Source organism: Vitis riparia, chromosome 18, assembly GCF_004353265.1.
Source record: "Vitis riparia cultivar Riparia Gloire de Montpellier isolate 1030 chromosome 18, EGFV_Vit.rip_1.0, whole genome shotgun sequence".
NCBI lineage: Eukaryota > Viridiplantae > Streptophyta > Magnoliopsida > Vitales > Vitaceae > Vitis > Vitis riparia.
The window spans coordinates 36,122,199-36,194,287 of NC_048448.1; the positions used below are offsets into that span (position 1 = coordinate 36,122,199).

Consider the following 72,089-nt stretch of genomic DNA (forward strand, 5'->3'; position numbering starts at 1 on the left):
TTCCTTTTTATTTATTTATTTTTTCCTTATATTTTCCTTCAAATTTTCTAAGAACTAAATACAATTTTTGTTAAAATCGTTTTTACAACATTTCATTAAATATTATTGAGGCTGACCTTTGCACCAATTTGTGAAAACATTTTGGTATGCAAATTTGCCTTGAATTGAATTTTTTCAAACTCTATTTAGGTTGAGTTTAAACAAAGGTTCAAAGAATTCCAACCAAAGTTAAATTTGATAAAAGATTTATAATTTATATTATAATTTTTTTATTTGTCAAAATTTATTCATTTAACTTTTTTATTATAACATTTGACCCTATATTGTTAATATTTTTCCCTATACTCAAAAAAGGTATTCAATTTTTTCCCATCTTAATATTGATTTCCCTCTTATTTTTCGTGAGGTTGGATGACTAATAGTTGATGAATTATCACAAAAAATATTAAGGATAATCTGAAAATTTTGAGGAAAAGTGCAAAGAAAATAAATTTAAGAGGAAAAGTAGGAAGAAAAAATAAATAAAAATAAAATTTCAAATAATAAATTATTTTACATTCTAATTCAAATTCATTTTACTCATTTTAACTCTTATATATAAAGTTTAAATAATTTAAAATTTTATAAATAATATTTAACTAATTTTAATAAACCAAATTGTTGTGTCATACCAAAGTGTTAAACTAATCAATAATCATGAATCATCCAATAATTAGAATTGGATTGGAATAGCTCCCATCAAAATAAGAAATCCATTCTTCAACATACATTCTCTCTCTCCTTCTTTGTTAATGCTTGATTCCTTTTCACCTTGCCCATTCCTGCCCTCCAATACTAAATAGATTATCATCATGGAGTACTGCCCTTTCTAATATAAAATTGACAGACTAAAATTATTGAAACCATAAATTAAAATAATATAATCTTTGTCATTAGAAATTTCTTTCCAATCTACTTGAAAGAGAGAGGAAGAGATAGCAATTGTTTTCAATATTCTTGGTCAATAGAAATTTCAAACATGAAAGGACCATAGGAGATTCAAATCAGAGATGAAGTTTCCTGCCGCTTTCATTGGAAAATATTTCTGAAAACCCAGTGTTCCACGAAGATAGATCCTCCAATAGGGGAGCAAGAAAGAAATTTTCCATGTACAAAAAGGAAAATCATGCAAGAGGATCCAAGAAAAAGAAATTCAAAGCCAAAATAATTGACTAAAGAAAGCAGCTCATACCTTCATCTTTGTTCAACAATTCAAATTTAATCTAATATAGGAAATAAATAACTCGTAACATTATTATAATTTATTTTGGAATCATGCTCTTAAGCATAATATACATACAAATATATATAAAAGTCTCACTTTAAAAAATAAGAAATTTAAATAAAATGTACGGTCTTTCACACATTGATTTAAAATACCACATTACTCGATAGCCTTTCGATGGCACAAGAGACGTGTCGATCCAATATTGTACGAAGAAAACATATCATTGCGAATTGTTTCATCAGAAATGAAATTTCCCCTAGAACATTTATGTCATGTTAGAAAAAATAAAATGGAAAGCAAAAGAATAACAAAAAAAAAAAAAACATGAAAAGAGATAAAACATATAAGACAAAGATTAAGAAAATTAATAGGGAAGAACTTATTACAATAAATACATTATTTTTCTATAACTTTGATTAGATCACAATCTAGCTAATTCAAATACAATGTACATTTAAATATATTAGAACTCGATATTTGATCTTTAATATAAAGAGACTTAATTTATCTCGCTTCAATACAATCTTTTTTTTTTTTTTTTCAAACTTAAGTTGATTGAGTTTGTGCTAAGTCGGGTAGTTAGATGGTCAGATTAGATTTAGATTATTTTATCCCCAAATATTTATTATTATTATTATTATTATTATTATTATATATCCAATTTTAAATAGTAAATAAGATAGAAACAAACAAACTTGTAAATATTTAAAAAAATAGAAAATAAAATTATATGTATAATAAATGTCATTTAAATAATATAAAAATTAAATAATTTATAAAAAAATATTAAATCAGATTGGCTAAGTTACACGGTCATTAGATATGAAGTTGAGTAGATGGTAAAAATTATAATTAATTTATGAATCATTTAAAAAAAAATAAGAAGAAGAAGAAGAAGAAGGAAGTGAAGAAACATACCTTTGAATTCGCCTGAGTTGTTTTGCTACATCCAACATGATCGGCCTCTCCTCTGCATTCATTCTACGACACTTGAGAATAAGTCGGAATACTGCTTGAAATTGATGATGGTGGGGGACTCCTCCCCCCTCTGCTAGAATAGTAGGGTCTACAATCCCATTAATTCCATGATTTCTGATATAGGATTGTATGCAGTCCATCAGATAATCCTCCTTTAGATCGTCCATGGAACCTTTGGACACAACTAATTCACGATAGTCCTTTCCCGTTAGAAGGTCGAATAAAAGCAAGCCAAAGCCAAACACATCACTCTTCTCTGAATATACACACAGCCGCAATACTTCAGGTGCTAGATATCCTACAGTCCCGGAAATACGTAAACTCTGTACTTGTGTTTTGCCCTCAGGGAGTGCCATACATAATGTAAAATCAGAGAGCTTAGCACACAAGTCTTGGTCCAAGTAGAAATTTCCAGGATATATATCTCTATGAATGATTGGCCTGGGAAACGCTGTATGGAGATATGTAAGTACTGAAGCAATCTCATTTGCAATTTTTAATCTACTCTTCCACGATAAGCAAGTTGGACTGGATCTTAATTGATCCCCAAGATTTCCATTCATTGGAAATTCGAAAACTAAAGTGGGGATTTGTGTTTCTAAGCAACATCCCAAAAGCTTCAAACTATTCTTATGCCCGCTCACTTGTGCTGCAACTGACATTTCATTAGTAACCATCTCAGGATCAGCCAAAAAACCACGAGAATGTGTTGCAATGGAATGATCAAAATACTTCTTCACAAAAACCACTCGACCTTCCAAACAACCTTTATACCATTTGAAACGGGACAAACATGTAAAAATTAGATTCCCATGATTGTAATTGTCAGTAGCTTTTTGAAGCTCTTTGGCTGAAAAGCTACGCATGGGATTGGAGTATTTGCCATTAAAATAAGAAATTCTCTTCTGCAATAACAACCCTCCATTCCTCAATATGCACTCCTTTCTCTCCTTCTTCCCCATCTCAATGTCGGTTTTCTCTCTTCTTTTCCACATACCAGACTAAACCCAAGACTTTTCCCTTCTTAGTCTCCTTCCTCAAACTGTGATGATATGGGTAGCTACTAATCTGCCAGCAGAAAAAAGAAACGAAAAGAAAAGAAAAGAGCCATAATATTCAATATTAATCTTGGTTGTACCCTTGCTAGAATTTTTTTCCATGTAGATATAAAACAAAACAGAAATAATTGAGAAATAAGAATCCAAGAAAAGAAATACATTATCATCTAGCTAGAGTTTTATTCATTAATCTCAACGGAAAAGTAGCTAGGTACCTCTTAGAGAAGATCCTCTTAGACCTTGAGAAGGGCTTCAAGTCTTTAGGTGAGACGAAGCTGAAAGAGAGAGAATGGCCATTGCAAGATAGAAATAGAAGTAAAAGATGTCCAGCTGGAGTCCACACGTTTTTGTCATAGTAAACCTTGACCTTAAAAGGGCAGATTGTCGACTAAAAACTAAAAAGAGCTCTAAGGGGCGTTTGGTGCCAGATTTTTGAAAAAAAAAAAAAAAAAAAAAAGTTTGCAGTTTTAAAATATTTATTTAAATATAACACTTTTCAATTTATTTCCGAATTTACAGTATTTTTTATTACATCAAATCAATAAGAAGTTGTCACTTTACCAAACAACTTCAAGTCAAATATGAAAGCTACTTTTTGATACAATAACTTTCAAATTAAAATGAAGCCCAATGTTGAAAAGACAATTTTCAATAGAATTTGTTTAAAAACGTTATTAATTTAGAAATAATTTTAAAAGTATCATATTTTAATAAAGATATTTTTAAAATTATTAGATTTTTTCAAAATCTCATTTGTTACCTTCTAGGAAGTTGTTTGCTATAAGACATGAGACATTATAATTAGCTTAAGAGGGTATGAAAGAGAAATAATTAGCATCAATTTGAATATCATATTTAAAAATTATATTTTAAAAAAACACTTTTATTAAAAATAAAAATTATAGTATGAATCTTGTATTCATAATAAAAAAAATTAATTATAATATCAATTTGTGGTAAATAGTTTCTATAAAATCTTATCATGAATTTTTATTTGTGATAAATAATTTTTACTGGATAATTTTAATTCAGACTTTGTCATAAAATTTGATCCAGGATAAGCCTCAATAACGTAATTTTTTGTTAATGTTATCAAGGAAACTGAGAATTTCAAACAAGTGCCAACTCAAGTCTAGCTGTCACCATGAACATTACCAGATTTTGTGCATTCTTATCTTTGTAAATATTGCTTTTAATTGTGATTGTAAATTTACTTTTTCGTTACATATTTTTGAATGCCTAAAACTAAGCCTCTCGGGTTGTATAAAGATATAGAACATGAATAGAAAAAAATAGTGAATTCTCTTTTATGGTATCAGAGCCGAGCCAAACCTCTAACGAGTATCTTTCCTTTCTTGCTTCTTGCAACATGGCTGCTATCTCTGCATCTACCATTGATTCACCTATCATCACCATCAATGCTGCCACTACCATCAACGAAAAACTCACCCCCTCTAACTTCCCCCAGTGGAGGGCTCAATTTGAAGTCTTGCTCATTGGCTATGATCTCATCGACTTTGTCACGGGTGTAAAAAAATGCCCTGCCATTGATGCAACAAATTCCGCTGCCTCCAAAGCCGCGAACTCCCACTAGGTTCGCCAAGATAAACTTATCCTCCACGCCATCCTTGCTTCCACCTCCACCACTATTACCCCTCTTCTTGCTGCCTACAAAACATCCCATGAGGCTTGGACAACACTTAACCGTTTATACGCGGGAAAATCACGGACGCGTGCGATGCAGCTCAAGGAAGATTTGACTTTGAGCACTCATGGAACTCGCACTGTCATTGAGTTCCTTCACGGAATCAAAGTGATTGTCGATGAACTCGCAATCATTGATCATCCGGTTTCGGATGATGATTTAACCCTCTACATTCTCAATGGATTGGGTCTTGAATTTAGAGAAATTGCGGCACCCATTCATGCTCGTGAGACCTCTTTGAAATTTGAGGAAATTCATGATCTTCTTGTAGGTTATGAGAGTTACCTCTGACGGCTGGAAAATCAATCGGCAGCAACATTTGTTCCCACCGCTCATTACTCTCATCGGCAAGGAGGTACTTCTGGACAACATAAACCGAGCCCTAAGTCTTCCTCCAACAAGACTCACATCAACAATTGGCATCACAAAAATGGGCCCTCCAATTCGGGCCATAGGAAATTTAAACCGAAATGCCAATGGTGTGATCAAATGGGCCATATGGTCAAAAATTGCCCAAAAATATCTTCCGCTGACTTCACTGCAAATTGTGCAGCATCTTCCCAAGGAAATAATCACAAGTGGCTTGTTGACTCGACGGCATCTCACAGTATGACAACCGACCTCTCTAATCTGTCGATTAATTCTAAATATGATGGTGTTGATGAGGTGGTAATTGGTGATGGATCAGGTCTGCCTATGTCTCATATTGGTTCATTATCTCTTACATCGTCTAATTGTATCTTTCATTTACATGATACCCTTTGTGTTCCCACAATTCAAAAAAATCTTATTTCTATTCACCACTTTACCAAGCATAAGAATGTTTACCTTGAATTTCATCCTACTTATTTTTTGGTGAAGGATCGGATCACGGGGGCGATACTACTCAAAGGCGAATGTGAAGATGGAGTGTACCCATTTCCGGAGCATCTACCACCAAACTCCAAAAATGTCGTTGCCTATGTTCATGAATGTACTACACCCGATGGATGGCACAAACGACTTGGTCATCCATTGTCAAAATTGGTGAACCATTTAATTCATGTTTTTTCTTTACCCATCAATAAAAATGGTCATTTATCTCTTTGTACTTCATGTTCTCAAAATAAAGCTCATCGCCAAACTTTTAATACTCATGGTCTTACTAGCACTGCTCCCATGGAATTGATTTACACAGATGTTTGGGGTCCATCTCATGATATTGGTATTGATGGTTCAAAATATTATGTTATTTTTGTTGACCACTATACCAAGTACCTTTGGCTCTATCCCATGACTCATAAATCAAATGTTAAACAATTTTTCCGTAATTCTAAAATCTTGTGGAAAATAAGTTTAACACAAAAAAGTCTCTACTCTGATAATGGTGGGGAATATTGGCCTCAAATCCTATATTTCCGTTCATGGGATTAGTCATTATACAACTGCTCCACACACTCCACAACAAAATGGTATGTTTGAAAGACCATATCGCCATCTAGTCGAGACTGGTCTCACCTTACTCACGGATGCTCACATGCCTCTCTCATTTTGGCCATATGCGTTTCAAACTGCTGCCTATCTTATAAATTGAATGCCCACCTCGACTTTGAACAATCAATCTCCGTTTGAAAAATTGTTCAATCAAATGTCAAATTATCTCAAGCTCAAACAATTTGGTTGCCTATGTTATCCATTAACTAGGCCTTATAATAAACACAAACTTGAGCCCAAGGCCCAACCATGCACATTCGTGGGTTACAGCCTCTCCCAAAACGCATATTTATGTTTTGAGCCCACTACCCAAAAGCTTTTCACTTCTTGGCATGTCATATTTCACGAAGGAACTTTCCATTTTCCAAACCCTAAAAATCTCGACTCTCCTTCATTTGCTGCCAAAGACTCGTCTATCATGATCTCATTGCCGAAACTCCTCTTGGTTCCACGCAGCACTACTAAATCTCCGGATGTGGCTACTGAAGTCTCACCATCGCTTGAGAATGGGTCATCCCCTGCACCGACTCCTCTCTAGGTAAGTACTCTCTCTTTTTCTCCCTTGATTTCAAGCCCACTCCCTTTAGTAGAAGTGCATGACCCTGTTGTCTCTAATAATGAAGTGCGCACCCACCGAATGACTACTCGATCCATGAATGATATCTATAAGCCAAAAAAATTGTTTCTTGTCACTAAACACCTTCTTCCATCCTCCTTGGAACCCACTAGTGTTATTGAAGCACTCACTGATTCTCGATGGTGTGACATTATGTCTTCTGAATTGACTGTGTTAATGTATCACAATACATGGCAACTCGTACCACCTCTGAATGATTGTAATATTGTTGGTTGTAAGTGGGTGTTTCGGATTAAGAGACATCCTGATGGATCTGTTGATCGGTTCTTAGATGATCTGAGCTCTAAAAATAGAGAGGATCCCCATTGTTGTATGATCTTATTTCTAAAACTTCATTTGCAGTTGAATCTTCTGTAGATCCAGAAATTGAATTCCTCGAATCACCAGCCATGGTTACACCAAGAAACAAAAGAGAATAGCCAAAAATTATGGCTAAGAATCAAGTCAAGAATTATCAGATCATTGCTCTGATACCATAAAAAATTATCAATTACTATGTTATTGATGCAAGTAGAAAACAAAGGTAAAGTGTACAACAACAAAGAAATAAAGAAAAAGTACTTTCTTATTTTATATATCCAAAAAAGTACAAGTAGGTGAGTATTTATATATAAGAAATTGAGCTAATGACAACTCGAAAATAACAAACTACAAACTAAAAAAACTAATTCTAACTAACTAAAATTAAGTTAAGACTTAACTACTAACTTTTTGTACAATACCTTTACTTTTTTTTTTCTTGAATTGTTAAAATGCACTTTTAGGGTCACATGTGGAAAAATGAATAAAGTAAAACGAATGTTGAAATTGAAAAGAGAAAGAAATCTTAATGAAAAAAAATTTATTCACTTGTGTGCAATCTTAACAATAACAATACTTTTATTGTCACAAGATATAGGAGTAAGACAAGAAAGAGAAACACCTATATCTACAAGTTACTAGTGTAGTCAAAGGATCCTACTAATAGTAGATGTCGTAGCATGATACTTATCTTTCATGGAAGATCAAGAAACGATACTCTATTTTTTACTTTTCTAAAAAGTAAGAAAACCTCCTAAAAATATACAAAATCTAATGGTGGATTTGCGATTTTCGAGATCACTGGTCCAATTAGCATTAGAATATACATACAACTATAAAGAGGAAATAAGGGAAAGTAAAAGATTGAAGTAGAATCTCTTGGAGAAACAACAAAATATGAAGAACAACAACTCAATGAATTGAAATTAGAGAAGCAAAGAATTGACTAATAATGTGAACAACATAAGTAATGCTTGAATCTGTAATGGCGAAATATCAATTGCTAATAATTGTACAATATAAAAGATATAGAATTATGTTGTTTCACTATCGTAGGAGATGATTTGAGTAAAAAGGAATATGTGATTATAACGAAAGAATGCTAAATTGTTATCCATATTATTCATATGATACAAAATATTATCCATAGTAAGGTAAAGAAAACAAAAGATGTACAATAAAAGTAACACAAAAATTATTTTGGAATCATGCTCCTAAGCATAATATACATACAAATATATGTATATAAATCTCACCTAAAAAGATAAGAAATTGAAATAAAATGTGTGGTCTTTAACACATTGATTTAAAATATCATATTACTCAAGGGCCTTTCTATGGCACAAGAGACATATCGATCCAATATTGTACAAAGAAAATGTAACATTGCGAATTGCTTCATCAAAAATGAAATTTCCCCTGCAACATTTATGTCATATTAGAAAAACTAAAAGGGAAAAGCAAAAACAGAAAAATTAAAAAAACAGGAAAAAGGAAAAAAAAAATTAGAAAAGCAAAAATGAAAAAACAAATGAAAAGAGATAAAACATGTAAGACGTAGATTAAGAAAATTATATTATAAGAGAGGAGAACTTATTAGAGCAAATGCATTCTTTTTCTATTGAGGAAAGAAAGCCACTTTGGTTAGATCACAATTTGGCTAATTCAAGTGCAATATACATTTAAATACATTGGAACTTGATATCTAATCTCTAATATAACATGCTCAACTTAATTTATCTCAACTATCAATCCAATCTTTTTTTTTTTCAAACTTAAGTCGAGTTTGTGCTAGGCTAGGTAGTTAGATAATTAGATTAGATTGGGATAAGTTTGAGTTGTTACAATTTTATTGTCAAATATTTCTTATTAATTATTATTATTATTAAATTAGATAAAAAACAAAAAAAAAAACTTGTAAATATCTTTTAAAAATATGAAAAATAAAATTATATATATAATGTTATTTAAATAAATATAAATCAGATTGGCTAAGTTACACGGTCATTAGAAATGAAGTTGAGTAGAGAGTAAAAATTCCAATTAATTTGCGAATCATTTAAAAAAAACAAATTAAGAAAGAAGTGAAGAAACATACCCTTGAATTTGTCTGAGTTGTTTTGCTACATCCAACATAATTGGCCTCTCCTCTCAATTCATTCTACGACACTTGAGACCAAGTTGGAATACTGCTTGGAATTGATGATGGTGGTAGACTCCTCCTCCCTCTGCTAGAATTTTAGGATCAACAATCCCATTAATTCCTTGATTTCTGACATAGGATTGTATGGGAGCCATCGGATGATCCTCCTTTTGATCGTCCTTGAAATCATTGGTAATTGACAAAAATAATTCAAAATAGGCCTTTCCTTTAGAAGCTTGAATAAAAGCGAGCCAAAGCCAAAAACATCACTCTTTTCTGAATACACTCCCGATCACACTTCAGGTCCTAGATATCCTAGAGTCCCGCAAGCAACTTCATTCTCTACTTGTGTTTTGCCCTCAGGGAGTGCCATAGCATATATAAAATCAGAGAGCTTAGCACACAAGTCTTGGTCCAAGTAGAAATGTCCAGGATGCATATCTCTATGAATGATTGGCCTGGGAAACGCAGTATGAAGATATGTAATACTGAAGCAATCTCATTTGCAATCTTTAATCTACTCTTCCACGATAAACAAGTTGGATTGGATCTTAATTGATCCCCAAGATTTCCATTCATTGGAAATTCGAAAACTAAAGTGGGGATTTGTGTTTCTAAGCAACATCCTAAAAGCTTCAAACTATTCTTACGCCCGCTCAGTTGTGCTGCAACTGATATTTCATTAGCAACCATTTCAGGATCAGCCAAAAAACTACGAGAATGTGTTGGAATGGAAGAATCCATATACTTCTTAACAAAAATCAATCTACCTTCGAAACAACCTTTATACCATCTGAAATGGGACGTATATCCAAAAATTCGATTCTCATGATTGTAACTGTCTGTAGCTTTTTGAAGCTCATCGGCTGAAAAGCTACGCATGGGATTGGAGTACTTGCCATCAAAATAGGAAATTCGCCTCTCCAATAACAACTCTCCATTCGTCAACATGTACTCCTCTCTCTCTTTTCTCTCCTTTCTCTCCGTCTTCCCCATCTCAAAAATCGCTTTTCTCTCTTCTTTTCCACCCACCAAACTAAACCCAAGACTTTTCCCTTCAATTTAAGGATGTAAAATATGAAAAATTCTTGGTCTCCTTCCTCAAACTGTGATGATATGGGTAGCTAACAGTCTGCCAGCAGAAAAAAGAAAAGGAACGAGCCATAATATTCAATGTTATTAATCTTGGTTCTACACTTGCTAGAATTTTTTCCATGTAGATATAAAACAAAACAGAATTAATTGAGAAACAAGAATCCAAGAAAAGAATTACAATATCATCTAGCTAGAGTTTAGTTATTAATCTCAAGGGAAAAGTAGCTATGTACCTCTTGGAGAAGATCCTCCCAGAGCTTGAGAAGGGCTTCAAGTCTTCATGTGAGGTGAAGCTGAGAGAGGGAGAACAGCCAACCCCTTGAAGTTATTGGAAGATACAAATAGAATTCAAAGATATCCCGGCGGAGTCCACATGTTTTTGTCGGAGTAGACGTTGACGATCAAATGGGAGCTTGTCGACGAAAAATAGCTAGCTCAGGGGGTGTTTGGTTAACGCATGACGGTGTGAGAAAGAAAATTAATTACTATCACGTCCGAATTGAACATATATTTTAATAAATGATTTTATTAAAAATAAAATTAATTATGATATCTTTAAAAAAATTTAATTAAATAAAAAAATGCTCACTTCCCTTTATTCTTAACCTCCAAATTCTTAGTTCAATGTTGTGCCAAAGAGAAGCAAGACTAAATTGGATTTCAAAGCCCAAAACTAAACAATATTAACAACCCAAAGCATCAATGCAAGCCCAAAAGATTATCCAACGATCCGACTTTGTAGATAAACATAGAAAGAATAAAAAAACATATAAATTATAAGTGTAATAACCAGTAAGTATAATTGAAACTATAGCCTATTTCAATTCAAGGAAAAAAATAATAATAATTAGAAACAATATAAAATGAAATGTAGAAAATTTTGAGAAAAACAAGCATGAGTTAATGAAAAATAATAAGAGTTTAACACTTGAGTATAAGATATTTTTTACTAATTGAGTAGAGAAACTTTGTAATAAAATTGTACACAATGCTTCATCGGTAAAAACAAGAAAATTCTTTAAGAGTAACATATTTTCGAATATGGTACAACATTCGAAAAATTAGAAGTAACGAATTATGACATTCCAAAACAGGAAAAAGATAAATGCAATATGACATAAACAACTTACCAAAGAAAATACGAAAAGATCAATTTTAAGGAATAATTCAAGATGAAGTTGAACAAGAAAATATAAACCATCAAATTAATGGAAAGAAATTTTGCTCATTTATAGTATTTTCTCTAGTTATGCTACTTCATGTATTAATTTGAATCTCATTTTCAAAAAGGAAAAAAAAAAGCCACAATAACACCAATGAATCAAAGTAGAAGCAACCAAATCCAAAATAAGTAATTATTGTAGTTATTCTTAGAAAATATTAAAAAACAATCTCTTGGGAAATATCTAAGCTCTTAAAAAACCTAAAAGGCAAAAAGACAACTCACAATAAAAACAAATAACATCTCTAATAAAGTCTTTCAAAGTGGCTAATTTGAATTGCTGAACCATTAAAGGCAAATTAGTTTCACAATTATTTAAAGTACCTAAATATAAAAATAAGAAATTATCAACATCAAATTAAGGAAAAACAAAAATGAGTAAACATCTAAACAGTTAAACATGTCAAATTATTTTTAATTAATGTTAACATAGTCACTTTCTTAAATTCTTTTTTTATATATTTTTAAGGAAAATATTTAATTTTTTTTCATAATATTTTCTTCTTTTTTTTTTTTCTATCTTATTTTATTTGAGGATAATGATTTTCCTAAATAGTTTTTTATTCAAAAAAAAATTGATGATCAAGTAAATTAAACAATTCACCATTTATTATTTAGAAGATGATTTTAGAATAAATTAAATTATGATTAATCATAAATCTATACATAATTCATTTATTATTTACAATAAATTAAGATAAAAAAAACATAGTAACAAATATGATAGATTCATGAGAAGTATATTGATTTTTTAAAAATTATAAATTGAACTTTTTTTTAAAAAAAAATAAAGTTTTTATTATATAAACAAAAATAGAATTACAAATAAAATTTTATTTTTATAATAAAAATTTTGAAGTTAAGAAAAAGTATTGAATAAGATATTAATTTTTTTCTACTAAGGTAACTCTCAAAAGTTTTTTTTTTTTTAATATTTATATTTACTTTTGAAATGAATAATGGTCAAAAAAATAGTTGTTATATTTACGTAGATTAAAAAGTGACAATATTTTTTTAATAATTTTGATCATGTAAAATTATATTATTACATACAAATTTTATTACTTTACTTAAACAATATATTTTTATTTACATGAGGCATTGTGTAAATATTTAACTTTTTAAATACAAAATATTTTTAAATATATAATAACATAATGGAATTTTTATTAATAAATTTTAAATATTGTAATCATTGTTGATGCAAGGTCAACATGACTCAGATCTGTCTAAGTTAACAGGGTTTAGACAACCTTCCTCCTTGCATTGTGCCTCTCAGAACTTTTGCCCAACGAAGGGGGAATTGGGTGAGCTTCTTCCCTGCACAAAGGATGTTCGGACAGGCGATCCAGGTACGCCCCTCCGAAGCCCAAGTTAGGTAAAGATAGGTTAGGCTTCTCCAAGGAGAGAGTGAATAGGCTTGCTCATATGCGTGTACCTTGTCTATGCTTGAGGAGGGTTTTTATAGTGCAAAACATTTGATTTCCGGAAAATTCATCCTCGTTTGATTTCCGAGAAAATCCATGCAAAACCCCGAAGGAAAACCGAAAAAAATTGCTTTTTTTTTTCTCCCTGTTTTTTCCGGATGACATGGACATGGGTGATGGTTGCTAACAGGGAGACCTAAAAGGTAATTTCGGAAAAGTAAATATGAATAGTAAATAGTGTATAAAACATATAATATTTTTCTTATTACTAGACAGATCTCATATTTCAGTTATATGAGTTTCCAAAACCATATATTTCTCATATAACAGCCTATAAACACAACTTTCCCCTTTCTTTTCCTTTTTCTTTTTCCAACACACCTAACCTTCTTGTCTACATGCCTCATTTTCTTTTTCCTAGCCCTACACACGCGACCACCACCCCTCCCCCCTTTTTTCTATCACTTCCAGAAATCATGCAACTATTTTTTTTTAATCCAAAATCTGTGATTTCTTTTATTCTATTTATTTTTAATTGCATGCATCTACTCACTTGAATATTCTAATTTTCCTTATTTTTATCAATAAATCGACCTATATTCATAAATATTTAATTTTGTAATCTAAAAATTAAATAAATAAATCCTAATATAGGTTAAGATCTTATAAAGAATATATTTTTTATTTATTCAAAACTAATTAATAAATATAAAATAATAATATAAAACTTAATTCTAAACTTTCAAATCTTCAATCTCGTTGCAACTAATTTAAAGCTAGGGTTTTAATGCAAAAATATTTTTTGCCCCTATTAAATTTATTTAAGTAATTTTACATTTCTAATTTATGATTTTACCTCATAAAATTAATTTGAGGTGTCACAAATTTACTAACCACGTTTATTATTAAAATAATGTTCTATTTAGTTTGGATGTATTTTAGGAAACAAAATAACTAATAATATATGTATGATTACTATTTTTTTTTAATTTTATTTACCGATTTATATATATTTTTAATATCTAATTATTATACAAAAAGAAAAACATAAAAGATCATTTTCAAAATATCATAATGATGATTTTTACCTTTTCATAATAACTTAAATGAAATTTAACAATAAGATAATTAAAATTAATTTATTTATTAAAAATTTATTTTTTTAGTAATCATGTTTAAAATGTTGATCTTTATTTAAAATATAAAGAAATAATGATATATGTATATATTCCTATGTTTAAAAAAGTTAATAATTTTATATCCCGGTTTTTTTAAAAAAAAAGAAAGGCTCATTGATAAAATTATTATGATTTTTTATATTTTTAATAATATATTAAATACAATATAAAAATAAAATAATTAAAATTAATTTAATTTAAGTTAAAATTTAGGAGGGAGGAATAAACTATATATTAAATTGCCTAATTGGTTAGGAAGTTTGCCTTCATATGGGATATTGGTTTGTATCCTTCAAAGGGGAAAGAGCCATGGCCACGATATTGAAACTGGTGAAAGGAATATCAAAAAATGGAACTTTTAATTTAAGGTTTTGACTGATCAAAGGGGAAAATAGATCAACAAAAAGTTAAATCAAATATGAATTTGGGAGACTTCAATCTACCAATATTTATTGAAGAGTTTTGAATTTGGCCACAGTAGTGAAGGAGGCATAATTACAATACCTCTTTAATGTTATTATCCTAATGGTGGTAGAAAGATGAATATTAAGGAAAAAAAAAACTTCTTTTTCAATAATTATCAATTTCATCTATTCTTTGTAGGTCTTAATTCATAAATTTTATTTATGGCATTTATTTTTGAATAATTGAAGAACAAAGAAGAAACTTTATTGATGGTAAATATGAATAAGAGATTTTTCTTGTCACTTGTTTTATAACATATGTACTTATTTTCGGTTAATTTATTGAAAGGCAGAGATGTAGAACCAACAAGGTTTGGAATATTTTCGTTTTCAAATTTTATTTTTTCAACATTTTTTATGATGAGAATTGTGGTATAAATGATATTAATAATATAATTAAAATTTTGTAACACCGATAAAAAAAAATAATGATACTATATAAAAAAACATTTTTTTACTAAAAAGCGGTGAAACCTATTATAATATAACTCAAAATAAATAATAATTTTTCACCAATCCCCATAAACAATGCACAAAGGAAAAGGCTATGAAATGAATCATCTATATTGATCAATAAAGAAATCTTTTCTTTTTTCTCTTTTTTTTTTGTGAATTTTTTTTGATAAAAATTTAACTTATCTCTCACTTTTTCTTTTTAGTGAAGAAATGGCTCAAACATTATCTTCAACCTTCCCGCGACAATGATAGATTATCAATTGTTCGACGTAATGGGTTCAAGTGAACCCATCTAACATTGGACAATGAAAATGAATAAAAAGAAAACGATGAAGTTGTTTCGTATGTAAATGCTAGGAAACAAAGGTGCTTTTAAATTTTTGTGGTGGATGGGTCCTTCCTTGTATTCTTTTGAAAGCCACCCATCTACTCACCCGTATACTTTTTGACCATTGTGAATAAAATGCAAATGCTAGGAGACAAAAGTCCCTTTGAATTTTGTGGTGGGTGGGTCCTTAGATTCTTTTACACGCCATTCACCTCCCACTCATTTCTTTTTTACCATTATTGCAAATGTCAGGGAATTGCTTTTGAATTTTGTGATGTGTGGTTCCTTATATTCTTTGAAAAGCCACCCACCTCCCCACTCTTCATTACTTGTTTGTACCTCTCATAAAATGATTAACATTTAATTTTAAATAAAAAGATTGTTATATAAATAAATAATAAATATTGTTTTAATTTTTTATTTTATTTTTTGCTTCAACCAGTATACTTTCGTATAAGCACCCAAAGATGGATGCTTTTTGGGCATATGAAGTATTGACCAAGAACAAGTTTATCATTTATAATTAAATAGTAAAATTTTGAGAATCTATTATTTTATATTAAATTGAATAATTATTTTTATCAATTGAATTTTATCTTGAAAATTTATTTATATTAAATAATTTTAAAATAGGAAATTAAGTTATTTATTTTTATATTTTTGTTCTTTTCACTAAACGGTTTTAAAAATTTGAAAGAACCTTATATTTTAAGATAAAATATAAACAATTCTTAATTTTAAAGTTTATCTGATAAATTAATTAAGAACTCCAAACAAAATAAACTTTTTCATTTAAAAAGTGATTTAATATATTCAAATAAAATAAAATTCATAATGGTTTTATTTCTAAAAAAATTGAATAAGATTTATAATGGCTTTAATATTTTTAGAGTTTTTAAAAGTTTTCTAAGTTCATATAGCATAATTTAATTTTTAATGGAAATTTCAAACTAAAAATGTCAAGAAGTATTTTAAGATGGAAATTTTAGTTTAATATTACCATTTTCAAATACCCAAATATACGGTGTAGTTATATAAAAACGTATTTAAAAGATCACAAGAAATTTCAACTTCCTACTTTATTTATATATATTTGAATAGAGAGGTTGTAAGATATACTATTCATTTTTCAATTTTTTTTAAAAAATAATTACTTTCACATTATTAAGTGAAATACTATTTGAAATCATTTCTTCATCTCTTAGCCTACGTTCTGCATTTCGTTGTAGTATCTAAATACCATTAAAAAAAAACATAAAAAGATCATTTTTAAAATATCATTACGATGATTTATACATTTCTATTAATTATGTAAATTATATGGATCAAATGTTAATTTTTTGGTGTCCAAAACACAATTGTCCCTTTAAAATGATCTTTATTTAAAATATAAAAAAAATAATGATATGTACATATATTTTTATGTTTAAAAATATTAATAATTTTATATCCAAGTTAATTGATAAGATTATTATGGTATTTTTAATAATATATTAAATAGAATGCGAAAAATAAAATAATTAAAATTAATTTAATTTATGTTAAAATTTAGAAGGGTCCAATAAACTATGTATTACATTACCCGATTGGTTCGGAGGTGTGCTTTCATACGGGATATGGGAAAGGACTCATGGCAGTAATATCGAAAGGCTTTGACTGGTCAAAGGAATACCAAAAGTTGGAAATTTCAAGGAAAGGACTTATGGCAATTGTATTGAAAGGCTTTGACTGGGTCAAAGGGAAAGGGCCAATGGCCATAGTGGGTTTGTGGTGGGTGGGTCTTTCTTTATATTTTTTTAAAAGCCACCGACCTCCCCACTCATTACTCCTTCACTGGGACCCCACAAAAAGGAGTGTGATCAGTTGTGGTTGTCTTTGTATTATTGAGGATGCCTTAACTTCGAAGGTAGGATAGTAAGCAGTAGACTACTGTCAATGAATTCACATGACACGGGTAGGCCCGGTGTTTTTGGGTTGGGCTCTGACTATTTAAATAATAATAATAATAATAAAAAGCCCTGCACATGGACATAGCTCTAGACCCATTCTTCAACATTTTTCATGTCATTCTGGAAATGGCTGAATCCTCAGTCCTAAGTGGATCCGCTGGTCACGTGACGTACATGACCACTTTGATTCTTACAAAGAGAATTCATAATTTCTGTGACTCGCTTATCGAGATGGAAGGCCCCCCCGTGTTCGAGTTCATACCGTCAGTTGCACAAGTTCTCTTCCATGGCCCATGAAACGCAGGGGGGTCGAGGTAAAATGTTAAATGATGAGTGAACCGGACGCTAAGAGACAAAATGATAATGATTCATGAGAAAAAGGAAAATGGTTTAGAAAATATGGTGGAGAGTGGAGGCCAGAGAATAAATCAAAATTTTAATAGGAAGAGGAATCACATGGGAGCAGGCCCATCGCCCATACGGAGTAGACTTTTGTGTGGCAAAGAGGGACAGCAAGGATACCATTTGTCACCAGGCCAATCATAGAGAAGGTCGTTGTCGATGATAAGGTGTGGGCCTTTTCCTCTTTTTAATTTTATTTTTACTCTTGAGGAAATCTCAGTGAAATTTAAAATCTAGAAAATAAGATTTATGGTTTAAGACTTAAGAGTGAGTATGGTCAAAGGTGGGCCAGCTTAGTTAAGGATTGTGCCACCCTAGAAGTATTTACCAAGGCACCGCCAAGGTAGATGCCGTAGGGATGTCAAGTATTGACTGACCCACAAGTTAATCCTCAACTCTCTTTAAGCTTTCATCCAGAAACTCTCCAACAATGGCTTCCTCTACCCAAAAACCCTCTTCTTCTTCTTCTACCTCAATCCGTCAATATAACTTCGATGTGTTAAGAGTTTTCGTTAAAGAGTTTATTACAATTCAAGATGATCTTTTAAATCAAAAATTTTTGTTAAGAGTTTATTACAATTCAACAAAATCAATTTTGTAAAAAGATATTAAGAATATAACTTTTAAGTATATATTTTACAAGACGATAAGTTATTTTAAATAATTTTGATTTTTAAATTAAATATATGAAAGGAGAAAAAAACTCATATCCCGATACAACTCAAGATTCAACAATTTCAAGTCCTTCGGCCCTACACACGAAACCACCGCGCCTTCCCTTTTTTTTATCACTTTCAGAAATCATGCAACTTTTTTTTTGTTTTTTTTTTTAATCCAAAATCTATGATTTCTTTTATTATATTTATTTTTAATTACATGCATCTACTCATTTGAATATTCTAATTTTCTCTATTTTTATCAATAAATCAACCTATATTCATAAATATTTAATTTTATAATCTAAAAATTAAATAAATAAATCCTAATATAGGTTAAGATCTTATAAATAATATATTTTTTTATTTATTCAAAACTAATTAATAAATATAAAATACTAATATAAAATTTAATTCTAAACTTTCAAATCTTCAGTCTCGTTGCAACAAATTTAGAGCTAGGGTTTTAATACAAAAATATTTTTTACCCCTATTAAATTTATTTAAGTAATTTTGCATTTCTAATTTATGATTTTACCTCGTAAAATTAATTTGAGGTGTCATAAATTTACTAACCACGTTAATTATTAAAATAATGTTTTATTTAGTTTGGATGTATTTTAGGATATAAAATAACTAATGATATATGTATGATTATTATTATTATTATTTTTAAATTTTATTTACAAATTTATATATTTTTAATATCTAATTATTATACAAAAAAAACATAAAAGATCATTTTCAAAATATCATAATGCTGATTTTTACATTTTCACAATAACTTAAATGAAATTTAACAATAAGATAATTAAAATTAATTAATTTATTAAAAATTTATTTTTTTAGTAATCATGTTTAAAATGTTGATCTTTATTTAAAATATAAAGAAATAATGATAGATGTATATATTTCTATGTTTAAAAAAGTTAATAATTTTATATCCCGGTTTTTTTTAATAAAGAAAGGCTCATTGATAAAATTATTATGATTTTTTATATTTTTAATAATATATTAAATAGAATATAAAAATAAAATAATTAAAATTAATTTAATTTAAGTTTAAATTTAGGAGGGAGGAATAAACTATGTATTAAATTGCCCAATTGGTTAGGAAGTTTGCCTTCATATGGGATATTGGGTTGTATCCTTTAAAGGGGAAAGGAGCCATGGCCACAATATTGAAACCGGTGAAAGGAATATCAAAAAATGGAACTTTTAATTTAAGGTTTTGACTGATGAAAGGGAAAAATAGATCAACAAAAAGTTAAATTAAATATGAATTTGGGAGACTTCAATCTACCAATATTTATTGAAGAGTTTTGAATTTGGTCAGGTAGTGAAGGAGGCATAATTATAATACCTCTTTAATGTTATTATCCTAATGGTGGTAGAAAGATGAATATTAGGGAAAAAAAAGCTTCTTTTTCAATAATTATCAATTTCATCTATTCTTTGTAGGTCTTAATTCATAAATTTCATTTGTGGCATTTATTTTTTAATAATTGAAGAACAAAGAAGAAACTTCATAGGTGGTAAATATGAATAAAATATTTTTCTTGTCACTTGTTTTATAACATAAGTACTTATTTTTGGATTAATTTATATGTAGAACCAACAAGGTTTGGAATATTTTCATTTTCAAATTTTATTTTTTCAACTTTTTTTATGATGAGAATTGTGGTATTAATATCTCCATCTTACCACCTAAGAAATTGGTTAAACTACCAATTTATTTATATTTTTATTCAAAATAATTTATGATAGATGATATTAATAATATAATTAAAAATTTGTAACATCGATAAAAAAATTTAAAAATTTGTAACACCGATAAAAAAAATAATGATACCATATAAAAAAACTATTTTACTAAAAAGCAATGAAACCTATCATAATATAACTCAAAATAAATAATAAATTTTCACCAATCCCCATAAACAATGCATAAAGGAAAAGACTATGAAATGAATCATCTATGTTGATTAATAAAGAAATATTTTCCTTTTTCTCTTTTCCTTTTGTAAATTCTTTTTTCTACCCAATAAAGATCTTGAAATTTTTCAAGATGATAAAAATTGAACTTATGTCTCACTTTTTTTTAGTAAAGAAATGGTTCAAACATTATCTTTAACCTTCCCACGACAATGGTAGATTATCAAATGTTCAACGTAATGGGTTCAAATGAACCCATCTACCATTGGACGATGAAAAGGAATAAAAAGAAAACGATGAAGTTGTTTCGTATGTAAATGCTATGAAACAAAGGTACTTTTTAATTATTGTGGTGGATGGGTCCTTCTTTATATGCTTTTGAAAGCCACCCATCTACTCACCCGTATACTTTTTTACCATTGTGAATAAAATGCAAATGCTAGGAGACAAAAGTCCCTTTGAATTTTGTGGTGGGTGGGTCCTTAGATTATTTTACACGTCATTCACCTCCCCACTCATTTCTTTTTTACCATTATTGCAAATGTTAGGAAATTGCTTTTGAATTTTGTGGTGTGTGGGTCCTTATATTTTTTGAAAAGCCACCCACCTCCCCCATTCATCATTACTTGTGTGTACATGATGAACATATAATTTTAAATAAAAAAAATGTTATATAAATAAATAATAAATATTGCTTTAGTTTTTTTTTTTTTTTTTTTGCCTCAATAGTATACGGTACACCCTGAGCCACTTAGATGACCAAACAAAACTGATTTTGTTTCGTACAAGCACCCAAAGATGGATGCTCTTTAGGCATATCAAGTATTGACTAAGCACAAGTTTATTATTTATAATTAAATAGTAAAATTTTGAGAACCTATTATTTTATATTAAATTGAATCATTATTTCTATCAATCTTGAATTTTATCTTAAAAATTAATTTATATTAAATAATTTTAAAATAAGAAATTAAGTTATTTATTTTTATATTTTTGTTCTTTTTACTAAGAAATGGTTTTAAATTTTTGAAAGAAACCTTATATTTTAAGATAAAAAATAAACAATTCTTAATTTTAAAGTTTATAAATTAATTAAGAACTCCAAACAAAATAAACTTTTTTCATTTTAAAATTTATTTTAAAAGTGATTTAATATATTCAAATAAAATAAAATCCATAATGGTTTTATTTCTAAAAAAATTGAATAAAATTTATACTGGATTTAATATTTTTAGAGTTTTTGAAAATTTTCTAAGTTCATATAGTGTAATTTAATTTTTAATGGAAATTTCAAACTAAAAATGTTAAGAAGTATTTTAAGATGGAAATTTAAGTTTCCAAATACCCAAATATACGGTGTAGTTGTATAAAAACTATAAAAACGTATTTAGAAGGTCACAAGAAGCTTCAACTTCCTACTTTATATATATATTTTATATATAAAAAAAAAACTGTTGTACATTAAACCATTTATTTTTCATCTTTCTTTAAAAAATAATTACTTTCATATTGTTAAGAGAAATACTATTTGAAATACTTTTCTTCATCTCTTAGCCTACTGTCCACGTTTCATTGTAGTATCTAAATATCATACAAAAAACATAAAAATATTATTTTTTAAAATATCATTAGGATGATTTATACATTTTTACAATAAGTTAAATGAAATAAAATGATAAGACAATTAAAATAAATTAATTTGTTAAAATTTTATGTTTTTAATCATCGTGTTTAAAATGTTATTTATTTAAGACATAAAAGAAACAATAATATATACATATATTTTTATGTTTTAAAATATTAATAATTTTATATCCAAGTTAATTGCTAAGATTATTATGATATTTTTAATAATATATTAAATAGAATACGAAAAATAAAATGATTGAAATTAATTTAATTTATGTTAAAATATAGAAGGGAGGAATAAAATATGTATTAAATTATCTGATTGGTTCGGAAGTTTGCTTTCATACGGGATATTGGGTTGGATCCTAATAGGGGAAAGGACTCATGGCAGTAATATCGAAAGGCTTTGACTGGTCAAAGGAATACCAAAAGTTTGAAATTTCAAGGAAAGGACTTATGGCAATTGAATTGAAAGGCTTTGACTGGGTCAAAGGGAAAGGGCCAATGGCCATAGTGGGTTTGTGGTGGCCGGTGGGTGGGTCTTTCTTTATATTTTTTTTAAAAGCCCCCGACCTCCCCACTCATTACTCCTTCACATGCTTATGCATTGGGACCCCACAAAATGGGAAAAGGATCACCTGCTTGCATGTGTTGGGACAATCGATTAGGACCCAAAGATGCCGTAGGGGATATCAAGTATTGAGCCTATTGACTGACCACAAGTTAATCCTCAACTCTCTTTAAGCTTTCATCCAGAAACTCTCCAACAATGGCTTCCTCTACCCAAAAACCCTCTTCTTCTTCTTCTACCTCAATCCGTCAATATAACTTCGATGTGTTCTTGAGTTTTAGAGGTGAAGACACCCGCTACAATTTTACGGATCATTTATTCGTAAATTTGCATCGGATGGGGATTAAAACTTTCAGAGACGATCAACTTAAAAGAGGAGAGGAGATCAAATTAGAACTTTTAAAAACTATTGAAGATTCAAGAATTTCCATAGTTGTGTTCTCAAAAGACTATGCTCAGTCCAAGTGGTGTTTGGATGAGTTAGCGAAGATCATGGAGTGCAGGGAAGAAATGGAACAAATAGTCTTTCCGGTGTTCTACCACGTGGATCCTTCCGATGTGCGAAAGCAAACAGGGAGCTTCGGAGAGGCACTTTCCATTCACGAAAGAACGGTAGATGAGAAGAAGGTGCAAAGGTGGAAGGATTCCTTGACAAAAGCAAGCAATCTAAGTGGTTTCCATGTGAATGATGGGTAACTTCAACTTCCTTAATTTGTGCTTTTGATTTAATTAACTTATCAGGATTTAGTTGTCTTAAATCAAGTTAATAATTTTGTATGGTAAAGCTTGCTTTGTGATGTTATTAATAGTAGGCTCAAAACTTGTTGCCTTCTCATTATGTGTAAAATGTTCAATATATTGGGTTCTTTTAATACTTTTCACATCTTATATGCCCTTACTTTTGTTATATTGACAAAATCAAGTGAATATCACTAAATTTGCTTCATATTTGTTATCTTTTGCAATTCCTTAATACTCATCAAGTGTTACATTGTACTTTATAATTGGCAGGTATGAGTCAAAGCATATTAAGGAAATTGTTAGCAAGATTTTTAAAAGATCAATGAATTCTACACTGTTGCCCATTAACGATGATATAGTTGGGATGGATTTTCACCTTAAAAAACTAAAATCATTGTTAAATAGTGACTTGCATGACATTAGTGTGGTTGGGATCTATGGAACTGGTGGAATTGGTAAAACTACCATTGCCAAGATTGTTTATAATGAGATCCAATATCAATTCACTAGTGCTAGCTTTCTTCAAGATGTTAGAGAGACATTCAACAAGTGTCGTCAACTTCAACTACAACAACAACTTCTTCATGATACAGTGGGGGATGATGAAGAGTTTAGAAATATCAATAAAGGAATCAATATAATAAAGGCCAGACTTAGCTCAAAAAAGGTTCTTATTGTAATTGATGATGTGGATGAGTTGCAGCAATTAGAGTCAGTGGCCGGAAGTCCTAAATGGTTTGGTCCAGGAAGTACAATTATCATTACAACCAGAAACCAACATTTGTTGGTTGAGTATGGAGTGACTATATCATATGAGGCTACAGGATTACATTATTGGGAAGCTCTTCAACTCTTCAGCCAACATGCCTTTAAACAAAATGATCCTAAAGAAGATTATGTGGACCTCTCAAATTGCATGGTACAATATGCTCAAGGTCTCCCTTTGGCCCTTAAAGTTCTAGGTTCTTCTCTTCGAGGCATGACAATAGATGAATGGAAATGCGCATTGGATAAATTTAAAAAAAACCCTATGAAGGAAATTAATGATGTGCTTAGAATAAGTTATGATGGGCTTGATCCTTCTCAAAAGAAGGTTTTCCTAGACATTGCGTGTTTTTTCAAAGGTGAATGCAAAGATGTCGTGTTAAGAATATTAGATGGTTGCAAGTTAAATCCAATGTGGAACATAAGACTTCTATGTCATAGATGTCTGGTAACTATCTTTGGCAACGTCGTACAAATGCATGACTTGATACAACAAATGGGTTGGGCAATTGTTCGTGAAGAATGTCTCGGGAACCCAAACAAATGGAGTAGATTGTGGGATGTTGATGATATTTATGATGCATTTTCTAGACATGAGGTACGAATTAAATGCCTAAATATAGTTATTTAAATATTTATAATCAATTTTTTTAGTGGTTAATTGTCTATATAATTGTAGTTAGGATTTTTATCTTGTGTTGTTCCCTTATTTTTCATTATTGTTTTTCCAGGGGATGAAAAATATTCAAACCATATCTTTGGACTTGTCTAGATCAAAAGAAATACAGTTCAGTACAAAAGTGTTTGCTAAAATGAAGAAACTTAGGTTGCTTAAAATCTATTGCAATGATCATGATGGTTTGACAAGAGAGGAGTATAAAGTGCATCTTCCTAAAGACTTTGAATTTCCTCATAATTTGAGATATCTTCATTGGCAAAGATGCACTTTGAGGTCTTTACCTTCAAGGTTTTATGGAGAGGAGCTTATTGAAATCAACTTGAAGTCTAGCAACATAAAAAAGCTTTGGAAAGGGAATAAGGTATGATCATTATTTAACGTTCTTTTCTTTTTCATAATTTTCAAGTAGAAGAATTTTTTTTATTAAAAGAATGTCTTTTGTTACAGTGTCTTGGAAAACTAAAGGGCATTGATTTAAGTAACTCAAAACAACTTGTCAAAATGCCAAAATTCTCAAGCATGCCGAATTTGGAGAGACTAAATCTTGAAGGTTGTACAAGTTTGTGTAAACTTCATTCATCTATTGGCGATCTCAAACGATTGACTTACTTGAATTTAGGAGGATGTGAGCAGCTCCAAAGTTTTCCAACTAACATGAAGTTTGAATCTATTGAAGTCCTTTATCTTAGTCAATGTCGAAAGTTGAAGAAGATTCCTAAGATCCATGGGAATATGAAACATTTGAAGGAACTTCATTTAAACAAGAGTGGGATTAAAGAGCTACCAAGTAGCATTGTGTATTTATCATCTCTTGAAGTCCTTGATCTCTCGGGTTGTTCAAACTTTGAGAAATTTCCTGAGATCCATGAGAATATGAAATTTTTATGGAAGCTTGATCTATGTTTCAGTGGTATTAAAGAACTCCCAGACAGCATTGGGTATTTGGAATCTCTTGTAATTCTTGACCTCTCATATTGCTCAAAATTTGAGAAATTCCCAGAGATAAGAGGGAATATGAAATGTTTGAAGAGCCTTTCTTTAGATGAGACTGCTATTAAGGAACTCCCAAATAGCATTGGGTCCTTGACCTCTCTCAATTATCTTTCTCTTAGAAAATGTTCAAAGTTTGAGAAATTTTCGGATGTATTTACCAATATGGGACTTTTATGTGACCTAGATTTACATGAGAGTGGTATTAAGGAACTCCCAGGCAGCATTGGATGTTTGGAATCTCTTAAACGTCTTGACCTATCATATTGCTCAAACTTTGAGAAATTTCCAGAGATCCAAGGGAATATGAAATTCTTGAAGGAGCTTTCTTTAAACCACACCGCTATTAAGGAACTCCCAAATAGCATTGGGTGCTTGCAGGACCTTGAAATTCTTAACCTCAATGGTTGCTCAAATTTTGAGAGGTTTCCTGAGATCCAAAAAAATATGGGAAATCTATGGGATCTTTCTCTACACGAAACTGCTATTAAAGGATTACCCTTCTCAATAGGTTATCTCACTGGACTTGATCACTTACATTTGGAAAATTGTAGAAACTTGAGAAGTCTTCCAGACATATGTGGGTTCAAATCCCTTAAAGGCCTCTTTATAATTGGTTGTTCAAATCTAGAGGCTTTTTCAGATATCACGGAGGATATGGAACAATTAGAATGCCTTTTGTTACGTGAAACAGGCATAACAGAGCTGCCATCATCAATTGAACACCTGAGAGGTCTTGATTCCTTGGAATTGATCAATTGTGAGAACCTTGTGTCTCTTCCCAATAGCATTGGTAGTTTGACACATCTTACAACTCTTCGTGTTCGTAGCTGTACAAAGCTCCATAACTTGCCTGACAATCAGCTCCTGATCCTGGCCACTCTGACGTTTGCTGGTTGAGTTGACAGTTGGATAGCCAACAGAGATGAAGGAAGTGACTGAGGAAAGAGAGTTGATGGATACAAATTACTTGGGATCTCTCTTTGGATAGCCAACAGAGATGAAGGAAGTGACTGAGGAAAGAGAGTTGATGAATACAAATTACTGGGGATCTCTCTAGTCTTAGTACTTTGTTCATGATTATCTTTGTTGTAACCCATATGGCCACATGTACTACCTTGAGATTAACACATGCAATGTAACTGTCCCTAGTCTTTTAAAAATTTTAGTAAAGACTACTTAATTGTCCTGGTAAAAATTCAATGTGGTCAAGGATTTGGTATAAAACAATATGAGAAATTACTCCTGGAGGTCAATAGGCTCACTAGTGATTTTATTAAGGAAAAGTCTCATATGTAAATTAGACTGCATTTGAAAGTATTTTTATTTGAAATGGTTTTAGTGAAAACATTTTTTCAATAAATATTTTTAAAAAAATCACCCATTAAACAGTTTTTTCAAATTTTAAAAACTATTTCCTAAATTTTATCAATCATATAATGTTTTTTTAATAATACTTTTTAAATTAAAAGCATTTTCTAAAATTACTATCAAATGAATTTTTAGAGTATGTATGACAGTATTTTTATTCAAAATATTTTTAATGGAAGTGTTTTCTCCAAAAGTATTTTTAGGAAAATCACCTATGAAATGTCTTTTTAGAAAACATTATAAATAATTTTTCAATACCACAAGTGATTTTTTTAATTTTTAAGAATGTTTCCAAAATTTTGACAAACACCTTTTTTTTTTTCAAAAAAACTTTTTAATTAAATTAAAAATGTTTTTTAAAATTACTATCAAACGGATTTTTAGAGTGCGTTTGATAGTGATTCTAAAAAGTATTTCCAACATCTGTAACACTTGAAAAAAAATTTCTTCAAATATTAAAATCTATAAACACTTCCTATATCACTGTCTAACGTATTCTAAATATTGGTAGTGATCCATTATGCCCTCGGGTGAGACCCAAAATATACCATGAGAAGATCCAAATGGGGATGTAATAGAGGTAGTACAATTGCTTTAGGAATGCACAATTCATAATGCTTACGTTGTCAATGATGCTTATGTTATGTTGTAGATTGTGCATACCTACTAAAACACCCTTTAGTTATTCATTGCTAAAAATTCAAAATAGAAACATTCCATCTACTGAGTTGTGCACTTCATCCCTTCTGAAAATACTTTTCAACTTCAGTTGAGTGTGCCCAAAGTGAGGGAAGAAGTTGATGTGCGACTTGTAGTATGAAGATCTTCATTCGGGTTGTATTCAATTCCATTAAAATTCATCATGTGTTGGTTGTATTAAGAAGTTAGTATGCTATGTTTTGGAAAAGATGAAGGGCTGGAATAGGGATAATGCAAATTGATTCATACAAATGAACTATGAGAAGAGTTCCTATTATGTCATGTATAACAAACAGTTTGATGAATGAGAGTTTAGTTTTCAATTTGTAATAAGAGTTCCCTCAAGCTTTAAATCATGTCATCAATGTTTGAGACTGAATCCTAACTTGGAATAACATATTAGATTTCATACAAACGGTTGCACTCTTTCATATTTGATTCTCAAAACATTCAAAAACCTAATTCATCTTAAGAACTATTCTAGGGTTTCATACATAAATCATCAAATCGATTTCATTGAATTAAACGCTTAAGCTATGTTTGGTTCTTGGAAAATTTGAGGGAAAATTCGAGGGAAAATTCGAGGGAAAATTCTAACTAATTTTAGTTATATTTAATTTTTTTTTTTTTTTTGTATTTTTAAATGTGAAACCAAACATGAGAAAACCATTTTTTTTAACATTTTTTTTCCTTTCCTAATTACTTTCCAGGAATCAAACATAGTCTCAAAGCTAGCATTCTTTGAGAACAATAAATTGAATAAATTGAAAAAAAACCCTAACAAGAAAATTAATGATGTGCTTAGAATAAGTTTTGATGTGCTTGATAATCCTCAAAAAGAGGTTTTCTTGGACATTGCATGTTTTTTCAAGGGTGAATGCGAAGATTTCGTGTCAAGAATATTAGACGGTTGCAACTTAGATCCAACAATCAACATAAAAGATCTTTGTGATAGATGTCTAGTAACTATCTTTGGCAACGTCGTACAAATGCATGGCTTGATACAAGAAATGGGTTGGGCAATTGTTCGTGAAGAACGTCCTGGAGACCCCCACAAATGGAGTAGATTGTGGGATGCTGATGATATTTATGATGCATTTTCTAGACAAGAGGTATGAATTAAATGCCTAAATATAGTTATTTAAATATTTATAATCAATTTTTTTAGTGGTTAATAGTCTATATAATTGTAGTTAAGATTTTTATCTTGTGTTGTTCCCTTATTTTTCATTATTGTTTTTCCAGGGGATGAAAAATATTCAAACCATATCTTTGGACTTGTCTAGATCAAAAGAAATACGGTTCAATACAAAAGTGTTTGCTAAGATGAAGAAACTTAGGTTGCTTAAAATCTATTGCAATGATCATGATGGTTTGACAAGAGAGGAGTATAAAGTGCATCTTCCTAAAGACTTTGAATTTCCTCATAATTTGAGATATCTTCATTGGCAAAGATGCACATTGAGGTCTTTACCTTCAAGGTTTTATGGAGGGGAGCTTATTGAAATCAACTTGAAGTCTAGCAACATAAAAAGGCTTTGGGAAGGGAATAAGGTATGATCATTATTTAATGTTCTTTTCTTTTTAATAATTTTCAAGTAGAAGAAATTTTTTTTTTATTAAAAGAATGTCTTTTGTTACAGTGTCTTGGAAAACTAAAGGGCATTGATTTAAGTAACTCAAAACAGCTTGTCAAAATGCCAAAATTCTCAAGCATGCCGAATTTGGAAAGACTGGATCTTGAAGGTTGTACAAGTTTGCGTGAACTTCATTCATCTATTGACGATCTCAAATGGTTGACTTACTTGAATTTAAGAGGATGTGAGCAGCTCCAAAGTTTACCAAATAGCATTGAAGTTTGAATCTCTTGAAGTCCTTAATCTCTCAAATTGTTCAAACTTTGAAAAATTTCCTAAGATCTATGGGAATATGAAATTTTTGAGGAAGCTTTATCTATGTGAAAGTGGTATTAAAGAACTCCCAGACAACATTGGCTATTTGGAATCTCTTGAAACTCTTGACCTCTCAAATTGCTCAAAATTTGAGAAATTCCTGGAGATAAGAGGGAATATGAAATGTTTGAAGAGGCTTTATTTAGATGAGACTGCTATTAAGGAACTCCCAAATAGTATTGGGTCCTTGACCTCTCTCCAAAGGCTTTCTGTTGAAAAATGTTCAAAGTTTGAGAAATTTTCAGATGTATTTACCAATATGAGACATTTATGGCATCTAAATTTATGTGAAAGTGGTATTAAGGAACTCCCAGGCAGCATTGGATGTTTGGAATCTCTTGAAACTCTTGACCTCTCAAATTGCTCAAAATTTGAGAAATTCCCGGAGATAAGAGGGAATATGAAATGTTTGAAGAGGCTTTATTTAGATGAGACTGCTATTAAGGAACTCCCAAATAGCATTGGGTGCTTGCAGGACCTTGAAACTCTTGACCTCGGTGGTTGCTCAAATCTTGAGAGGCTTCCTGAGATCCAAAAAAATATGGGAAATCCATGGGCTCTTTTTCTAGATGAAACTGCTATTAAAGGATTACCCTGCTCAATAGGTCATCTCACTGGACTTCATCAATTAAATTTGGAAAATTGTAGAAACTTGAGAAGTCTTCCAGACATATGTGGGTTGAAATCCCTTAAAGACCTTGTTATCGATGGTTGTTCAAATCTAGAGGCTTTTTCAGAGATCACGGAGGATATGGAACAATTAAAACGCCTTTTGTTACGTGAAACGGGCATAACAGAGCTGCCATCATCAATTGAACACCTGAGAGGTCTTGATTCCTTGGAATTGATCAATTGTAAGAACCTTGCGGCTCTTCCCAATAGCATTGGTAGTTTGACACGTCTTACATATCTTCGTGTTCGTAACTGTACAGAGCTCCATAACTTGCCTGACAATTTGAGAAGCCTACGGTGTTGCCTATTGAAATTAGATCTAGGTGGTTGCAATCTGATGGAGGGAGAAATCCCCAGTGATTTATGGTGCTTATCCTCACTGATATCTTTAGATGTAAGTGAAAACCATATTCGTTGCATACCCGCTGGCATCACTCAACTTTTGAAGCTCCAAACCCTTTACATGAATCACTGCCCGACGCTTGAAGAAATTGGAGAGCTTCCATCAAGTTTAACAGAGATGGAGGCACATGGTTGTCCATGCCTAGAAACTGTAACTTTCTCAAGTCCACTTTGGTCTTATCTGCTCAAATACTTCAAATCAGCAATTCAGGTATCAGTTTCATGGCAGAATTATTTATTTAGTTTTTATAATATTTTTTTTTAAAAAAAAACATGAGATTTACGTGACATTTTTTCTACAGTCGACGCGGAGGACATTTGTCATTCCAGGAAGTAGTGGAATACCAGAGTGGGTAAGCCATCAGAGAATGGGGTGTGAAGTAAGAATAGAGCTCCCAATGAATTGGTATGAAGATAACAACTTCTTGGGATTTGTTCTATTCTTCCATCATGTTCCCCTTGATGATGATGAATGTGAGACAACAAGAGGTGGTATTGCACATTGTGAATTGACGATATCCCATGGTGATCAATCTGAACAACTGCACAATATATTGTTTTATTCTGAATGTAAAACCTACCGGATTAGGGATTTATCATATGGCCACAAATACGACCGCTACTGCAGTGGTAGCACATCAGATCCAGCAATTTGGGTGACGTATTTCCCTCAGATTAAAATTCCCCGTGAGTATCGATCCAGTCGGTGGAACAACTTTAAGGCTCACTTCCACACTCCAATCGGTGGTGGCTCTTTTACGTGTCGCACTAACACATGCTTTAAATTGAAAAGCTGTGGGATACATCTGTTGTACGCCCAAGATCAGATCCATTGCACTCAGCCGTCAAGAGGAAGCCTTGGTGACAGAGAAGATCACCCAGCCAAGAGATTAAAGATTCTCTAGTTTCCAAAAGATCAAAGCTTTATTTAAACCCTAGCAAGGTATGTCTTCTCTCTTTTTTATTTATTAGATGGAATTAGTGAAAAGAGAAATATCTGGATAACTTTTAAAATCATATCCTAGTGACTGATTTTTTATTTATTTATTTTTATTTTTTTGTTCTTTTTCTTTCCTAAAAAAATGTTTTAGAACTTATTACTTGGAGTAGATTATTGAATTTAAAAGGAAGTCATGCAATTTAGAGGGTAAAATTATATGTGTAGAGCTTAACAATTATGATACATTGATTATGGGATCCATCTGTAAACAACCTAAAAGGTGAGAGCATGACTTAGGGCCGGTGGGCTTGGCGCAAAATATCTTTTTATTTATTTAGGAATTTTAAAAAATAAAAATCAAAAGTACAAGCTTTGTTCAGCTCCTAAGAAAATGATTTTTATATGAGAAAAAAGAAAAAGAAAATCATTTTGTATGAGAGAAAAAAAAATATACTAGATAGATTATTTAGATTATATTCTACTTAATTGTTGATAAATTTTAATTTTATTTAAATAATTTATGTTTTATTAAACAATTTTGTTAGTGGTAGGTTGTTTTGGTTGACTCTTAAGATTTTTAAAATACCTAAGTTTTTAGGATTATTCATGTGGCAACTAATTTACTATTGATAATGATGGTGCTACATTTATATTATATTGTTAGAAACAAGTTTTGAATAAAATTTTATCAATTTAATTATTTAAAAGATTCTTAAAATTTATTTCTAAAATTATTGAATTTTTAAAGTTTTGCTAAAAAATGTAAAAATTTTAAAAACTTATGATCACATTTCTTGCTTTCTTTAAAAAAAAAAAATCCTTTGAAAATATTGCTTGAATTTTTATTAATTTTTAAATAAAATTTAAAAATTATCAACTTTTTTTTTTAATCATTTCATATTTCATAGTTTTTTTCTTTCACAATGAGTATCAATAATTAAAACGTTTCTTTTTTTCCATTTTTTATTTTTTATTTTTTGTTTCATAACTAATATAGGTAATCACATATTTTGTTAAATGATCATGGAATATAAAAAATTTTGTATGTTTATTACAATTCATGTTTCTTTTTAATTTTTGCGTGTTTTTTTTTTTTAACTTAATTTGCCCCTACCCATCTACTTCACCACTGCTTTGAGGCCATATCGAAATAGTTTGAAACATATAACTTATATGCTTCTCATTTTATATTTATATTTTTTTATTTTATTTAGTCATTACAATATATTAAAAATTATGAGATTCTATTTGTGTTATTAAGTCATTACAATAAAATAAAAAGGTTCTTATGCAGAGAAATCAAATCAGAAAAAATGAAGACATCTCTAGTTTCAAACTCTACTTAGCAAGGCATGTCTTCTCAGTCTTTGGTTTTATTGAATATTAAAATATTTACGATAATTTTTAATATGATTACATGCTTGGAAGAATATGAAGTTTGATATGGGATTAGATGGTCAAGTCATTCAAATAGGTTCTATTTTTTCTTCTCTTTTTATTTTTTATTTTTTTGCTTTTATTTTAATTTATTTGTTTTTAATTATCCCAAAATTTTACAAAATTTGGAGATCCCATATTCTTAGGTCTAAGTTTAAAACTCCTTTATTTTTTCTAATAAATATCTTAGTACCCTATCAAAGCTTTATCTTCGGAATGAATTATTGAATTTAAAAAGAAAGATCATATTACAATAGCTATTTTGGTAGGCCAAAATTTTTGTTTGAATTAACTTAAATTTTTATTTAGAGCTTGATTTATGAATTGGTAGGCCAAACGATTATCATATGTTTTTCAAATTGCACAATTATCTTATAAGCATGGGTTAATATTTATTTTGATCTTACTTTTCTTTATTTTTAAAGATGACATTATGATATACTCGTGGAACCATGACTAATCGTTGTCATTGGTCAGGATGCTGAGGAAACATGACTAACTATTGGTCCTGGAATTGGAAGTGGTGGCAGAGATGCAATATTGAACCAGAATGAGAATACCATAAAAGAGACTCTTTGTTTGGATTGTGGATTTTAATTTGTATGTTTTTAAGCATGGATAATTTGAATTGTGGATTTGAATTTGTATATTTTTAGGTATGAATAATTTTATTTATTTGAAGTTATTCACAAGTGCTTTTAAGAATGACTTTGACACATTGATAAATTATCTATTAAGATCATATGCATAGTGAACAAACTAGCTTAAATTCTTTTATTGTGTTTTAATTATGTTGCAAATTATTTCGTAGTGTCGTATGAAAAGAGATATATTCAATATTTAATTACAAATGTAGTCGATCATAATCCAAATACTATAAAAAAAATGTTACCATAATCTCGACTAGTATCGTTAAATTCTATCTTTGATAGCTCTAGTTTAAAATCTCTTAAACCTAAACTGCAAAAATCATTTTGTTAAATCCAAACATTATTTTGTTTGATGACCATTTTTATGCACCTATTTTAAATTATTTATAAGGTCATTTTTATCTTGTTCTTATTATTTTTGTCTCATGAAACATTTAATGCACCTATTTCATATCACTAAAAGAAGGGAAAATATGTTGAATAATAAAAGGAATTTAAATAAAATATACTAATATGACTACATTTTAATACTTGAATTGTGAGGAATGTTTATAGGGCTTAGTCATGTCCAAGTTTCATTACTCAACTTGTTTAACCCATTTTTTTTATATATATATTTCTTTTCTTATAATAAGTGTAAATACATCATAATTTTAATACTAGTGTTTGATAAAATTGAAAATTAAGTACTAAAAAAACCATTATTCTAAATTATAAGTAATGACATTATAAATGTTGAATTAGTATAAAGTAGAGTAAGAAAGGAGTTCCTAAGATTTTTTTTTTTTTTTTTTTTTGGCATTTCTCTAACAAGAAATAGAGATATTTTGTAACATATATTTTTTATTACATATATGTTTGAAATTTTGTAGTCTTTTGAGAGAGAGATGACCTCTTGCTAAGAAACAAAATAATGCCCCCAGCCTCATGTGCTAAATGAGTTACCTGGATTAAGCACACTTCCTAACTCTTTTGAAAAGCATGTAAGAAATACATACATACATATATATATATATATACATATATATATATATATATATATATATATATATATATATATATATATATATATATTGAAGAATAAAAATACACAAAATGAACTACAAAAGATGTGCACTAAATTACACAAAAAGTATACAAAGGGTGTCAGGCAAAAGGATCAAAAAAGAGTGACGCAAGTCCTTGCAACTCTCTACAAGTTCTGATCCAAATCCTTGGTAATTCAATGGTAGTAGACACATAGCCGGGCTACTTCAACTACCAAATGACAAACTCTCTACAAGGTCCCCAGGCACCCTTCTGATACCTGTGGACTCTAACTCGGTACCCAGCTGTATGTTTGTGGCAACAGTTATCCTTTGATGAACTTCTACTGGAAAATTAGATCACATCAGAAGAAAGGCACCATTCCACCTTACAAGCTATTCAAACTTAGGATCCCATCTACTTTAGGAAAAAAGATAATAACATTAAAATAAAGTTCTCCAAGAGAGCAAGAGTAGAGGGAAGCCCCTTCTCTTAGAGAAACTTGACAGTCTCATTTCCCATAAAGCAAATTAAGAAACACATCAATCAAACACCTACAAAGGAGATCACCACCATAATTTGCTTCTGTGTCTGTATTAGTTTTCTTCTAAATCTTTTATATAATGTTAGAAAAAAAATAAAAAGAAAATAAAAGACATGAATTCAACTATAAGGTCCACAGAATCTTTTAAGTAAATAAGTAAATAAATAAACAAAAATAACATGAACCACATGTGAGATCATTGGGAAAGATCAGGGGAGATCCAAAATAGAAGAACTCCAGCTGAAATGGTACACATTTTCAAAGAATAGGGGAAAAGTTAAGATCCAAGAAAAGAATCCAAAATACAACAATTAACTCCGAAAATCAATCAGCCATTTCTTTCTAAGAAAAACTAAGTGCTTCAATGGTTTCTCTAACTTGTACATTCTTAATAACTGAGATTCATTGCCAAGTCAAATAACCCATTCTGGAATACCTCATACAAGTAGAAGAATTGATATTGAATGTATGGTGATACTTTAAGTTCATGCCATTGGGATTTACAAATTTAACTAATAAAGAATCTGATCCAATAAATACAGACCCTTCAACCATCATTTGAGATAGAAGACACTATCAAAATTAGATTCACCATCCCCATCATTATAATAACCAATACCAAATAATCAAAACCGTATACATGCTCAATATCAATCCAATACAAGACAAAACTGATATTGTGTTACACAAATTTGTAAACTTAAGTTGTACTAGCCATTTGTGACTCACTGCTTCCTGCATGTGGATGTGAGGAGGAATCAGTAGCATGCAAAGTCGAATTTCCTTTGATGGCAAACAAGTTGAATTCTGGTTTTTGTATCGAAGACATAAATTTGTGAAATCGATCATCAAAACTAGCTTTTAGTTCCTGTGGTGATAGAAGGTTTAGCCTTTCAAGAACTTTAACCGCAGTGTTTGCTGCAAGGTTAATCTGTGAGATGGCAATGGCAAAACAAATTAGTGAAAAGCTCTTTCTGGTGAGGTCTATAAATGTTTACTTCCAAAACCAAAGTTCAAAATAGAAAAGCATTCCAAATTCTTACGCATTCTATCCTGAAGAAAGTAAGACATAGCAAGAAAATAAGAGTGCACAAGGTAGACAAAACAAAAAGAAGACAACATTAAAAAAAGAAAAAAAAAAGAATAGTAATAGAAAAGTAGGCATACAAACCATTCCTAAACCTGTTACACGCTTCCCTGGCATAATCAACCTTTACTTTGGATGGGGGTTGGGGTAGTTTTGCAAAAGCCAACACAAAAACTAAAGGAAATATATTGAGATCCTTATTTGTTTGGTTGGAAGAAAGGCTGCCCAGTTAGATGATTGTTTTGGGTTCATCAACAATACAAGTGTAGTCTAGTGCAAGTTCTATTGTTGCTTCTCTGCTTTTCTCTCTTCCCATTTCTTGATAGTCATATGACATGTACCATACATGTGTACCCCAATTGAGCACTCTTAATGTGATAGAATATATATTATATTATTTTACCTATTTAGATATAAAAATAAAAAATATATATATATACTACTAACTGAATAGGAAAAAACCAGATAACTAGACTAATTAATTTTATTTTTATAACTAAAATTTTGAAGTTAAGAAAAAGTATTAAATAAGATATTAATTTTTTTCTACTAAGGTAGCTCTCAAGAGATGTGGGATAAGGTAAAGGGATTTAAAAGGCTGCGTTTGAACCACGAACCACAAGCTCATTATGAGAATAACTACTCCACTATGTTCCATCCTTATTTGTGTTAATAATTAACACAAAACAACTACATAGGCTATTTCAAAAAATAATATATATATATATATATATAAATCACATTTTTTTTCATTTTCAATTTGTTTTCATATTTAAATATGACTTTTTTTTTACCATTTTGAATATATTTTCATATTTAAATATTGTATATATTTTGTTTAATAAATTTAAACCATTAATATATTTATATAAAAATGAATAAATAATATTATAAATATTATTTAATTTTTAATTATATATTTTAAATTTTTTAATTTTAATAAAATATAAAATATATATTTATAACCTCACTGGTTTGACTACGGTTCAACCATCGGTCCGACGAGTGAATCATGAACCGGTAACTTTTTCGATTCAATATCCGATCTGGTTCTGAAAATATTGTTAAAAAGTGACAATATTTTTTTTAATAATTTTAATCATGTAAAATTATATTATTACATAAAAATTTGATTACTTTACTTAAACAATATATTTTTATTTACATGAGGCATTGTGTAAATATTTAACTTTTCAAATACAAAATATTTTTAAATATCTAATAACATAATATAATTTTCATTAATAAATTTTAAATATTGTAATCATCAATATTATTAACAAACAGATAACAAATTACTTATTAAATTATAAATTATAGAATACATTGGTATAATATATATTTTTTTATTTAAAACAATATTGAATGTTGAAATACACGATATAATGTAACCATTATATATAACATATACAATTGGACATCTTGTATAAAATAAATATGAATGTAGTATAATATGTTCTATTGAATATAATATTATAAAAAGTTAAATTTCACTATCTCTTCAAGTTTGGTATAAATACATCTAATCATCACTGATTTCAAATTTGGTCAGTTAGCACCTTAATAAATTTATTTTATTTATAAAATTATTTTTTTAAGAGATTTGAATAAAAAGGATTTTAGATAAATGTGTTTAATAATTTTTTTTTAAAATAAATTTTATACATGAAATACCTCTACAAGGTATTAGCTAACGAAATATAAAATCAATGAAAGTTTAATGTATTTATACTAAGTAGGATGTGAATCAAATTAATCTTACTTTGAAATATCATGTTTTATATATATATATATATATATATATATATCCTTACCATTCCCTTTCCATTCAACCTACCAACCAATTATATTACATATCTAGCCAAAGGGAAATGAAAGTCAAAATTGATTGAGACACCCTAGCCAAGAATTAAGTTTTGAGACAATGCTATTTAAAGTGGGCCCATCACTCTAAAAATAGTCAAGAAGGTTAAGTTACTTATGTGTACATGCTCCTCTCACTGTGGCCCTCTCCTAGAATTACTTAATATTACTACTCTATATATATTTTTCTTACATGCATGATGTTTATTTTACTTACCAAAAAATTCACATGCTTTACATTTGGTGACTGTTGAAAGAATTTACATGCTATATATTCAATCCAAGCATATGAAACTTCTGCCATAAAAATCATTTCTGAAAAAATTTAGGATCATACTTACCTCCAGCCATAGTTTGTAAATTGTAGTTGGTGAAGTCTCAGATTTCCAAACTCTGATCTCTCTTATGAGATGGTGTATTACTGAAGGAAAAAGCAGAGAGATGAGTTCGGGACCATGAGAGATCTATATAACTGTGGCTTCTCATCATACCACGTTGCTTCTAATTTGCCACACTATGAGCAGTTTGTAGAACATGCTCCTTAACCGTAGTGGAAGTGAGAGATGGTGGAGGACGTGGTCGAGGTGTTGGATCACATCAGAGTGGTAAACGTGTGTGAACATGTAGCTGATAACATTCTCCCACTTGGTCCACACCTTTAACCTAATGTCCTATCTTAGTCCATCAATTATCTGCATTAAGTAACAAATACATGAATCATAACGATAAGTCCTCTATATAACAAGTGTTACCTTCCATGTATTACAGTGTATTCATTTCTTAACATTATTCTTTATGTGGCACTATTACTTAATGAATAAACCCTATGTTCATTCTTGGTCCAATGAAGTTGAATTTTCTCAAAATTAAATAAAAGTGCACATTAATATGAGAAAACATCATAATAAGAGTTTGTACAATAGAAACTACATAAGGGAACTAAGTCTCATGTTCAGTACATGATTCTTGAATTTCAACGGTGGCATGTCCTTAGTCAAAGAATCAACGGTCATCAATTCAGTGCTAATGTGCTCAATAACCACTTTATTTTCTTTAACACGTTCTCTTATGGCTAGATACTTAATGTCGATGTGCTTGCTTAGACTTCCACTTTTATTGTTCTTTGCCATAAAGACTGCAGTTGAATTGTCGCAATATATACTCAATGGCCTAGAAATTGAATCCATAATTCTAAGCCCGAAAATGAAACTCTTAAGTCATACACCATGTGAAGTAGCTTCAAAACAGGATATGAACTCAGCTTCCATAGTAGAAGTAGCAGTCAAGGTCTGCTTAACGCTCATATAAGATATAGCTCCACCGGCCAATACAAAAATGTATTTAGATGTTGATTTGCGTGAATCAACACAATCAGCAAAGTCTAAATCTGAGTAGCCAACAACCTCTAAATTTCTTGTCCGTCTATACATAAGCTTGTAATCTTTGGTTCCTTGAAAATACCTCATCACTTTCTTTGCAGCTTTCTAGTGGTCCGAACCTAGGTTACTCTGATATCGTCCTAACATTCCAACAGCAAATACAATGTCAAGCCTTGTGCAGACCTGAGCATGCATCAGACTTCCAATTGCATAAGCATATGGAATGTTCTTCATTTGTTCCATTTCAAGATCGTTTTTCGGGCATTGGTTCAGATTGAACCTATCACCCTTCACTATAGGGGAAACACTAGGTGAACAATCCTTCATCCGAAATCTCTCTAAAACTTTATTGATATAGGTTTCCTGAGATAGACCTAAGATACCTTGAAATCTGTCTCTATGAATCTTAATGCCAATGACAGAAGATGCCTCACCCATATCCTTTGTGTCAAAATTTTTAGAGATGAATTGTTTCACCTCATGAAGTAAACCCTTATCATTGGTTGCAAGTAAGATGTCATCCACGTATAAAACAAGAAAACAAACTTTACTCTCATGACCTTAAGGTATATGCATTGATCCATAACATTTTCTACAAAACCAAATGAAGAAACTATGTTATGGAATTTTAAATACCATTGGTGAGATGCTTGTTTTAAACCATATATGGATTTCTTGAGCTTGCAAACCAATTGCTAACCATCACTAGAGGGGAATCCTTTAGGTTGTTTCATATAAACCTCCTCCTCTAGCTCTCCATTAAGAAATGTTGTTTTCATATCCATTTGTTGCAATTCCAAATCAAAGTCGGCTACTAATGCCAATATAATGCGCAAGGAATCTTTCTTAGATACAGGAGAAAAGGTTTACATGTAATCGATTCATATTTTTTTAGTGAACCCCTTTGCAACAAGTCTGGCCTTGTATCTTTCAATGTTGCCTAATAAGTCTTTCTTTGTCTTAAAAACCCATTTACAACTAATGGTTTTTGCACCATTAGGCAACTCAACAAGATCCCAAACATCATTGCACCTCATGGAACTCATCTCTTCCTTCATGGCATTATACCACAATTTTGATTCTTTGCAACTCATGGCTCGTGAAAATTATTTGGATCATACTCGGCTCCTATATTGTAGTTAGATTCTTGTAGATACACTACATAATCACTAAGAATTGCTGACCTCTTAGTTCGAGTAGACCTTTTTAAGGTTGCACCAATATCTTCTAAGGAAGTATAAGGTTCAACTTGTTGTCTAGAAGTGTCAGGCAACTCCTGATCAACCTGATCTACTGTAATGTTGTCAACAGCTTGTGGAACTTCAATGACCGGTTGAACTTCAGCGATTGTTCGTTCTACACCCATTTGAACTTGAGGGGTGTGATGACCAATAAACAATCTATCACTCGAAGTGGAAGGTTGAAACTCTGTATAATCAATATCAGAAACTATGTTTCTGAATTGATCGCTCCCACTGACCAAGTCATATTCAAGAAATTTAGCATTTCTTGATTCCACAATCCTAGTGCTGTGAGATGGACAGTAAAATCTGTACCCCGTAGACTTTTCAACATATCCAATGAAATACCCACTAATAGTCCTTGGGTCCAGTTTCTTCTCTTGTGGATTATAAATTCTCATTTCAAACAAGCATCCCCAAACACGCATATGTCGCAAACTCGATTTCCAACATTTCCATAACTCAAATGGCGTTTTTGGGACAGTCTTAGTTGGAACTCGATTTAATATATACACTACTATCTTAAGTGCTTCAGCCTACAAGACTTTAGGAAGTTTTGAGCTGCTAAGCATACTCCTCACCATCTCCAATAAAGTTCTGTTTCTTCTTTTTGTTACACCATTTTGGTCTGGAGAACCAGGCATGGTGTATTGGGCAACAATCTCATGCTCTTGAAGAAACTTCGCAAATGGCCCAGGTGCTTGTCCATCTTCCAAGTATCTTCTATAATATTCTCCACATTCTATCTAATCTCACGATCTTAATTTGTTTACCACATTGTTTCTCTACTTGTGCCTTGAAAACCTTAAAGACATCTAATGCTTCATTTTTGTTATGAAGTATGTAGAGATACATGTATCGTGAGAAATCATTTATGAAAGAGATGAAGTATTTCTGACCATGAGAGTCCATGTCAAGACTACATATATCAGTATGTATGATCTCTAATATGGCGGAACTCCTAGTAGCACCTCTATTTGACTTGTTAGTCTGTTTTCCCTTAATGCAGTCCACACAAGTCTCAAAGTCAATAAAATCTAAAGTACTAAGTACCCCATCATTCACCAACCTTTTGATTCTATCTATAGAGATATGACCTAATCTCCAGTGCCACAATATAAAGGAATCCTCATTAACAACACATTTCTTAATGTCACTTTGGACATGTAATGAATTATGAGTGGTATCATTTTGTAAGAATATGTGATAAAGACCATCAGACAAAATACCATTCCTAACACAATCAGATTTATAAATCAAACTGAAAGATGTTTCTGAAAAATGAAAGAAATATCCAAACGGTACAAGTCTAGAAACTGAAATCAAGTTTCATGAGAAACTTGGTACATAAAAGGTCCTTTGCAATTCCAAAACAAAACCACCATTTAAAGTTAAGTAACATATCCCTATTGCTTCCACATGCGAGCCCATCTTGTTTCCGGATAAGATGAATTGCTCACTTCTCACTGGCTTCCTTAGGTTTTGCATACTCTGCAAGGAATTTGAAATGTGGATTTTAGATCCAGAATCAATCCACCATGTGTTGGTATTTACATTAACCATATAAGATTCAGAACAAACAAATGAGGTAAGGTTACCTTTCTTCTCAAGACATTTCTTCTTCACGTGTCCTTTCTTTTTTTTCTTTTGCATCACCAACATGGCACTTTCTCCTTGTTCCATCATTAACCTTCCTTCCTCTTGAACACACATGGTCATCAATTCATTGATAGACCACTTATCCTTATGTGTGTTGTAAGAGATTTTGAAAGGTCCATACTGAGGCGGAAGAGTGTTAAGGATAAAGTGCACCAAGAATGATTCAGACATTCCTACCTCGAGCTTCTTTTATTGAGCCACTATGTCTCTCATCTCCATGATGTGTTCGTGTACACCTCTTATACTGGTGAGCTTCAGGGATGTGAACTTCATAATTAGGGTGTTTGCTAAGGCTTTATCTGAAGTGATGAATTGCTCATCAATAGCCTTTAGCAATTCGCGGACATTTTCATGTTGCTCAATTGAACCACGTATACCAGCACTAATTTTTGTCTTAATGTACATCATGCTGAGGCGATTAGATTTCTCCCAGTGTTCGTACAATAGAATTTCATCAGGTGTGCTGGTATCAGTGATCTTATGTGGTTCATCTTTCCTTATGGCATAGTCTATGTCCATGCACCCTAATTGAAGAAGAATTCTCTCCTTCCATATCTTAAAGTTATCTCCCCTAAGTTCGGGAACTTCACAAGGAATATCAGATATGCTGGGTAAAACTGCACAAAAATATTACAAGCTTATTAAAATTTGAGGTTTTAATTTAAATTCATATAGAACACGCTTAAAAATTGAATCTAATTTTATTAAAAATTGCATGTTGGCCAAATCTTTAATTCAATCAGATTCATTATCTTTATGATAAACTTTATCAAACTATTTTACTGAATTTATAAAATTTATTATGAATATAGTTTGATATTTTCTATCTATAAGCTTTATGATAAACCTATAAAATTAATTCTTCCTAACTCCTATGGGTAAATTAGGAAAAATTAATTTTAGTATTTTATCCTAATTAATTATATAAACATAATGAAATCCTTGTGGGGTAAAATCGTTATATTTATATAATTAATTATAATTAATGTCCATAATGTGATCCTTATTTACTTAATATATAATTTTATATAATTAAAGATGTTGTGGCTATTCCTTAATTATTTAAAATTATATGGTTCACTAGACATTAAAACTATATGATATAAATTTAATATATCTAACACAAATTTAGGCAACAATTGCATGTAATTGAACTACAACTTTACACATAAAAATATATAAATTATAATAAAATAATTTATTTTGCATGTATAAAAATTACATGATAATTTAAAAAATAATTTAAAAGGTTTCAGATTATGAATGGGTGCCTAAACCCAACAAAATTATTTCAAACGGGCCATAAGTGCCTAAACTAGCCCAAATTTAACAATTATCCCATGGCCCAATACTTTAAGCCCCTTAATTTTGTAAAATGGGCCACTGCCATGCATTGAGCTTAATGGGTCCAAAAGCCACTTATGTCAAGGCCCAAAACAATAGTGGAACCCAATCTCTCTAGGTTCAACAAATTAATTACACTTGCACCGAACCTACCATCCTAAATTTCCACCACCCTGTGGACTGACTCATCACCGGTAGCGACGTGCTCGCCGCCACCCACGTGGACTACACCATCACCAGCTAGCCATGGAGTCGCCTACAACACATGCAAGAACAGCCTCACACGGTGCCCTTCAAGCCACTTGCATCACCATCCAGGCCAGCCTTACACGGTGCTTCCACGCGCGGCGGCCTTCCTTCGAATCGGCACCACCGCAAGGTGCATGGGTTCAACACCCACGCACAGGTAGGCGGAGACTGAATGCTCCTATTAAACGACACCTTTCCTCACAGCAGCACCGTGCTCGGCCTCGAAACAACCTGCAACTTAATGATACAGGCTTGACAACGCTCTGGGAAGGTTTTGGGTTACTCATAGTTACAATCAGCTCGATATTTTGGGTTTTCCTTGACCTCGATCGGCATTACAACTAGCGCGGAAAGCATCGATTTTAACGCGACATTTTCCGACAGCCTGCAACACTAGCAGACAACCTCTATACTCTCCAGGCAGATCAACATGGTCGGCCGTGGCGGAGTCAATGGCCAACACAAGTGGGAAGGGTGGTTCCGTCGGAGTGCAACCCCGACTCCACCATCCTACTCCTCAACGCCCAACTTCTTTAAGAGTCCGCAAGCCACTCAGTAGATGCAGAGGGAAGAGCAATAGAAAACTTAGACACTTCAAAGAAAATGAAGCTTGCTTTTGGGAGGAAGAACAGGACCAATATATGAACTTGGACCCATGTCATTACTCCCGGTCAAATTATGAATATATAAAGTTTGATTAAAAGAGAAACTAAAAGCACTATGTCTTCTGAAAATCACTCAATCACCAACCAAATCTGGCTGAAACGGGCTTGCCGAGACTCCATCAAATGGGTTCTAAATATTTGTTCTGTTATCTATTATTTTTCTGGTCAACAAGCAAGGTATTTCAATTTATGGAGTGTTTTAAGAGATCAACTTATGGATGCTTCTATCAAAAACATATTGTATAATTGTATCTTACATCCAGAAAAGAAACCACTAACTAAGCAAATCTAGTGCAAAACATTACCAAGCTAGAGGCAAGATTCAAATTGCTCTGATACCAAATTAAAGAATTTACATGCAATATATTCAATTCAAGCATACGAAACTTCTGCCATAAATATCATTTCTGAAAAAATTTAGGATCATACTTACCTCCAGCCATTGTTTGTAAATTATAGTTGGTGAAGTCTCAAATTTCCAAACTCTGATATCTTTTATGAGATGGTGTACTATTGAAGAAAAAAGCAGCGAGACGAGTTCGGGACCATGAGAGATCTATATAACTGTGGCTTTCCATCATACCACGTTGCTTCTGATTTGCCACACTATGAGCAGTTTGTAGAACATGCTCCTTAACCGCAGTGGAAGTGAGAGATGGTGGAGGACGTGGTCAAGGTGTTGGACCACATCAGAGTGGTGAACGTGTCGTGTAGTTGATAACAACAGTTAAAACCTTATATTTGGAATTTAATTTCATTTGAGTAACTATTATATCCTTATTTGGGTCAAGAGTCCAAAAGAGTGTACAGTGAATATTCTTAAAAAAATTTAAAACCAAATTATTATAATTTTGAAAGTGAAGGGAAGTTGAAAATCCCTAGAGTTTAGAAAGCAAAATGTACACAACCAATACTCAAAAATAGACAGAAAATGGGCCAGCTACTACCTTCTCACAAAAGAAACTCATCTTTTGGTGGTTGTACCTCCTTGTTTTCATTTTTCATCCACTTTTTTCCCATCCAAATACATCATGCTTAATTTATCATAGAAAACTAGTTAGAAAGAAAATAAAATATAATTAAAATTAATTAAAAACTTATGTCTTTAAATTATTTAATATTTATAAAAAAAATAAAAATAAATAAATGAAATAAGTTTAAAGATACATATAAAAAATAAAATATTTATTTACATTTTTTTTTCTTCCATCTTCTCTCTCCATTTTCTTTCACTTTTATTTTTCTTTGAATTTTTCAAAAAACAAAAATAGGCCCAAAATTCATAAATTAATTTTTTGAAATTGTTCTAAAAAAGAGTCCAACTTAATTTTCCATACAAATTTATAGAACTTTGAATTAGGTTGTCTATTTACCCTCAAATCACTCCATGCTAATGTTATTCTATTTAAACAAAACTCTCTGAAAAAGGTCTGAATCTTCAATTCAATCCAAGTATTGTTACAAAAGATAGTCAATATTAATTCCTTTTAACATTTGAGAGAGATGAAATTGCTTTTCATTAGCCCTAACAACCTCTATCCAAATTTTCTTGACATCCAAGTAACATCTTATGACCAGTTGGCATATCATTTTGAAATCAAACATATCAGTCTATGTAAGATTAAAAGCACCAAATTACTCATTAACCTCCTTTCTCATGCTTCTTGATAGTATAGAGTCTAAATGTTTCATGTCTACATAAGTTGGGAGTAACGCTTGCTACACCTTCATGGTAGAATTGTGTACTTGTTCCGGCATCAGGTATATGGGATGGTTACCTAAGTTGGGAGCAATGCTTGGTGCAACTTGATGGGTGGAATTACCTGTCCCAACATCAACTTGATGGTCTTGATTTGATGGATTAAGCTGGTGACATAATTAATGAGACAAATTAACATATAATATTATTATTGATCCTCCACACACACACACAAGCACATGGGTGCCTTGGGTTGGACAGTGGACACATACATAGAAAAGCGGGAAACTTGTATTTTGGGCCAGCCATTCGGGAATAATTGGGTTTTAATAACCCAAGAGTTGAAAATATGATATTTAGCTATTAATGTGAAAAATAATATATTTTTTGTTCGCTTTGTGCTGACTTGTTTTTTTTTTTTCCAAATTGCCCTTACCCAATCTCCATGTCAGCATCCACGTTAACACAAGTTCCCCTTTTAATTTCGATTGCTTCTTCTGCCTTCAACTTTCCTCCGCTCTTTTTCTTCACCGTCTTCTACTGACATCTAGCTGCTACCTGCCATCATAACTCAACCACCGTCGTCCCTCTACGATTGTTTACAGCCACGAAACACATCGAAGCTGGCAAGGCACTATGTTCGCCACAACTCTCCCAGAATGTCCTCCTTCCAACATGTGAGTCTGTGACTTCCCTTTTCTATTTGCTAAAATTATTTACTTTTCTTCTTATTGATTTTGTTCCTATTTGGATTGTCTTAGTTTGCTCTTGATTAAACCCTAAAGTTTCTTTGATCTCGAAAATTGAAAGCCCTTTGTGAAATTTGCAATTCAAAAACGAAATCCCTAAAATCCCAATTGGAACCTAGAATTTGCACAATGAACCTCTGATTGCAACACACAAAATGGGAGGTATATTGGTGCTTATAAATTGTATACATGTTTTTCTTTCGTTCTTTCTTTTCTTTTAAATAATTGTTATCAGAATACCTATTGTTCTTTCTTTGTGGTGTTTATTTGATATGGTTTTATCTAGATCACGAGTTTGCAATTTTCTTGTCTTTTCAATTTATACTCTTGGATGCACATTATTTCATTAATTAATGAATTATTTTGTCATCCTAAAGTTCAACTAAAATCTGTTTTGGGATTCCTTTGTTTGGTTTCCAAGAAAAGAAACACTTGCTGAATTTTGAATTTTAAGCTCTAAGTTGTTTTTGGTTTCCAAAAATTTTAGAAACTTGTCTTAACCAAGCCAAATAGTTGTAGCACAGTTGAGTGGATATTTCTTGGTCCGAACTGGTCAAAATTTTTAAATGTACTTTTAAGGAAAATTTGTTTGAATTAAAAAACCAAGAGCAACTAAGAAAGGAACCCCATTTTTGGTTAAATTATTGCTTGTTATATTTGAGTTATAGTGAGTTTTTGACATTATTTGGCAAAATAATCACAGGTTCCCTCCCCATCCACCCCCTATTTTTCTGTTTTCATCAATTTATATGTAATTGTTTATATTGAAATATTGAAATTTGATGGGTTCTTTGTGACAGTTTATTTGAGGTTGCCCATCTCAGTTGTCCACTATGATTTACACAGCAATTGACATATTCTACATAACTGATGAGCAACTAAAGAACTCACCTTCCAGGAAAGATGGTATAAATGAAGCAACTGAAACAACCCTTAGAATTTATGGTTGCGATCTCATCCAAAAAAGCAACATTTTACTGAGACTTTATGTTGTTATATTGTTCTTATTATTTTTTTAATAGAAATGCAATTGGTACATACAATTCTTATATCTCTTATTTTTTATTTGTTTGTTTACCTTAATCTTATCATGTTAGACCTCAAGCAGTAATGGCCACTGGCCAAGTTTTGTTCCATCGCTACTGCAAGAAGTAATTTGTCCGTTTCAATGTAAAGGTTTATCCCTCCTCCTAACTATCTTCCAGTTTCTAATTTGCTAAAAATAAATTTTGAATCCTTTATTTATGTTCTGGTTTCCTAAAAATTTTGGGAAACTCACCTCCACTAAACCAGACATTTTGGATTTTTTAAAGGTCTTTGCTTTCTTGGATATCAAGTAATGGAATTTCTAAAATTTGAAAGTTTGATTTACATTTTTTGAGTTGTAGCTCAAACTGAGAACAATGCTATATCTCTATGCTTTCTTCTTTATTTTTTCTTAATCTAGTACTGGTTTGGACCTAATTCTCTGTTTTTTTTTTTTTTTGGTAGAGAGTTGCTTCCAGTTATGTTTGGCTAGCATCAAAATTGGAGGAAAACCCTCGAAAAGCAAGGCAAATCCTCATTGTTTTCCACATAATGGAATACAGGAAGGAGTACTTACCTGTTGTGCACTTGGACCCATTTTCTAAGGTTATGAATCTATATTGGTTACAAATGTCTAGGAATGTATATGCTATTTATTAGAAGGCCTGATGTGTTTTCTTCCTAAAGCATATGCTTATCTTTGCTTTTTGTTAATAGAAATATGCTGAATTGAAGACTAATTTGAGCAGAACTGAAAGACACATTTTGAAAGAGATGGGTTTTATTTGTCATGTGGAGCATTCTCATAAATTCACATCAAACTAAATTGCCACCCTAAAAACTCCTCCAGAATTGAGGCAAGAAGCTTGGAATCTTGCAAATGATAGGTACATTCACAATAGAGTATATAAATATAACAAATATGTGTTTGGATTCATCCATGTAAATAGTTAGTTTGTATCTACTGTTATTTTGTGATTCTGGGATTTGAGTTCCATTTTTAAATTGGCAAATAGAGAATTTTATAAAAACTTTAAAGAGTCCCAAGTAGGTATAATAGTAGACAACCCTATGGTAAGTACCTATCATCAATTAAAAGATGGAATATGGTTTTACCTTTTTTCAGTTGTACAGAAAGAATGGAGAAAGCAAATGAAGTAAATGAAGAAGAGTAGGGAACTTCTAATCGAATTAAATTGTAAATTAAGGAAACTAGAAAATTTAGAAGTATAAGAACTTCTTATACTAAGATATTGTTAGCAAGGAAAACTTCCCGAATTTTATATAAGACTCAAATAACCTCTAACATTTTAAATGATTTGCAAAATTATTACAATACTCTTGACTGCTTCAACTTGGAATTTCTTATTCCATTTTCTTTTTTCTGGTGAGCAAACCTTGAGGGATTCATGCCCCGACTTGGTAGTGTGTTGCCTTGCAGTTAGAATCCTTCAACCCTTGTAGGGCATATGTTACTTTGATATTTTCTCCAAAAAAAAAAAAAAATAAAATAAAATACTAATAGAAAATGAAAAAAATAAAAAAAAATAAAAAAAACAGGTGAATTGTTGAGCTGCTCTTTTTGGTGAACCACTATATCTGCCAGCTATGTCTGTGCCTAGAGAAAGGTTAACGATGACAAGAGCAGAAGTTCTACTCATTATTGGATGATGTTAATTGATTGTAGGACTCCCTCCAAATAACAAAATGAAATTATATTATTGATGTGGACAATTGTTATTTTGCAGGAAATTTTGCATAGCGGCCCATCAGCTAATAATGGTACTGTCACTCCCAAAGAAGCTTCCAAGTTGATTAATTCAGAATCAGGCGAGTCCAAGAATTCAATGGTAAAACGTGCCCTTGACATCTTGGAGGAATCCAAAAAGGGTGATGATGATCCCAAGAGAAGAGTCCATACTATCCAAGTCTGAGCATAGAACAGAGGCAAGTGGGGAAAGGAACAATGAGAGAGACAAGGATAGGGAAAGAGAGAGAAATGGACATGGAAAGTGAACCTTGATAGAGAAAGGGATTCGAATAAAGAACAGGAACGAGATGAGATTGATGAGGACTGAGAGAAAGTGAAGGATAGAAAACATCGGTCTATGATTCTGGTGTGTTTACCTGGTTACGTAAAGAGATAGCATTCCTTGGCTCTCTGATTCTGGTGTGTTTATGCAATAAGTTTTCAGAATGGCTCGTCTTGCTTGTCCTACTTTTTACATTTAAATGTAAAGGATTGAGATGGGAAGTAAATAATTAAGCCTTTTATTATTTTTGTTGAGCATGGGATACAAATGATTGCAAGTTCATGTTTCAACATAGCATCTTAAATCTTAATCACAATACTAACATAGAAAGATGTTGCATGAAAAGAATAATTTTCTAGTATTAACATGATAAGATAATGGCAGAACCAACACCCCTAAGGGTCAACATAAGATTACCATTCACCCAAAATTCAGCCTTGTATGCAGTCACTTAGTATTTTCTTTTATATGAGTCTTCCCCTCTACCCTTGTACTAGGATCGAAGGTGAATGAAAAACCTATATAGACCCGGAACATGAAATGCAGAATGCCTATCAATTTGAAACTAGCATAGGTGGGTGAATAGAAATTGTCCATGAAGAGGTTTCCATTAAATGGCTTGATTTTATTTTTATTTTTTTTTTCAAAAACATATATTGCTTATTTGAAGTTTGAATAAATGTACAAAATGGTAAGGTAGATGTAGAACTGCATGAGAAAATTCTTTATTTGCTAATTCAACATTCTAAACAAAACCATAATACGCCTGTTCTCCAATTCAACAAGCAAGGATAGCAGTTCTAGTAATTGCAAAGAGCTTCAATTGCCAAGCTTTTTAGCACTCCAAGGTAAAGGTCTCCAAGCCTAGCTGTTGAGACAAGGATTGCACATCCTTCTTGCCCATAGTTCCATCCAAACAGTTAGAAATGCCTTGGAAATAACACTAAGAATAGAGAGGAAAAAAAACCGAAAAAAAATAATATACCCAATCTATTCCCATAAGATACTTAGAGCAAATAAAGGTCCCTTTGAATTTTGTGATGGGTGGGTCCTTATATTCTTGTAGACTTGATTCATCTCCCCCACTCGTTTCCTTCTTACCATTGTGAATAAAATGCAAATATTAAGAAATTGCTTTTGAATTTTGTGGTGTGTGGGTCCTTGTATTCTTTGAAAAGTCACCCAGCTCCCCACTCAACATTACTTGTTTGTACATCTCATAAAATGATGAACATTTAATTTTAAATAAAAATTTGTTATATAAATAAATAATAAATATTGTTTTAGCTTAAATATTTTTTATTACCTCAACAACTATAAGATCAACACTTAGATAACCAAACAAAACTGATTTTGTTTCATATTAGCATCCAACAATGGATGTTTTTTTTATGCATATCAAGTATTGAATAAGCACAAATTTATCATTTATAATTAAATAATTAAATTTTGAGAATGTATTATTTAATATTAAATTGAATTATTATTTCTATCCATCTTGAATTTTATCTTGAAAATTAATATATATTAAATAATTTAAAAATAAGAAATTAAGTTATTTATTTTTATATTTTTGTTCTTTTTACTAAGAAATGGTTTCAAAATTTTGAAAGAAACCTTATATTTTAAGATAAAAAACAAATAATTCTTAATTTTAAAGTTTATCTAATAAATTAATTAAGAACTCCAAACAAAATAAACTTTTTCATTTTAAAATTTATTTGAAAAGTGATTTAATATATTCAAATAAAATAAAATCAATAATGGTTTTATTTCTAAAAATTTTGAATAAAATTTATAATGGCTTTAATATTTTTAGAGTTTTTGAAAATTTTCTAAGTTCATAGTGTAATTTAATTTTTAATGGAAATTTCAAACTAAAAATTTCAAGAAGTATTTTAAGATGAAAATTTCAGTTTAATATTACCATTTCCAAATACCCAAATATACCTATGAATCTATGATGTGGTTGTATAAAAATTATAAAAACGTATTTGGAAGATCACAAGAACCTTCAACTTTCTACTTTATTTCCATTATTTTAATATATTTGAAAAAAGTAGTTGTACAATAAATCATTAATTTTTAAATTTTTTTAAATAATTACTTTTATATTATTAAGTGAAATACTATTTAAAATCATTTTCTCTAACTCTTAACGTACGCTTCGCATTTCACTATAATATCTATATACCATACCAAAAACATAAAAATATCATTATGATGATTTATACATTTTTACAATAAGTTAAATGAAATTTAATAATAAGATAATTAAAATAAATTAATTTATTAAAATTTTATTTTTTTAGTCATCAAGTGTTTAAAATGTTTTTTATTTAAAATATAAAAGAAACAATGATATATACATATATTTTTATGTTTAAAAATATTAATAATTTTATATCCAAGTTAATTGATAAGATTATTATGATATTTTTATTTTTAATAATATATTAAATAGAATGTGAAAAATAAAATAATTAAAATTAATTTAATTTATGTTAAAATTTAGAGGGGAGGAATAAACTATGTATTAAATTACCCAATTCGTTCGGAGGTTTGCTTTCATACGGGAGGGGAAAGGCAGTAATATCGAAAGGCTTTGACAGGTCAAAGGAATACCAAAAGTTTGAAATTTCAACGGAAAGGACTCATGGCTATTGTATTGAAAGGCTTTGACTGTGTCAAAGGGAAAGGGCCAATGGCCATAGTACCAAAAATGAAATTTTAATTTGAGGCTTTGACGGGTTTGTTGTGGGTGGGTCCTACTTTATATTTTTTTAAAAGCCACCGACCTCCTCACTCGTTACTCCTTCACATTTGACTGACAAATCACATGCTTATGCATTGGGACCCCAAAAAATGGGAAAAGGATCACCTGCTTGCATGTGTTGGGACAATCATGTTTCCTTTTTACAATCCAACCAAAAGAGAAAAAAAGTCTTGGTTCACGTGAGGACCCAAAGATGCCGTAGGGTCCGTAGGGATATCAAGTATTGACTGACCACAAGTTAATCCTCAACTCTCTTTAAGCTTTCATCCAGAAACTCTCCAACAATGGCTTCCTCTACCCAAAAACCCTCTTCTTCTTCTTCTACCTCAATCCGTCAATATAACTTCGATGTGTTCTTGAGTTTTAGAGGTGAAGACACCCGCAACAATTTTACGGATCATTTATTCGAAAATTTGGTTCGGATGGGGATTAACACTTTCAGAGACGATCAACTTAAAAGAGGAGAGGAGATCAAATCAGAACTTTTAAAAACTATCGAAGAATCAAGAATTTCCATAGTTGTGTTCTCAAAAGACTATGCTCAGTCCAAGTGGTGTTTGGATGAGTTAGCGAAGATCATGGAGTGCAGGGATAAAATGGAACAAATAGTCTTCTCGGTGTTCTACCACGTGGATCCTTCTGATGTGCGAAAGCAAACAGGGAGCTTAGGAGAGGCATTTTCCATTCACGAAAGAAAGGTAGATGAGAAGAAGGTGCAAAGGTGGAAGGATTCCTTGACCGAAGCAAGCGATCTAAGTGGCTTCCATGTGAATGATGGGTAACTTCAACTTCCTTAATTTGTGCTTTTGATTTAATTAACTTATCAGGATTTAGTTGTCTTAAATCAAGTTAATAATTTTGTATAGTAAAGCTTGCTTTGTGATGTTATTAATAGTAGGCTCAAAACTTGTTGCCTTCTCATTATGTGTAAAATGTTCAATATATTGGGTTCTTTTAATACTTTTTACATCTTATATGCCCTTACTTTTGTTATATTGACAAAATCAAGTGAATATCACTAAATTTGCTTCATATTTGTTATCTTTTGCAATTCATTAAAACTCATGAAGTGTTACATTGTACTTTATAATGGGCAGGTATGAGTCAAAGCATATTAAGGAAATTACTAACGAGATTTGTAAAAGATTGAATCCCAAGCTTTTGCATATTGATGATGTTATAGTTGGGATGGATTTTCGCCTTAAAGAACTAAAATCATTGTTAAGTAGTGACTTGCATGACATTCATGTGGTTGGGATCTATGGAACTGGTGGAATTGGTAAAACTACCATTGCCAAGATTGTTTATAATGAGATCCAATGTCAATTCACTAGTGCTAGCTTTCTTCAAGATGTCAGAGAGACATTCAACAAGCATTGTCAACTTCAACTACAACAACAACTTCTTCATGATACAGTGGGGGATGTTGAAGAGTTTAGCAATATCAATAAAGGAATCAATATAATAAAGGCCAGACTTAGCTCAAAAAGGGTTCTTATTGTAATTGATGATGTGGATCAGTTGCAGCAATTAGAGTCAGTGGCCAGAAGTCCTAAATGGTTTGGTCCAGGAAGTACAATTATCATTACAACCAGAAACCAACATTTGTTGGTTGAGTATGGAGTGACTATATCATATAAGGCTACAGAATTACATAATAGGGAAGCTCTTCAACTCTTCAGCCAACATGCCTTTAAACAAAATGTTCCTAAAGCAGATTATGTGAACCTCTCAAATTGCTTGGTACGTTATGCTCAAGGTCTCCCTTTGGCCCTTAAAGTTCTAGGTTCTTCTCTTCGAGGCATGACAATAGATGAATGGAAAAGCGCATTGGATAAATTTAAAAAAAACCCTATGAAGGAAATTAATGATGTGCTTAGAATAAGTTTTGATGGGCTTGATTCTTCTCAAAAGGAGGTTTTCCTTGACATTGCGTGTTTTTTCAAAGGTGAATGCGAAGATGTCGTGTTAAGAATATTAGATGGTTGCAAGTTAGATCCAATGTACAACATAAGAGTTCTACGTGATAGATGTCTGATAACTATCTTAGACAACGTCATACAAATGCATGACTTGATACAACAAATGGGTTGGGCAATTGTTCGTGAAGAATGTCCGGGAGACCCAAACAAATGGAGTAGATTGTGGGATGTTGATGATATTTATGATGCATTTTCTAGACAAGAGGTACGAATTAAATGCCTAAATATAGTTATTTAAATATTTATAATCAATTTTTTTAAGTGGTTAATTGTCTGTATAATTGTAGTTAGGATTTTTATCATGTGTTGTTCCCTTATTTTTCATTATTGTTTTTCCAGGGAATGAAAAATATTCAAACCATATCTTTGGACTTGTCTAGATCAAAAGAAATACGGTTCAGTACAAAAGTGTTTGCTAAGATGAAGAAACTTAGGTTGCTTAAAATCTATTGCAATGATCATGATGGTTTGACAAGAGAAGAGTATAAAGTGCATCTTCCTAAAGACTTTGAATTTCCTCATAATTTGAAATATCTTCATTGGCAAAGATGCACTTTGAGGTCTTTACCTTCAAGGTTTCATGGAGAACAGCTTATTGAAATCAACTTGAAGTCTAGCAACATAAAAAAGCTTTGGAAAGGGAATAAGGTATGATCATTATTTAACGTTCTTTTTTTATAATAATTTTCAAGTAGAAGAAATTTTTTTATTAAAAGAATGTCTTTTGTTACAGTGTCTTGGAAAACTAAAGGGCATTGATTTAAGTAACTCAAAACAGCTTGTCAAAATGCCTAAATTCTCAAGCATGCCGAATTTGGAGAGACTGAATCTTGAAGGTTGCACAAGTTTGCGCGAACTTCATTCATCTATTGGTGATCTCAAATGGTTGACTTACTTGAATTTAGGAGAATGTGAGCAGCTCCAAAGTTTACCTACTAGCATGAAGTTTGAATTTCTTGAAGTCCTTTATCTCAATCAATGTCCAAAGTTGAAGAAGATTCCTGAGATCCATGGGAATATGGGACATTTGAAGGAACTTTATTTAAATGAGAGTGGGATTAAAGAGCTACCAAGTAGCATTGTTTATTTATTCTCTCTTGAAGTCCTTAATCTCTCAGATTGTTCAAACTTTGAGAAATTTCCTGAGATCCATGGGAATATAAAATTTTTGAGGGAGCTTCATTTAGAAGGATGTTCAAAGTTTGAGAAATTTCCGGATACATTTACTTATATGGAACATTTAAGGGGGCTTCATTTACGTGAGAGTGGTATTAAAGAACTCCCAGACAGCATTGGGTATTTGGAATCTCTTGAAATTCTTGACCTCTCATATTGCTCAAATTTTGAGAAATTCCCAGAGATAAGAGGGAATATGAAATGTTTGAAGGAGCTTTTTTTAGATAATACTGCTATTAAGGAACTCCCAGGCAGCATTAGATGTTTGGAATCTCTTGAAAATCTCAACCTCTCATATTGCTCAAACTTTGAGAAATTTCCAGAGATCCAAGGGAATATGAAATTCTTGAAGGAGCTTTATTTAAAGCACACCACTATTAAGGAACTCCCAAATAGCATTGGGTGCTTGCAGGACCTTGAAATTCTTGACCTCAGTGGTTGCTCAAATCTTGAGAGGCTTCCTGAGTTTCAAAAAGATATGGGAAATCTACGGGATCTTTTTCTAGACAAAACTGCAATTAAAGGATTACCCTGCTCAATAGGTCATCTCACTGGACTTGATCGCTTAAATTTGGAAAATTGTAGAAACTTGAGAAGTCTTCCAAGCATATGTGGGTTGAAATCCCTTGGAGACCTCTTTATCAATGGTTGTTCAAATCTAGAGGTTTTTTCAGAGATCACGGAGGATATGGAACAATTAGAACGCCTTTTGTTACATGAAACGGGCATAACAAAGCTGCCATCATCAATTGAACACCTGAGAGGTCTTCGTTCCTTGGAATTGATCGATTGTGAGAACCTTGTGGCTCTTCCCAATAGCATTGGTAGTTTGACATGTCTTACTAGTCTTCGTGTTCGTAACTGTACAAAGCTCCATAACTTGCCTGACGATTTGAGAAGCCTACGGTGTTGCCTAAAAGAACTAGATCTAGGTGGTTGCAACCTGATGGAAGGAGAAATCCCCAGTGATTTATGGTGCTTATCCTCACTGGTATATTTAGATGTAAGTGAAAACCATATTCGTTGCATACCGGCTGGCATCACTCAACTTTTTGAGCTCGAAACCCTTTACATGAATCACTGCCCGATGCTTGAAGAAATTGGAGAGCTTCCATCAAGTTTAACAAAGATGGGGGCACAGGGTTGTCCATGCCTAGAAATTGAAACTTTCTCAAGTCCACTTTGGTCTTCTCTGCTCAAATGCTTCAAATCACCAAATCAGGTATCAGTTTCATGGCAGAATTATTTATTTAGTTTTTATAATTAAAAAAAAAAAAACCGTGAGATTTACATGACATTTTTTCTACAGTCGACATTTTTTAGGCGGGGGAGATTTCTCATTCCAGGAAGTAGTGGAATACCAGAGTGGGTAAGCCATCAGAGAATGGGGTGTGAAGTAAGAATAGAGCTCCCAATGAATTGGTATGAAGATAACAACTTCTTGGGATTTGTACTATTCTTCCATCATGTTCCCCTTGATGATGATGAATGTGAGACAACAATCGGTAGTATTCCACTTTATGAATTGACGATATCCCATGGTGATCAATCTGAACGACTGGACTGGATATCGTTTTATTCTGAATGTAAAACCTTCTGGATTAGGGATTTATCATATGTCGACGAACTCTACCCCTACTACAGTCGTAGAACATCAGATCCAGCAATTTGGGTGACGTATTTCCCTCAGATTAAAATTCCAGGTGAGTATCGATCCAGTTGGTGGAACAACTTGAAGGCTCACTTCCACACTCCGATCGGTGTTGGCTCTTTTAAGTGTGGCACTAACGCATGCTTTAAAGTGAAAAGTTGTGGGATACATCTCTTGTACGCCCAAGATCAGATCCATTGCATGCTTTAAAGTGAAAAGTTGTGGGATACATCTCTTGTACGCCCAAGATCAGATCCATTGCCCTCAACCGTCGAGAGGAAGCCTTGGTGAAAGAGAAGATCACCCAGCCAAGAGATTAAACCCAAGCAAGGTATGTCTTCTCTCTTTTTTTATTTATTAGATGGAATTAGTGAAAAAAGAAATATGTAGATAACTTTTAAAATCATATCCTAGTGACTGATTTTTATTTTTATTTTTTTTCTTTTCATGATTTTATTTTAATCATGTGTTCTTAAATGTCCCAAAATTATAGGAAATTTTGAGATCCGGCAGCTTGGCTCTGTCTTAAAGTTCAAACTCAATTTTTATTTTTTATTTTTTTATTTATTTGTTCTTTTTCTTTCCTAAAAAAATATTTTAGAAGTTATTATTTGGAGTAGATAATTGAATTTAAAAGGAAGTCATGCAATTTAGAGGGCAAAATGGAAGGTGAATATTCTTACGATAAAATTATATGTCTAGAGCTTAACAATTATGATACGTTTCTTAAATTGATTGTGGGATCCATCTATAAACAACCTAAAAGGTGAGAGCATGACTTAGGGCTAGTGGCGGAGCACCGTGGGCTTGGCGCAAAATATCTTTTTATTTATTTAGGAATTTTTAAAAATAAAAATCAAAAGTACAAGCTTTGTTCAATTCCTAAGAAAATGATTTTTGTATGAGAAAAAAAATAAAAAGAAAATCATTTTGTATGAGAGAAAAAAAAAATACTTGATAGATTATTTAGATTATATTCTACTTAATTGTTGATAACTTTTAATTTTATTTAATTAATTTATATTTTATTAAACAATTTTCTTAGTGGTAGGTTGTTTTGGTTGACTCTAAGATTTTTAAAATACCTAAGTTCTAATTTATCATTGATAATGATGGTGCTACATTTATATTATATTAAATAAAATTTTATCAATTTAATTATTTAAAAAATTCTAAAAATGTATTAGTAAAATTATTGAATTTTTAAAGTTTTGCTAAAAAATGTAAAATTCTTAAAAATTTATGATCACATTTCTTGCCATTTTTTAAAAAATTCTTTCGAAAATATTGCTTAATTTTTTTTAAAAAATAAATTTTAAAAATTATCATTTTTTTTTAATCATTTCATACTTTATAGTGTTTTTCTTTCACAACCAGTATCAATAATTAAAATGTTTCCCCATCTTTTTTTTTTTTCCATTTTTTATTTTATATTTTTTGTTTCATAATTAATATAAGTAATCACTTATTTTGCTAAATGATCATGAAATATAAAATTTTAAAAAAAATACAATTCATGATTCTTTTTAATTGATATCGAATGTATGGTGATACTTTAAGTTCATGCCATTGGGATTTACAAATTTAACTAATAAAGAATCTGATCCAATAAATACAGACCCTTCAACCATCATTTGAGATGGAAGACACTATCAAAATTAGATTCACCATCCCCATCATTATAATAACCAATGCCACATAATCAAAACCGTATACATGCCCAATATCAATCCAATACAAGACAAAACTGATATTGTGTTACACATATTTGTAAACTTAAGTTGTACTAGCCATTTGTGACTCACTGCTTCCTGCATGTGGATGTGAGGAGGAATCAGTAGCATGCAAAGTCGAATTTCCTTTGATGGCAAACAAGTTGAATTCTGGTTTTTGTATCGAAGACATAAATTTGTGAAATCGACCATCAAAACTAGCTTTTAGTTCCTGTGGTGATAGAAGGTTTAGCCTTTCAAGAACTTTAACCGCAGTGTTTGCTGCAAGGTTAATCTGTGAGATGGCAATGGCAAAACAAATTAGTGAAAAGCTCTTTCTGGTGAGGTCTATAAATGTTTACTTCCAAAACCAAAGTTCAAAATAGAAAAGCATTCAAAATTCTTACGCATTCTATCTTGAAGAAAGTAAGACATAGTAAGAAAATAAGAGTGCACCAGGTATAAGTTAATTAGACAAAACAAAAAGAAGACAGCATAAAAAAAAAAAGAAAAAAAAAAAAGAATAGTAATAGAAAAGCAGGCATACAGACCATTCCTAAACCCGTTACATGCTTACCTGGCATAGTCAACCTTTACTTTGGATGGGGGTTGGGGTAGTTTTGCAAAAGCCAACACAAAAACTAAAGGAAATATATTGAGATCGTTATTTGTTTGGTTGGAAGAAAGGTTGCCCAGTTAGATGATTGTTTTGTGTTCATCAACAATACGAGTGTAGTCTAGTGCAAGTTCTATTGTTGTTTCTCTGCTTTTTTCTCTTCCCATTTCTTGATAGTCGTATGACATGTACCATACATGTGTACTCCAATTGAGCACTCTTAATGTGATAGAATATATATTATATTATTTTACCTATTTAGATATATATATATATATATATATATATATATATATATATATATATATATATATATATATATATATATATATATATATATATATATACTACTAACTGAATGAAAAAAACTAGATAATCAGTCTAATTAATTTTATTTTTATAATTAAAATTTTGAAGTTAAGAAAAAGTATTGAATAAGATATTAATTTTCTTCTACTAAGGTAACTCTCAAGAGATGTGGGATAAGGTAAAGGGATTTAAAAAGTTGCGTTTGAACCACAGACCATAAGCTCATTATGAGCATAACTACTCTACTATGCTCCATCCTTATTTGTATTAATATTTAACAGAAAACAACTACATAAGCTATATCAAAAAATAATATATATAAATTACATTTTTTTTCATTTTCAATTCGTTTTCATATTTAAATATAACTTTTTTTTTACCATTTTGAATACATTTTCATATTTAAATATTGTATATATTTTGTTTAATAAATTTAAACCATTAATACATTTATATAAAATGAATAAATAATATTATAAATATTATTTAATTTTTAATTATATTTTTTAAATATTTTAATTTTAATAAAATATAAAATTTATATTTAAGACTTCACCGATTTGACAACAGTTCGACCACCGATCCAACCAGTGAATCATGAACCGGTAATTTTTTCGACTCAATATCCGATCCGATTCTGAAAACATTATTAAAAGTGACAATATTTTTTTAATAATTTTAATCATGTAAAATTATATTATTACATAAAAATTTGATTACTTTACTTGAACAATATATTTTTATTTACATGAGGCATTGTGTAAATATTTAACTTTTCAAATACAAAATATTTTTAAATATCTAATAACATAATATAATTTTTATTAATAAATTTTAAATATTGTAATCATCAATATTATTAACAAAGAGATAACAAATTACTTATTAAATTATAAATTATAGAATACATTGGTATAATATATATATTTTTATTTAAAACAATATTGAATGTTGAAATACATGATATAATGTAACCATTATATATAACATATACGATTGGACACTTGTATAAAATAAATATGAATGTAGCATAATATGTTCTATTGAATATAATATTATAAAAAATTTAAATTTCATTACCTCTTTAGGTTTGGTATAAATACATCTAATCATCACTGATTTCAAATTTGGTCAGTTAACACCTTAATAAATTTATTTCATTTATAAAATTATTTTTTTAAGAGATTTGAATAAAAAGGATTTTAGATAAATGTGTTTAATAATTTTTTTTAAAAAATAAATTTTATATATGAAATACCTCTACAAGGTATTAGCCGACGAAATATAAAATCAATGAAAGTTTAATATATTTATACTAAACGGGATGTGAATGAAATTAATCCTATTTTAAACTATCATGTTTCATATATATATCTATATATATATATCCTTACCATTCCCTTGCTATTCAACCAACCAACCAATTATATCACATATCTAGCCAAAGGGAAATGAAAGTAAAAATTGAATGAGACACCCTAGCCAAGAATTAAGTTTTAAGACAATGCTATTTAAAGTGGGCCCATCACTCTAAAAATAGTCAAGAGGGTTAAGTTACTTAAGTGTACATGCTCCTCTCACTATGGCCCTCTCCTAGAATTACTTAATATTACTGCTCTATATATATTTTTCTTACATGCATGATGTTTATTTTACTTACCAAAAAATTGACATGCTTTACATTTGGTGACTGTTATATCCTTATAATTGGAATTTAATTTCATTTGAGTAACTATCATGTCCTTATTTGGGTCAAGAGTTGAAAAGAGTGTAAAGTGAATATTCTTAAATAAATTTAAAACCAAATTACTATAATTTTGAAAGTGAAGGGAAGTTGAAAATCCCTAGAGTTTAGAGAGCAAAATGTACACGACCAATACTAAAAAATAGACAGAGAATGGGCCAGCTACTACCTTCTTCCTCACAAAAGAAACCCATTCTTGGTCGCTGCACCTCCCTGTTTTCATTTTTCATCCACTTTTTCCCCATCCAAATACTTCATGCTTAATTTATCATAGAAAATTAGTTAGAAAAAAAATAAAATATAATTAAAATTAATTAAAAACTTATGTGTTTTTGAATTATTTAATATTTATATAAAAAATAAGAAAATAAATGAAATAAGTTTAAAGATACATATAAAAATAAAATATTTACTTAAATTTTTTTTTCTTCCATCTTCTCTCTCCATTTTCTTTCACTTTTACTTTTCTTTGAATTTTTCAAAAAACAAACATAGGCTCAAAATTCATAAATTAAAATTTTGAAATTGTTCTAAAAAAGAGTCAAACTTAATTTTCTAGAAAATTTATAGAACTTTGAATTAGGTTATCTATTTTACCCTCAAAATCACTCCATGCTAATGCTATTCTATTTAAACAAAACAATCTGAAAATAAAATGAATCTTCTATTCAATCCAAGTATTGTTACAAGAGATAGTCAATATTAATTCCTTTTAACATTTGAGAGAGATGAAATTGCTTTTCATTGGCCCTAACAACCTCTATCCAAATTTTCTTGACATCCAAGTAACATCTTAGGACCAGTTGACATATCATTTTGAAATCAAACATATCGGTCTAGGTAAGATTAAAAGCACCAAATTATTCATTAACCTCATTTCTCATGCTTCTGTATAGAGTCTAAATGTTTCATGTCTACCTAAGTTGGGAGTAACGCTTGTTGCACCTTCATGGTAGAATTATGTACTTGTTCCGGCGTCAAGTATATGGGATGGTTACCTAAGTTGGGAGCAATGCTTGGTGCAACTTGATGGGTGGAATTACCTGTCCCAACATCAACTTGATGGTCTTGATTTGATGGATTGAGCTGGTGACATAATTAATGAGACAAATTAACATATAATATTATTATTGATCCTCCACACACACACACAATTAATGAGACAAATTAACATATAATGTTATTATTGATCCTCCACACACACACACAAGGACATGGGTTGACATCTAGCTGCTACCTACCATCATAACTCAGCCACCGCCGCACCTCTACGATTGTTTGCAGCCACGAAATACATCCAAGCCGGTAAGGCTTCATTGCAGTTCACCATGTTCGCCACAACTCTCCCGGAATCACCTCCTTCCAACATGTGAGTCTTTGACTTCCCCTTTTCCATTTGCTAAAATTATTTGCTTTTCTTCTTATTCATTTTGTTCCTATTTGGATTGTCTTAGTTTGCTCTTTATTAAACCCTAAAGTTTCTTTGATCTAGAAAATTGAAAGCCCTTTGTGAAATTTGCACAATGAACCTATAATTGCAACACACAAAATGGAAGGTATGTTGGTGCTTATAAATTGTATACATGTTTTTCTTTTGTTCTTTCTTTTCTTTTAAATAATTGTTATCAGAATACCTATTGTTCTTTCTTGTAATTTTTTTATTCTATGTGGTGTTTATTTGATATGGTTTTATGGAGATCACGAGTTTGCAATTTTCTTTTCTTTTCAATTTAATCTCTTGAATGCACATTATTTCATTAATTAATGAATTATTTTGTCATCTTAAAGTTCAACTAAAATCTGTTTTGGGGTTCCTCTGTTTGGTTTCCAAGAAAAGAAACACTTGCTAAATTTTGAATTTTAAGCTCTAAGTTGTTTTTGGTTTCCAAAAATTTTATAAACTTGTCTTAACCAAGCTAAATAGTTGTAGCACAGTTGAGAGGAAATTTCTTGGTTCCGAACTGGTCAAAATTTTTAAATGTACTTTTAAGGAAAATTTGTTTGAATTAAAAAACCAAGAACAGCTAAGAAAGGAACCCCATTTCTAGTTAAATTATTGCTTGTTCTATTTTAGTTATACTGAGTTTTTGACATTATCTGGGAAAATAATCACAGGTTCCCTCCCCATCCACCTCCTATTTTTCTGTTTTTATCAATTTATATGTGCTTGTTTATATTAAAATATTGAACTTTGATGGGTTCTTTGTGATAGTTTATTTGAGGTTGTCCATCTCAGTTATCCACTATGATTTACACAAAAAATGACATATTCTATCTAACCGATGAGCAGCTAAAGAACTCACCTTCTCGGAAAGATGGTATAAATGAAGCAACTGAAACAACCCTTAGAATTTATGGTTGCAATCTCATCCGAAAAAGCAGCATTTTACTGAGACTTTATGTTGTTATATTGTTCTTGTTATTTTTTTAATAGAAATGCAATTGGTACATACAATTCTTATATCTCCTATTTTTTATTTGTTTGTTTACCTTAATCTTATCATGTTAGACCTCAAGCAGTAATGGCCACTGGCCAAGTTTTGTTCCATCACTACTGCAAGAAGTAATTTGCCCGTTTCAATGTGAAGGTTTATCCCTGCTCCTAACTATCTTTCAGTTTCTAATTTGCTAAAAATAAATTTTGAATCCTTTATTTATGTTCTGGTTTCCTAAAAATTGTGGGAAACTCACCTCCATTAGACCAGACATTTTGGATTTTTAAGAGGTCTTTTTTGCTTTCTTGGATATCAAGTAATGGAATTTCTAAAATTTGAAAGTTTAATTTACATTTTTTATGATGTAGCTCAAACTGAGAACAATGCTATATCTCTATTTTTTCTCCTTTATTTTTTTCTTAATGGAACATAATTCTCTGGTTTTTTTTTTTTTTTTTTTTTTTTGTAAAGAGTTGTTTCCAGTTATTTTTGGCTAGCATAAAAATTGGAAGAAAGCCCTCGAAAAGCAAGGCAAGTCCTCATTGTTTTCCACAGAACGGAATACAGGAAGGAATACTTATCTGTTGTGCACTTGGACCCATTTTCTAAGGTTATGAATCTATATTGGTTACAAAAGTCTGGGAATGTATATGTTATTTATTAGAAGTCCTGCTGTGTTTTCTTCCTAAAGTGTATGCTTATCTTTGCTTTTTGTTAATAGAAATATGTTGAATTGAAGACTAATTTGAGCAAAATTGAAAGACACATTTTGAAAGACCCAAAGAAAAGAAGGAATAGACTCGTCTGGCCTCTGTTTGGTGGCTTCCAACTCTCATCTAGATACATCAATGTCGGCACTGAAAGCAAACTGAGTCAAAAACTCATGAGCCATGTCCTCCCAGGTGCAAAGTCTCGAAAACTCAACTGAGGCAAACCATCTCTGAGCTGCCTCACTAAGTGACATGGGGAAAAGGGCCACCAACTGTGCATCATCTATCCCGTGTGCTCTCATGACTATGTTGTATAGTCTCAAGTGGATCTTAGGACAACCAATCCCACTATAACGCTCAATGTCTGGCATGCGAAACTTGGTGGGCGAGCTAGCAGCCGGTATGTCATCCCTATCATCCTAAGTCAAACCTCCATCCTATAATCTGATCTGCCTTATCCTGGACTCAAGTCTCTCAACCCTGGCCTCCTACTCGGCCAATCTAATATCATCAGTAGTAGTAATAATGGGAGGCGGCACTATGGCAGCATGTGGTGGAGCAGTCTCACAATGATCTGATAGATGGAATGGAACGCCATGTGAAGTCCCAGGTAGAAGAACCTACGATGTTTGAGATGCATGGGGAACTGTCTCGTTAGTGCTAATGCCGACTAGATGATGATCCTGGCAAGAGCTTTCTATTGACTCCTACCATGAACTCCTAAATAGAAGCAAGTGTGGAAGCTAGTTCATCAAACATCTCAACTAAACTATCTGAACTCTTATGTGAATTTGCTTTGATCAATCGACCTCCAACTGTCCTCCAAGAATGTGGCTCCAGACTCAACCAACTCCTAAACTGACTCCCTACAATGCAAATGAAATGGATGAAGGACACAAGATAGAACCCTAAAAGACAACAATACAACATGCAAACACATGGTCTTGAGGTGGCAATCTGAAATCTGGATATATGATGAGAACTCTAGAGTCATAAAGTTGTCCATTGTGAGATGACTACAAATGTGACTATAGAATTCCTATCAATAATCCAAGATGAAAGAGGTGTGAAAAACACACTATCACGATACTTCATCTATAACCACATATCTTTAACTCAACCTTCAACTCGAGCTCCATAAAGAGAAAAAAATAAGGTAATTAAGGCGACTCTCTTGAAAAATGTGTGAATGTGAAAACGTGTCTTTCACCTTTCTGTAATGAAAATATGAGCATCGAGTCAAAAATGGAATCAATGATCAAACAAAGAATGAGGTACTGAGCCCATGATAGATGTAAAGTGTAAAAAGGTAATCAATGAACATATCCTAAAGCAGCAAGCAAGTGACAACAAAGTAAAAGGATGTGTCGAGCCAAGAAAGGAAGACAAAAGCCCTAGGAAGAAAACATGCTAAACTCATCGAGTGAAAGAATCTGATGCAACAAGGCAAGAGGTGATCCAACCAATACCCAAACTCATACCGATCTTTGAGCACTCCTAACTAGAAACTAAAAGAGAAAGCACTAGATCCAAGTAAGTGACTAAGACGGCTCTGAAGGCTCTTAGATGCACCCACATGTGAAGAAAAAATCCTAATAAAAGGATCTAAGCTCATCCTACAAGGTCAAGGTGGCTCTAAAAAGAAAATGGGTGGACTTTAAAAGATCCCTAGCAGAAGCAATCGTACCCTCCGACGGTACGCAACCCTCTGCACACCTCCGAAGAGACAGGACGCTTCCATGCAAGGTGGTCATCACCTCCACACATGCACTACCTCGACATCCCATGGGGTTTTCTATGACAAAAGCTCTCCTAATGGCTGGCGTATCTCATAACTCTGATCACTCATCAATGATCTAAGGTGCACAGTGAGTGGTGTGGGTGCATCCGAAAATCCTATGAAACTAAGAAGAAAACACACTGGTCACACAAATATCCTGAAATCTAGCTTTGAGCTATACAAATCTTCAAAGGTCGGACTCTAATCAACATCAATGTGTCGGCCACCTCCAAAATGCTCTCAAACATAAATATAACCCATCACTAAAGCCTACTCCTAATCACTAGCTCGGTCGAAGAGCAAATAAAGCAACAAGTCTCATATCAAATACGAGATCAAGTAAAACAAGGTCGACCAAGACTAGGGACTTGGAGACAAGAGGATAGGTGTGTATCCCACATAAACAAGCAACTCATGCAATCACACGGAAGGAGAGAAGTCATGCAACAGACAATCATGCAAAGCACATGTATATCATCAAAATCTACACACAAGCTAAGCAAGAAATATGATAATCGATGCTTTCCCACTCGATGTTGCAACTCGTTTTTTATTTATTCGGTAAAAACATTGATTTTTAGACAAATAAGTGGAGTCGCCATTTTGTGGACCCCATATTTTCGCTCGATGCTTTCCCACTTGATGGTGCAACTCGTTTTTTATTTATTCGGTGAAAACATTGATTTTTAGAAAAATACGTGGAATCGCCACTTATTTTTGTTTTATTTTTTAAATGAAAAACAAAATAAGAAAGAAAAACCCTAAGTGTGACTCCTAAAGGAAAAACTGGTATGTGAAAAATCGAGTCTAGGTCCGGGGGTCAAGTTACTTATTGGAAATGTATGGTAAAGACCATGGCACCCCTTTAAGTCCCTAAAAGCGGGTCTCTACTAAATAAGGTGAAGTAAGCGTGACAATTGATAAGGAAATCAATGGATACCAATGAAATGATCAAATAATAAAACGAATCATGCATAAGAATAAGCAAAATGAGAGTGAGATCGTACCTCAGCAGCAAGTAATAGTGCGCTATCAGGAAAACAAGGTTAGCTCAAGTATAAAATTATCGCATGCATATTAAAGAGCAAGACAAAGATCAAGCAACATTCATTAAGCATAGCAATTGACAATCAGAAGAGATCATATGTAGGCCCCCCACCAAAGCCCAATTGATTTTGCATGAATTAATCTCACAAATTCCATTATTTTGGAATTATGAAAATTACCTTCATGCTTATTAAAAATAGTGAAAAATGAGAAAATTATTTTAAAATCAAAGAAAATTTGTGAAAGTGCTTGCTTGAAAGAAAAAGGTAGCAAGTTTATTTAAAAAACAGAATTTTTAGCGACTTAAAACCCTAATGAATGATGAAAAGTGGTAGAATTAAAAAATGTTTGAAAACTGAAGTGAAATTAAAATTATTTGAAAGAAAACTAGAGTTTTGAAATTTATTTGAAAATTAAACCCACAAAATTATTTGAAAATTGGAGTTTTGAAAATTAAATTTAAGAATTGGAATTTTGAAAATTATTTGAGAATTGGAGTTTGGAAAATTAAATTTCAGAAATGGAATTTTGGAAATTAAATTTGAAAGAAATTGGAATTTTGGAAGTTATTGAGAATTGGAGTTTTGGAAATTAAATTTGAAAGAAATTGGAGTTTTAAAAATTAAATTTAGGAAATGGAATTTTGGAAAAAAAAAAATTAAATTTGGGAATTGGAAGTTTGGAAGATAATTCGAACATGGAAGTTTTGAAAATTAAATTTTAAAAAGTGGAATTTTGAATAATTATCCAAAAATTGGATTTTTGAAAATAATTAAAGTTTGGAAAGTTAAAGTTTTGAAAATTAAACTTAAAAAGTGGAGTTTTAAAAAATTAAATTAAAAATGGGAGTTTTTGAAATTTATTTGAAAATGAAAGTTTGGAAAATTAAATTTGGAAAAAAAAAAAAAGAATTTTGACATTTGGAGTTTTGAAAATTAAATTTGAGAATCGGAATTTTGAAAATTATTTGGAAATCAAAGTTTGAAAAATTAAATTTGAAAATCGAAGTTTTGAAAATTATTCGAAAATTAGAGTTTTGAAAATTACTTGGAAATTGATTTTTTTTTAAGTTAATTTTTGAAAATAAGAAATTTAAAAAAAATATTTGAAAAGGATTTATATATTTATATATTTGACACCAAGAGATGACAGATTAAGAGAATAGCTTTTTAGGTTACATGTAGGAATGAGGCCCATCTCCAAATGCTTTCCCTAAATTTTATGAGGCCAAACATTTTATTGAATTTTCTATTCCCCATATCTAGGTATTTCAGCCTTCTATGTCAACATATGGTGTACCAGAACTCTTCTTCAAGGCTTGACTCAAGAATGCTGACATTTGTGATGATGCTTACTATGCAAAGATCCATAAATATCCAAACATGTCTCCCAAAAGCCACCACAACCAAAACAGCCAACCCGACCATAATATTCAACACTCGAAACACACCAGAAATGGACGAATGATAGCAAGAATATAAACTAGGGAAAAAACTGGACGTTTTTTCCAAAGCTCCATTACCACTTTCCATTTTTTTTTTTTCGGCTCAAGCAATGTGTGCAGAGTGTACCCCCTTGCATATCAAAGCTTCTTTAATTTCTCAAGCCTCTCTTTGAATAGCTCATAGTCGACAATATCTCAAATAGATGACACTAAAAAAAAAAAAAAAGTCAAAGAAATAGAGCATTCTCTTAACAAACAACCTATAAAACTGTACTCCATTTCATGCTATCCTAAATGGATCTAAGCATGTGGAACGAAAAGGGCGCATCTTGTATGATTAAACAAATACCAAGCTCTAAGAAAACAACCCATATATCAATCATTTACAGGGGAAATCAAAGAAATCAGAAAAGGAACAAAATAGAGCAAGCATGAAATGATGAAGAATCGTGAAAATGAGAAAAAAAATGAATAAGAAATCAGCAAAAAAATCCTTACTTGATGGTGTTCCTCTAATCCTCACCCTGGTACTCTATTTTTTCTCTCTCAATCTCTGTTTTTCTCCTAGTTCTCTCCTTCCTACCACTGCTAGTTTTTTTTTTCTATCCCCATTTTCTCTAGTCTCCAACTCCCTTTCTTATCTTCTCTTACCCATTCCATTGCTCCAGCCATCATCCTATGTCCTCTGTTCAGAAGAAGTTTCCATCTCAACCACCACCATGGCGAGGTAGTGGTGTGTTCTTGCCACACATCCATGCAGTTTTTCCCGGCATAAAGAGGTTCCCTCCTTCAAATGAAATGTTGCCAGCTCTTCCAAGGTGATAGAAATGTGCTCCAAAAATAACCAAAAAACTTAGACAAAAAATGAGGGTCTACAAATATGCCCCTTTTCGGTAGAGATCATGAGTGAAATGAATGGATCACGAATACGTGAGAGGCGAATGGAATGAGGTGAACTCTACCAAAAAATATAAATGATCCTGAATTTTGGTCTAAACATATAACACGATAAGCTCGAGACCAAAGGCACATACTAGGGAGGAGAGACTCTAGCCAAAGATGTGGATGGTGTGGAGTGTATATGCAATGAATAACACTGGACAGTGATACAATGAACAGTACAAACATGACTGAGATAATGAGTGATCGACACAAGGAAAAAAAACTCAAATGAAGGATAAGGTGTGGCTCAAGGCCGAATAGACTCAACTAGGTAGGCGCGACTCAAAGCCGAACAAGACTCAACTCAACTAACAAGATGAATGACTGATCGATATAGGTGCGATCCCAAAAATCAAACTGTACCCCCTTCCATATCTAAGCTTCTTTAATTTATCGAGCCTCTCTTTGAATAGCTCACAATTGGCAAAATCTCAAACAAATGGCACTAAAAAAAAAAATCCAAGAAACAGAGCATGCTTTGAGCAAACAACCTATAAAACTGGACTCCATTTCATGTTGTCCCGAATGGATCTAAGCAGGTGGAATGAAAAGGAAGCATCTTTTATGATTAAACAAATACAGAGCTCCAAGAAAACAACCCATATATCAATCATTTATAGGGGGAATCAAAGAAACCAGAAATGGAACAAAATAGAGCAAGCATGAAATGATGAAGAATAGTGAAAATGAGAAAAAAGGAATAAGAAATCCGCAAAAAAATCCTTACCTAACGGTGCTCCTCTGATCCTCACCCTGGTACTCTGTTTTTTTTCTCTCAATCTCTGTTTTTCTCCCACTTCTCTCCTTCCTACCACTACCAGTTTTTTTTCTATTCTCCTTTTCTCTAGTCTCCAGCTTCCTTTCTTATCCTCTCTTACCTGTTCCATTGTTCCCGCCATCATCCTATGTCCTTTGTTCAGAAGAAGTTCCCATCTCAACTACCACCATGGCGAGGTGGTGGTGTGTTCTTGCCACATGTCCATGCGTTTTTCCGATATAAAGAGGTCCCCCCTTCAATAAATGTTACCAG

The 72,089-nt window shown here is 31.4% G+C and overlaps 5 protein-coding genes across 16 annotated transcripts; 4 read left to right on the forward strand and 1 right to left on the reverse strand.

Annotated features, from left to right (window-relative positions):
* Positions 1-1,279: 1,279 nt before the first annotated feature.
* Positions 1,280-3,558, reverse strand: LOC117907622 (non-functional pseudokinase ZED1-like). The gene is made up of 3 exons (XM_034821224.1): positions 3,519-3,558; positions 2,186-3,313; positions 1,280-1,523 (listed from the first exon to the last, which is right to left on the reverse strand). Exons 2-3 carry the CDS (start codon positions 3,238-3,240, stop codon positions 1,424-1,426), a joined length of 1,155 nt encoding a protein of 384 aa, XP_034677115.1. The 5' UTR covers positions 3,241-3,313; positions 3,519-3,558; the 3' UTR covers positions 1,280-1,423.
* Positions 3,559-22,897: 19,339 nt separating this feature from the next.
* Positions 22,898-58,857, forward strand: LOC117906443 (disease resistance protein RPV1-like). 2 transcript variants are annotated; one of them, XM_034819465.1, is made up of 6 exons: positions 22,898-23,565; positions 54,609-55,698; positions 55,833-56,141; positions 56,227-57,891; positions 57,979-58,489; positions 58,551-58,857. In XM_034819465.1, the coding sequence occupies exons 1-6, from the start codon at positions 23,072-23,074 to the stop codon at positions 58,679-58,681; spliced, it is 4,200 nt and encodes a 1,399-aa protein (XP_034675356.1). In that variant the 5' UTR covers positions 22,898-23,071; the 3' UTR covers positions 58,682-58,857. The 2 variants fall into 2 exon arrangements, with proteins under 2 accessions (XP_034675356.1, XP_034675355.1); XM_034819464.1 differs by lacking the exon at positions 22,898-23,565 and adding an exon at positions 53,724-54,289.
* Positions 28,879-30,030, forward strand: LOC117906447 (disease resistance protein RPV1-like). The gene is made up of 3 exons (XM_034819469.1): positions 28,879-29,230; positions 29,364-29,672; positions 29,762-30,030. Exons 1-3 carry the CDS (start codon positions 29,108-29,110, stop codon positions 29,978-29,980), a joined length of 651 nt encoding a protein of 216 aa, XP_034675360.1. The 5' UTR covers positions 28,879-29,107; the 3' UTR covers positions 29,981-30,030.
* On the forward strand, positions 29,970-34,164 carry LOC117906446 (disease resistance protein RPV1-like). 3 transcript variants are annotated; one of them, XM_034819468.1, is made up of 3 exons: positions 29,970-31,355; positions 31,447-32,087; positions 33,999-34,164. In XM_034819468.1, the coding sequence occupies exons 1-2, from the start codon at positions 30,048-30,050 to the stop codon at positions 32,047-32,049; spliced, it is 1,911 nt and encodes a 636-aa protein (XP_034675359.1). In that variant the 5' UTR covers positions 29,970-30,047; the 3' UTR covers positions 32,050-32,087; positions 33,999-34,164. The 3 variants fall into 3 exon arrangements, with proteins under 3 accessions (XP_034675359.1, XP_034675358.1, XP_034675357.1); XM_034819467.1 differs by lacking the exon at positions 33,999-34,164 and adding an exon at positions 33,379-33,391; XM_034819466.1 differs by lacking the exon at positions 33,999-34,164 and adding an exon at positions 33,367-33,389.
* LOC117906449 lies at positions 47,435-50,997 on the forward strand. 9 transcript variants are annotated; one of them, XR_004649820.1, is made up of 5 exons: positions 47,435-47,604; positions 48,477-48,852; positions 49,168-49,308; positions 49,420-49,589; positions 50,451-50,997. XR_004649820.1 is itself a non-coding variant. In XM_034819470.1 (3 exons), exons 1-3 carry the CDS (start codon positions 47,587-47,589, stop codon positions 50,634-50,636), a joined length of 345 nt encoding a protein of 114 aa, XP_034675361.1. In that variant the 5' UTR covers positions 47,436-47,586; the 3' UTR covers positions 50,637-50,997. The 9 variants fall into 9 exon arrangements, 1 of the variants encoding a protein (XP_034675361.1); XR_004649821.1 differs by having other exon boundaries at positions 49,452-49,589; XR_004649815.1 differs by lacking the exon at positions 49,420-49,589 and having other exon boundaries at positions 48,477-48,582; positions 48,774-48,852.
* Positions 58,858-72,089: the final 13,232 nt, after the last annotated feature.

Coding starts and splice junctions, on each gene's coding strand:
- LOC117906447 (XM_034819469.1), top strand. CDS start 29,108: ATGCATGGCTTGATACAAGAAATGGGTTGGGCAATTGTTCGTGAAGAA. Junction 29,231..29,363: donor ATGCATTTTCTAGACAAGAG/GTATGAATTAAA, acceptor TTGTTTTTCCAG/GGGATGAAAAATATTCAAAC. Junction 29,673..29,761: donor GGCTTTGGGAAGGGAATAAG/GTATGATCATTA, acceptor CTTTTGTTACAG/TGTCTTGGAAAACTAAAGGG.
- LOC117907622 (XM_034821224.1), bottom strand. CDS start 3,240: ATGTGGAAAAGAAGAGAGAAAACCGACATTGAGATGGGGAAGAAGGAG. Junction 1,524..2,185: donor CAACTCAGGCGAATTCAAAG/GTATGTTTCTTC, acceptor TAAATGTTCTAG/GGGAAATTTCATTTCTGATG.
- LOC117906443 (XM_034819465.1), top strand. CDS start 23,072: ATGGCTTCCTCTACCCAAAAACCCTCTTCTTCTTCTTCTACCTCAATC. Junction 55,699..55,832: donor ATGCATTTTCTAGACAAGAG/GTACGAATTAAA, acceptor TTGTTTTTCCAG/GGAATGAAAAATATTCAAAC. Junction 56,142..56,226: donor AGCTTTGGAAAGGGAATAAG/GTATGATCATTA, acceptor CTTTTGTTACAG/TGTCTTGGAAAACTAAAGGG.
- LOC117906449 (XM_034819470.1), top strand. Junction 49,309..50,450: donor ACTTGGACCCATTTTCTAAG/GTTATGAATCTA, acceptor GTTATTTTGCAG/GAAATTTTGCATAGCGGCCC.
- LOC117906446 (XM_034819468.1), top strand. CDS start 30,048: ATGAAATTTTTGAGGAAGCTTTATCTATGTGAAAGTGGTATTAAAGAA. Junction 31,356..31,446: donor ACTTCAAATCAGCAATTCAG/GTATCAGTTTCA, acceptor TTTTTTCTACAG/TCGACGCGGAGGACATTTGT.